Source organism: Choloepus didactylus, chromosome 2 (genome assembly GCF_015220235.1).
Source record: "Choloepus didactylus isolate mChoDid1 chromosome 2, mChoDid1.pri, whole genome shotgun sequence".
NCBI classification, from domain to species: Eukaryota; Metazoa; Chordata; class Mammalia; order Pilosa; family Megalonychidae; genus Choloepus; species Choloepus didactylus.
In genome coordinates this window covers 124,638,938-124,711,026 of record NC_051308.1, presented here as the reverse complement: position 1 = coordinate 124,711,026, position 72,089 = coordinate 124,638,938, and the positions used below count along the sequence as shown (strand labels likewise).

Sequence of the window (72,089 nt, the reverse complement as noted above, 5' to 3'; positions counted from 1 at the left end):
AACACAATAGAAGTATTAGTATCATTAGAAACAAGCACTTAATATTCCCATTACCATACATCTGTGTTAGCATCTCATCTGAAATCACATGAAACAGATACAATTTTGCACCCTCCCTTCCACTTTCCCTGATTTCAGAGCCCTTCTCTTACTACAAAGCAGCTCACATTCCCAAGATATCTGACAAGACAAGACATTGTGGTTTCCTTGTACCTGGAATGGCCCTTCCTGGTATATTCCCAGACTCTGCTGTTACCTCTTCATCCATCTTCCAGGGAGACTCACCTCTACCTGGCATCATTTTTTTTTTTATTAACTCCTAGGTAATAAAGACTAGGATGAATGACAAATTGTGGTGTCAGTAACCTATAATGATATGAACCATTTATTGAGCATCTACTGTGTTCTAGGTGTGCTATATATTTTCTCTAATTCTCTTATAACTACTAACCATAAGAGGGCCTTGGGGGTGGGGATCAGAGAAGGCTTTGTAGAAGGGATGCTTTCTAAATTAAGTCATGAAGGATGAGTAGGAGGTAATGAGATGAGGCATGGAGTGGGGCAAGGAGCAGATGTTCCAATAAGAAGGAAAGGCATGTGAAAAGCCTTGTAGGCAAGAGAGAATATTGCTTGTATGAGGAACTCAATTAGTTCAGTTTTGCTGAAGAACAGAAAAAGTGGGGAAAGAGTATGGGGAGGTAGGGGGGAGGAAGATGTTAAAAGATGAGAGGAGAGGTAAACAGATCCTGAAGGGTTTTGTGAATGATACTAAGGAGTTTTTTTTTTTTTTTCTTGAGGGCAGCAAGAAATTTCCTTTGCACTTTTTGGCATATTACTTTAGTTAGAGTGAGGAAAATTGATTGAAAGTAGCAAAACTGGGTTGTGCCTATGGAGGTAGAGAAAAGTGTAGGTTGACATCCTGTCAGATTTGGCCATGTTGCTTAAAGGACCAGTTGTTTTACACATGTAAATTTTATTTAATGTCTTTTAAAATTCAAAGAAAAAAACAATAAACTATTTTGACGTAATTAAAATTTTTGTTTTAATAAGCCTTTGCTTTGTAGATGAGGAAAAATTATATATATGTCTAAATAAACATTTAAGTAAAATTTGGGGCACTCAAACCCCAAATAAATTCTCATTCCCCAAACTTACTTAGATGATGTTAACTTTATTTTAAAAAATGTTTTTTTCCAATTCTGTGATCATATTAATAAAGGATCTATTTAAAAGGGTAATTTTGTTTTGAAATAGGAGAGAGGAAAATGCATTCTGCAATAATGTCAGAGTTTCCAGAGGAAGATATTGTGAACTTGTTTATCTAAACACATTTTATTTGGGGTTCAGTATGAATTTTCAATAGGTGTTTTCAGATAAGAGAGCAGTAGTTCAAATGCAATTATATAAACAAAAGGATCAGAGGGGAATTATCCCGAAGGGTATAAAATGAACCAGGAGCTTTTAGTATGGGCCATTACAGCTTCAGCTCACCAATGCAAAGTCAGGTAAGTGTCTATATAGAGAAGGCTTTGGGAAATGAAATGTTCTTGTTCTAATTTTCCTTCATTTTCACTGTTTTAGTATTTATTCAAAAGTGGCCAATGCTGAGTGATAATTTGCTTCAATATGCTTTAAAATTTTTTATTATTGCTCCAAATTATTCAGTGGTAGGTGAAAGTGAGTGAACTACATATGTAAGGATAAGAAAAAAATCCCATTGACTTTAAGGAAGAAGCCCAGACCGCCTCTTTATTTTAGTCAATTTCTCACAGATCCTCAGGGAGATCTTGAAATAGAATTCTGTTCCTTAAATCTTAGACCACCATTCTTCCTACTAGGTCAAAACGTATCTGTTTTACATAGAATCATAGAGATAGAAGTTAAAATTAACATATGTGAAATTAATTATTTCCAATCACAAAAACCCAGTTGCTGGGCGTTTAAACAGACAAGAACCCCATCATCATGGTGGGTGAGTATTCTACATAATTTACTCAGTGATATTTTTAAGATCCTGCAGAGGATCCTGTAGTTTTATGGCTCTAAAATAATGGAAACAGACACCACACCATAGAGGGAGCTCACAATTGTGAAGCATCTGAGAAAATAGGACTCCATAAGGAAAGAATTCTTGTGTTTGCTTCCACTAATTCAAATACCTGAAATCCTCCCAGGGATGCTTGAATATGCTGCCTTTTTTTTTTTTTTTTTTTTTTTTTTTTAAAGTGTTCACTAGAAAACCCTTAGTATTTAACTCTTACTATTGAAAAGTCTTCCTAAAATGGGTTAGTCCACTTCCTTTTTTTTACAGAAGTTAAGAGTAGTACATAAAAGGAAATCTTTAGTAATTGTGGATCTGGAAGACATAATTTGGACTCTTTCAGAATACTTAAAACAATCTATTTTCATTGCTTGTGTTAATATTTATCTCCTCCACTCAACTTAACATCCCTTAATATCCATTTATGTCTCTCAGTTCCTAGCTCAGATGTTCAGCATATGTTTATGTAGTTGAACCGCATTTCTCATTCTAGGAGTACAAGACTGGTCAGAATAACCACTTTTCCCTGAAAGTTGACATGTAAAATAAAACCCTGGAAACCTTTTAAAATGTGGTTTTCTTTTTTTCTTATGAGTTGATAGAAGACAAAATTTTGGTAAACTGATGCTTTATCTGGATAATTGAGGTTCCAGTCAGTGGAGGTTTTAATATATTTAGTTTAAAAAGGGCATTGGGATATGATTGACAAGTTTGAGAAAATCTTGATACTTTTTTGGTGATTGAATAAAAATGTTTGGTGGATTATAATTTATATAATAGAACTAGCAAAAATATATGTGTATTTTCTATTCTGGCAATGATACTTGAGAAGAAAAGAAGTCTAAATACACCTAGCTAGTTGTACAATATTTTTAAGACAAAGAAATCTTACTCTTTGAGGTGATCAGCTTACATCCAGAAGTCTGAAATTTGATAACCCTTTTTCAGTAGCAGAACTAAAATAATTATGTCATTAAAGTATCCAGCTCCTTCTGATGGCTAATGGATATTGAAAAGGCTCTCCATCAGACAGGCTGTATTGAAATGTGTATTCTGCTTCCACCTGAGGCATAGCGGACCCTCTATTTTCTTCCATGCAGCCAAAACTTACTTAACTTTCTCGGCTAACCCACAATGGATTTGTCATTCATGACTGGATTATTCTCATTGCATTTTTTGCCTCAGCAATATTTTTTGAAATAATAAGATCAATTTGTTTTCTGTTCCAGCCTTAAAGGAATATCCTATGGGTTGAGAAGAAGGGTTTCTAGATTTCTGGGATAGCCCTTTATTAACACTGTAATTTTTGTTCACATTTTCTGAACTTTCTCCAGCTTCACTGTGTCTCCTTTGAAAGACAATGAGTAGAACTATTTGCAAGATTCCTGGGAAATTGCATTTGAATGATAGTGAAGTTTGGTTATGTTTTTCTTGGTTTCTTTGCCCTTCCTGATTATGGCCAGTTTGTTGGCCTTTTAGGCTACTTAACCAAAGTTTTCTGGAAACTATGGCTCTGGGAAGGCCTTTCCTGAAATGTTGACTCATTTCTTTTAATAATAGATCAGGCATTTGATTATTTTTCCATTGAATGAGTTGTTTTACACTTGGTAGACATATCTCTGCTGCTTTTCTGCTGTGGTATTTCAGGCTTGCCATTTCACTGCCCAGGGGCAGCTTAGTGGCACTTGCAAACAGGACTTTCACTATGTGAGCCCTTACACTATGGGATATGTGGATCATAGCCACATCTAAATGTATAGTGAACGGTTATTGAGAGTATTAAATATGTAAAAGCCCCTAATATAGAGACTAGCATATAATAGGCATTCAATAAATGGTAGCTTTAATTAGTATTAATGGCTATGTATATATATCATAGCTCTTTTCAAGTGTCCCTTCTAAATGTCCTGAAAGGATATATATAATAGGTTGTTTAATTTTGTCTTTGATTTAGCATGACTGCTATCCTCCTGATCTCCATGGTTTTTGGCCTTGCATGTGGGCAAGCAATGTCTTTTTGTGTTCCAACTGAGTATATGATGCACGTCGAAAGGAGAGAGTGTGCTTACTGCCTAACCATCAACACCACCATCTGTGCTGGATATTGTATGACACGGGTAAATAGTTCATCTCACTTCTCTTAGTTATAAATTAGATAAACCTAAAGTCATCATATTCCTACCCAGAAAGAAAATGAAATAAACCACAACCTCCTTCCCCAAATCTAACAGTTAACTGTCTCCTTAGAAGTAGAGCACACAGGTTACAATATTTTGTGGATATACTAAACAGTGGGTACAGATATTAATGTTCTAACAGTTCCACTTACCTTAGATTTATTTAAACCTTGTCTTGTTCTCAGGATCAAGGATAAAACAGAGGGGAGTATCAATTTGGGACACTCTGTGGGATTCTGTGTGGATGTGTTAAGTTGGTATTAGGGCACGGGGCTAAGGAATCCTCCCCTTATTCCTATTTGTGACAGAGGACATTCTAACAGCAAATATAAGAAAACTGACTTTTATCTGTTTCTGTTATCTGTATGTTTCCTAAAGTCCTATTACACTATACTCCTTTCTGTTTTTTTTCCTCCTCAGGATATAAATGGAAAGCTGTTTCTTCCCAAATATGCTCTATCCCAGGATATTTGTACATACAGAGACTTCATCTATAGGACTGTGGAAATACCAGGATGCCCCTACCATGTTGCTCCTTATTTCTCTTACCCTATTGCTATAAGCTGTAAGTGTGGCAAGTGTAATACTGACTATACTGACTGTATACATGAGACCATCAAGACAAACTACTGTTCCAAACCTCAGAAGTCCTATATGGGGGGATTTTCTGTCTAACATCAATGAGGTTGTAATTTGCAATTTGGTTAAATGTGTCTATCTGGACTAAAATGAATAAAATATCAATATATTTCACAACAGTTGTGTACATTTTGAGTGTTATGTCATTCATACACATATGTGCATTAGAGAGCTTAAGAGGCTGTAGAAAAAAGGTGAGTGAAAGAGCCTTTCAAGCTCATATGAAAGATGGTTTCCAATGAGAGGGCAGAGTGGAGTTAAAAGAGGGATATGAAATACTAATGAAAGCCAGCCTTCAGCAGGCTCTCTTAACAGCGGGCCAGGAGGTTTGTCTTGACATAGAGTAAGTTTGGGACCACTCCAGAGATGTGAGGAGATGGTACTGTAGTCAGAAACTGAAGGAACATACGGTACTAGGAAACTAGAGACAGCTGTTTCCAAAGGCTAGAAGCAGGGCTGGAATGGAGGGGAGGTGGGTGGTGGTGAGGAATATGTGAAATCTGCAATATAAATCTTTATCATAGTCATTCAGAGTCACTGGATAAAACTCCACCACAAGCCAGTAAACAATATATGAACTATTTTCTTTAATTTAATTACTCTGGTGGGCCAACTGAGCTATGAAATTATACCCTAAAAGGTCAATTTACAAAGCCTACAAAAGAGGCCACGATCATCTTACATGTGGAAGTCTAAATCCTTCAAAGTCCTTCAAGTATTAGAAGATACTTTCCAGCATTTATATCTAAAGCAACTTGTGCTGTTTGGTGTTTTATGTCATGAAAAACTAAGAGAGTTCTGAAAGGTTTTAGGGATATAGGGAGAGTGCTAAGGGGTTTAGTAGAGTTGATTCATCCTAAATTCTAATCTAAACCTCATAATATTGAAACACTATTTTTTCCAGTAAACAGACTAGGCAAGTGGCTGTTTATTTCTCTTTTCCTTCATTAGATACTCTTTCATGGGTTTGGTTTCAATAGATGTGTGAAGTGAGATAGACCTAATACTCTGCAAACTTGACCTCAAAAAAGACTATTTATCCTGTATTTGTCCATTTCTCTCCATCCACACTGCCACCATCAAGGTGAAAATCATTGTCAGCAGGGCCATTTAGCTTTGCTGTATCCCATAGCCACAGGTTGCCATCATCTGGACATACTATAAATGCCTACATGTTGAAAGTGCCCTGGAGGATGGTGAGGTAGTGTAGATAGATTAGTACCAAGCCCATCTCTACCAGTGGGGAGGGAATAATTGTACCTTTATATACAAGAGAGTCAGAAACACATTCTTTTTGCCTTAGTTTCTGAAGCTGATATTCGCATGGTCTCCAAATATCAGTCTGGGGCTTTGGGTGCTCAAATTACTTGATAGTATGGACACCTAAAACTGCAGGATTATAATATCCCCTCTGAAAACTGTCTATCAAATATAGGTTTTTGATTAATGAGTAAAAAGCCTAAGGTTTAAATTTTTAACTAGCACTGGTCACAACTGACCTTCATGGATTCTAAAAAGCATTTTCCTAGAACTTGAACTGTGGAAAGGTCAAGAAGCTTAGGAAGGCCCCTTATAAACTGTCCAACTCAGAAAACATTAGTTGAAAGGACTTCCTCAGCTTGCAGGGAGGTGGGTAGGAATGGGCATGGATATTGTGGGCTTGTACTATCATGGGCCACAGAGTTCCCTAGAGGGTGCATCAGAGACAACTCGTGTCCTCCTACTAAAGGCAATTCATTTGGAATAGATGCAAATATATATGATATTAAACTGTTTTTGTTCAGGACAGAGGATCTTTAAGACTAGATGTTGCTTGGCTGGGAAGAGAGTTTAGGGACTGGGAAGACCAATAATTACACGGATCTAGAAATCTGGAGAAATGGAAGTGCTGTTTTGGAAGGCCATAGTACTCTCCATAGTACTCTTTGGAGAATGAATAGAGAGCTTAGAAAGGGAAAGGTGAAGAATCATTGCTGTGTACCAGGAAGAACATCTTCTGAAGAGGTCTTTAAATTTAACCCAAAGTTTTAAAGGAGTCAATTCATGACAGAGGAAGTTTGGGACTCAGTACTTTTAAAAAGTCCCCCTTGTTTCTCATTTAATTTTGAAATACAGAATTCTTTCATAACTAAGTTAATTTGGGATCAATGCAGCTGCAATCTCTGCTTTTCTAAATGCCAAACTCTTTTAGGACTAAGTGAATGTACCAAGATGGGGATACTGGCAATAACAGCGCAACACTTCCTGGTAATAGGAACTTCAGGTAATAAGTGCTCTCCTTTATTTATAAAAGAAATTACTTCTTCTTCTTTTTTAGAGCAGCAAGTCTGAGTCTAAGTTCAATAAAAGTTATTTTATCAAGATAATTTCCACTCTAATCCTCCTGTTAAATTTTGGACACTTCCCTATCCTCTAATTTCTCCTGGATAATTCCTACTTATTCTTTAAGACAATTCTGTTCCATTTTCTATACTTCTATTACCCTCCCTCTTCCTGCTCTTTCTGCCTGGCTGGAATACTTCTTCCTTCTCCTAGTAGCTGCATATTGATTATTCTTTGAGGGTCCACCCAACTCCATATCTCAGCTCAAGAGATTTGGGTGGGACTACCAGGGTGGAAATGCAATTTAGACTCAGCCAAGCCTAATTGGCTAAGGGAAGGGCTTGTGACATAATCTCTTCCAGTGGCAATCAGTCCCAGGGCTCATGTAACTATTGGACAGAGTGTTTGCTCTGTTGGAATTTCAGAGCTGATAGAATGTGAGCCTGGAACAACTGCTGGCTATCTTTGGCATATCCTGGAAACAGTCTGCCTGAAAATAAACCAATCCAGAAAACAACAGGAGAGACTGAGAAAGGAGAGAGAGAGACCTATCGATATCATTTAAGCCTAATATAAAATTGGCTTCACCATTTAAAGAAGCCATTACTTTGCTTTTCTGCTTAAACTAATTAGAGTTGGGTTTCTGACACTTAGAACTGTAAAGTCCTAACTGATTTAGCATCTTTCCCAATAGGATCAGAAGACTCTCCTGACCACCTCCTATCTCCTACATGATCTCAATGTTCCCTCTTGTATCTTTTCTCACTTCCTCTTTGTCAACTCCTTCTCAGTAGGAAGCATCCTCCAATATACTTCCATTCTAAAAACAAAAACAAAAACAAAAACAAGCAATCCTCTCTTGATCCTGTGCAACCTTCTAGATATTTGCTCTTTCTCTCCTTGACTTCTTATTCCAGGTTCTTTTTGAAAGAGTCCTCTTTGTTTACCATCTACTTCTTCACTTCTCATTTTCTCCTTAACCGACTACCATTTGGTTTCCACTCCTATCCTCCCTAGAAACTGTTTTCACTAAGGTCAGTAATAATTTGCTAATGGTCCAATGGACAGGACGCTTTTTAGTCCTGATCTTCTCTGACCTCGCTGCTTCCTTAGAGGGCCCAGTGAAAGTCATATATCTGAATTCACAATGTAACACATCTAAAGCATTTATAATTTATAATCAGTCAACTTCCTGACATACCAATGAAGCTGAAATCAACATTTTCTTCTTTTCTCTTGCCTTTCTTTCTACTCTTCTTTTCCCAGATTAGGCCTGTACTGTACTCCCTTCTGACAGTGTAATTTTGCTTGGTATTGTAGGGGTGAAGATTCTAAGCATTGTGAAAGAAGGGTTACTGCTAATACGTCCTATTGACCTCTTGGACACTAAATGTGGAGCATATGAGAAACTCAGGGTTTGTATTAATTTGACTTTGAATGTCCTAAAGGAATTTACATCCATTTTAGTAAAAGAGTCTGGGTGGCAACCATTGAAAGAATGCAGGGAGTTAAGAGAGACCCTGCAGACTGAGGTTAAGAAATCTGTGGGCTATCTAATTTAACCTATCTCATCAGTTTATTTAAACAACATAATTACATGGAACCTAGAATAGGGAATGAGATTTTGTAAAACTGTACAGATTAATATAATACACAAATATATTCTAGAGTATTGGGGGTGGAATATAAAAATAAATAAATACACACACACACACACACACACACACACACACACACACACACAAACACAAAGTCCCTGTGCCGGTTTTAATGTATTATGTCCCCCAGAAAAAGCCATATTCTTTGAAGCAATCTTGTGGGGGCAGATGTATTAGTGTTGATTAGATTGTAATTCTTTGATTGAGTGTTTCCACAGAGATGCGACCCACCCAACTGTGGGTGATAACTCTGATTGGATAATTTCCATGGAGGTGTGGCCCTACCCATTCAGCATGGGCCTTGATGAGTTTACTAGGGCACTATATAAGCTGATACAGAAGGAGCAAGCTTGCTACAGCCAAGAGAGACACTTTGAAGAATGCACAGGAGCTGAGAGAGTAGCGGTAGCTGAGACAGACATTTTGAAGACGGCTGTTGGAAGCTGATGCAGACATTTTGGAGAATACCATTTTGAAACACAACCTGGGAGCAAGCAGAAGGCAGCCACATGCCTTCCCAGCTTAGAGAGGTTTTCCGGATGCCACTGGCCATCCTCCAGTGAAGGTACCCGATAGTCGATGCATTACCTTGGTCACTTTATGGCCTTCACGACTGTAACTGTGTAACCAAATAAACCCCCTTACATAAAAGCGAGTTCATTTCTGTTATTTTGCAAAAAGGCAGCATTAGAAAACCAGAACAGTCTCCCTGAAGGACTGGGGAAAAATGTGTAATTATTAAACTTCCCCACCTTGGAAATTCCTGATATTCTCACAAAGATTAGGGACTCACATTTTAATAAGTGAAGTCCTTGATCTTGGGCCTTGCCTTATGAAACTTATTCCTGCAAAGGAGAAGCTAAGCCTACTTATAATTATGCCTAAGGGTCACCCCCAGAGAAACAGATGGCCTCTCTCTCTCAGCCAACTCTGCAAATAAACTCACTGCCCTCCCCACTATGTGATACATGACTCCAAGGGGTATAAATTTCCCTGGCAACATAGGACATGACTCCCAGGGATAAGCCTGGCTCTGGCATTGTGGGATGGAGAAAGCCTTCTTGTACCAAAATGGAGAACAGAAATCAAACAAAATAAGGTTTCAGTGGCTAAGAGATTTCAAATGAGTCAAGAGATCATTCTGGAGGATATGCTAATGCATTATATAGGTATTCTTTTTTCATTTCTAGTGAGTTAGAATAGCTGGAAGAGGAAACACCTGTATCTGTTGAACTATAATCCAGTACACTTGATTCTTTATGATGATTGTATAACTATATAGCTTTTATCATGTGACTGTGTGATTGTGAAAACTTTGTGATTGACACTCCCTTTATCCAGAGTATCGCAGATGAGTAATAAAATAAAGACAAATATATATATATATATATATATATATATATGTTATTCTTTATTTTATTTTATTTTTTTCTTTATTTTGGAGAAATGCAAATGTTCTAAAATTGATTGTGGTGATGAATGCACAACTATATGATGATACTGTGAGCCACTGATTGTATACTTTGGATGGATTATATCATGTGTGACTATATCTCAATAAAATTGCATTTAAAAAATGTGTGGGAAGTAAAGAATTGTTTTGGACTTTTAATTTATTAGGATAGGAGATTCTCATTTTCTAAACTTCAATTTCTCACTGAAGATTTAATCATGAGAAGTGAATTATACTGTTCAAAGTTGGGCACTTTGAGTTTTATGTTCCTCTTGTTTTAGTCCAGATTTCTTTCTTGAGTTTCAGGCCCATGCATCCAAGTTCCTGTTTATATTTCCCCTTGCATGTTCTATAGACACCTCTAATTCACCTGATCACTAAAATCTGATTCTCCCCGTGTTTTCTTCTCTGTGTGTGTGGTGCCACTACTGCCCAGCTGCCGAGTCAGAATCCTCAGAATTATTCCAAGGCCATGAAAATGTCCTAATTAAGACATCAAGAGGTAGATACCTACTCTGAGGAAAGCCAATTGCATTTGGGTTCCTCTGTCACATGGGAAGGCACATGGCTGGAGTCTGCTGGGCCTCTCCTGAGTTCAGCTCTGGTTTCTGTTGCTTTCTCCAAAATGTCTCTGGGCTTCTGTCTTAGCTTCTCTTGCTCAGCTCCCACATGTCCTTGCTTGTTTCTCCCGGGGGTTTCTCTCTAAGAATCTGGAGGTCCTCTCTTATCTTCTCTGACTTTTCTAGGGTACATAATAGATTCAAGCCAGCACATACAGTTTCTAGTACATTAATTAGAAATCCTTATGACTCTGGCCTTTTCCCCTCTCATCATTCTTCATACTGAAATGTTCAAATTTAATATTGTAACTCACTGATTAAATTTTTTCCTTATACCTCAAAGCAAAGATAAATCTCCTTAGCACAGTATAACAGGGGACAGTTCACCTCCTCAGCTTTAGCTCTTGACATGCCATCCTGGGATGTTTCCATGCTTTTTCTATTTCAGGGTCTTCTTGCATGTTTTTTCCCAGCAATTCCATTTCCCTCCTCTACTCACATCACTTTTTATTTGGTTAATTTGTACTGGTTCTTCAGGAATCTGCTTTGAGACATCAAGCTTCAGGAAACTTCTCTCCCCTGATCATCCTCCCCAAGGCTGGGAAGGTCCACTCTGGATTAATGATTATTATCTCATGGTAATATACTTGCCAAGTGTTCTGGTTTGCTAGAGCTGCCATTATGCAAGAAGCCAGAAATGGATTGGCTTTTATAAGGGGACTTTATTAGGTCACAAATTTACAGTTCTAAGGCCATAAAAGTGTCCAAACTCAGGCATCAGCATGAGGATACCGTCACCGAAGAATGGCCAATGGCGTTGGGACACCTCTGTCAGCTGGGAAGGCACATGGCTGGCATCTGCTGGTCCTTTGCTCCCAGGTTGTGTTTCAGCTCCTCTCTCTCAGCTCCTGTGCATCATTGCTTCTCTCTCCCAGGGCATTTCTCTCTAAGATTCTGGGAGTCTTCTCCTAGATCCTCCAGGGCAAACTCTGGGCTTCATCTCTTAGCTTAATATCTCCAAGCATCCTTCTGTCCACATCTCCAAGCAACTCTAAGCAACCCTTTTGGATCCAGCAGTTTCTGTATGTCCTGGCTAAGCATATCACTTAATATAAGTGAAAACACCATAACTTATAAAGGGAAAAAACACCAATATCAAAACTTTAGAAGGGTTACTGGCACATTAGTAAAAAATTTCATGAAATCAGTAATAGATTACGCTTTGCAACATTCAAGACACATTACTTCTATACTTCATGCACTCCCTGCTCCTAAGACATGGCTTTATGAAGAGTATAATCCTGAAATGTATTTAGCCTTCATTGTAATAATGCAGATACAAAAAAAATTTAGAACAACATTTTGCATTGTGTAGTCATTCACTTTTAAGGACACCTCCATATAATACCTTAAGATATTTTATGGTAACAAATGAAAAGTCAGGTTACAAAAAAGGAGAAGCCATTTATTCCTCTTAAAATATATCATAATGGACACAGGAAGGATTGTGGGAATATGGCAGAGTAGGAAGCTCCAGGACTCAGTCCTTCCACCAAAACAATGATTAAACAGGTAGAAACTGTCTAAAACAACTATTTTGAAATTCTGGAGGCCAGAAGATCACTGTATAGCAAACAGGGAAGAATGGGGAGAAGAGACTGATAAGTTATGGTAAAGAATAGTAAATTGCTTTCTCTGTGTGGCAGCTACCATTGCCATTCCCCACTCTTGCAGCAAGCTGCCATGGCATCCATCCCCAAGCTAGCTCTCTGGTGATAGAAAGGGACATAAAAATCCTCTGCCACAAGACAGAGGTGGGCACAGCTGACCATTGACCATGGTTTTTGATTAAAACTTCAGATTGCTGGGGTTCTGGCTCAGAGACCAGAGGAGAGTTACAACAGGCCCTGGACAAAGGCAGTGGCAGCCATTGTTTCCATCCACCCCAGGAAAAGTCCATGGCAGAAGACATTTAAAGACTTGAGCCTTCCTCAGAGCTGTGGGGGACAGTTAATTGAAGGGCTGCAATGCAGGGCAGGGCAGGAAAGCTTAGCTGTGGGGAGCTGTGAAGAAGCCCTTGACACCCTTCCCAATCTGTTCCCCAGGGCTCTTTGGAGCCAGTCTGCATCTCCTTCCTCAGTCCCTGGCCCTGTTTTGGCAGGGAACCTCTAACTTGGGAGAGGCCCCTCCAGCGTGCCCCTTCTCCCAGAATTGTTCTCCAGGCAAAAGCAGCTTGATACAATGAAGAGTGTTAAGAAACTATAGAGACAGACAATCTGGGGTAAAAACTGCTGGCTTCAAACACCTGGGAGAGGGAGGTCTGTCCCCTGGGAAAAAAAGGGGAGATCAAATTCCTGTAAATAGAAGAACTACAAAACAACTAACAAGCAAAAGACCAGGATAAGATCTAAGATGGCAGCATAGAGAGGAGTAGAAACTAGTTAGTTCCCAAAGAACAACTAATAAACAATCAGGAACAACTAGTAAATAATCTGGAATAACTGTGGGGGGACAAACGTGACTGTCCACTCTTCATACCCCAACCTGAATTGGGAGGAATGCCTGAAATCACAGCATAAAATCTGTAAATAAAAACTGTGGATCCAAGTCAGGATTCCCCTCCCCCCATGGCCGGAGCTGCAAAGCCTCGTGGTGCCAGAGAGAAGCTCTCTCCCAGCAAGTGAACATAGCTGAGCTGAGCTCCAACTGGGGTTTTGATTAGTGAGTGTGAACTGCTCACTATGAGGTACGAATCCCCAACAAGCAGACAGAGGCTTTGGGTGAAGACTGACCTTGGAGAGCTGGAGGGTGGCCATAGACTGGCCCTGAAGGGGACTTTCTGTCCCTGTTTTGGCTCAGTGGAGATAGCCTCACCCATTTTCAGTTCCCAGCACTCTCAGACAAGAGTGGAGATAGCACAGGCAGAGAGAGAGAAAGTATTCAAATGCTAATGACCTCTCCCTAGGGGGTCTATCTTCCCTAAGAGGAAAGATGTGGGGCCCAGCTCTATTACCCACCTCCCATTCATAACAAGACCCTAGAGCCTGGGGGAAAACAGCCACAGGCCACACTTCCTTACACCAGTCTGAAGTTACAGGCTAACAGGTGCCACCTGCTGGGCAGAAAAGCACAGTGATCTGAGGCCTCACAGGCTGTATCAATTTTCTAAGACACACCCTCAGGGAAACCAGATACTGAATATTCTTCCTTCTGGGACCAGAGCCCATTTTGGTCTGGGAAAACCTGATTGGGATAACCAAGGAAACCATGCCTAGACAACAGAACACTACAAACTATGCTAAGAAAAACAAAGTTATGGCCCAGTCAAGTAAACAAACTTACACTTCAACTGAGATACAGGAATTGAAACAACCAATACTAAGTCAATTCAAAAAGTTTAGGGAAGATATGGCAAAAGCGATGAACCATACAATGAAAACACTGGGCGTACATAAGGTAGAAATTGAAAGTTTGAAAAACCAACTGGCAGAATCTATGGAAATGAAAAGCACAACACAAGAGATGAAAGACACAATGGAAACGTAAAATAACATAAGAGGCAGAAGAAAACAGGAACTGGAGAACAGGGCACTGAAAGCCTACACACAAAAGAACAAATAGAGAAAAGAATGGAAAAATATGAGCAATGTCTCTGGGAACTTAAGGACAAAATGAAATGCAGCAATGTAGGTGTCATTGGTGTCCCAGAAGGAGAAGAGAAGGAGAAAGAGGCAGAAGCAATAATAGAGGAAATAATCAATGAAAATTTCCCATCTCTTATGAAAGACATAAAATTATAGATCTAAGAAGCACAGCATATCCCAAACAGAATAGATCCAAATACACTTACGCCAAGACACATAATAGCAGATTATCAAATTTCAAAGATAAAAAGAGAATCCTGAAAGCAGCAAGAGAAAAGCGATTCATCACATACAAAAGAAGCTTGATAAGACTATGTGTGGATTTCTCAACAGAAATCATGGAGGCAAGAAGGAAGTGGTGTGATGTATTTAAGATACTGAAGGAGAAAAACCACCAACCAAGAATCTTATATCCAGCAAAACTCTATTCAACTATAAGGGAGAGCTTAAAATCTCAAACAGACAATGACAGAGTTTGTGAACAAGATACCTGCTCTACAGGAAACACTAAAGGAAGCACTGCAGCCAGAAAGGAAAAGACAGGAGTGAGAGGCTTGGAACACAACTTTGGGAGATAGTAGCACAGCAATGTAAGTACACTGAACAAAGATGACTGTGAGTATGGTTGGAAGAGGAAAGTTGGGACCATGTGGGACACCAGAATGAAAGATGAAGGATAAAGACTGGGACTTTGTGACTCAGGGAAACCTAGGGTGCTCAACAATTGTAATAAAAGGTTCAAATATGTTTTTACATGAGGCAGAACAAAGGAATGTCAACATTGCAAGGTGTTAAAAATAGGGTGGGATTAGGGGGAAAATGCAAACTAGAGACTATAATTAACAGAAACATTGTATTATGCTTCCTTTAATATAACAAAGGCAATATACCAAAGCTAAATGCATATGGGGGAGGGGCGATAGGGGAAGGGTATGGGACTCCTGGCATTGGTGATGTTGTCTGACTCTTTATTCTACTTTACATTAATGCTATCTTTCCTTTGTTTGCTTTCTAGCTGTCATGCTTTTTATCTCTTCTTTCTCTTTTCTTTTTCTTTTGTCTTTCTGCCTTCTTTGACTCTTCCTCCTTCTTTGTGGAAGAAGTGGAGATGTCCTTATATAGATAGTGGTGATGGTGCTGAATACATAAACATGTGACTATACAGGGAACCAACCATTGTTTACTTAGAACAGAATATATGGTGTGTGAACAAAACCGTCTTAAAAGAAATAGGTTGATGAAGAAAACTTGAGGGCACTATATTGAGTGAAATAAGACAGACACATAAAGGCAAATATTGTAGGGTCTCTCTTTGATATGAACTAATTATAATATGTAAACTCAGACATGAAATGTAAGTTACCAAGATATAGAATGAGGCTAAAGAATGGGCAGCAGTTGCTTATTATGAGCAGAATTTTCAACTAGGGTGAACTTAAATGTTTGGAAATGGACAGGGGTGATGGTAGCACATTGTGAGAATAACTAACAAGTGCTGAATGGTGTGTGAAGGTGGTGGAAAGGTCAAGCTTAGAGTCACGTATGTCACCAGAAGGAAAGTTGAAGGTTAAAAGATGGGAATGTATAAAACAGTGAATCTTGTAGTGAGCAATGTCTGTGATTAATTTTACAAATATTGGAAACCTCTCTCATGAACTAGAAAAATGTATGACATCATAACTAGAAGTTAATAATAGAGAGGCATATAGGAAAAAAATATACCTCTTGCAAACTATATACTACAGTTAGTAGTATTTTGACATTCTTTCGTCAACAATAACAGATGTACTATACCAAAACTATGAATTAATAATGGTGGGGAGGGGTGTTAGGGGTATGGGAGGATTTGAGTTTCCTTTTTCTGTCTTCATTTCTTTTCTGGAGTAATGAAAATATTCTAAAAGTTGAAAAAATATTAATTATGTTGATGGATGCACAGCTGTATGATGGTACCATGGGCAATTAATTGTACCCTTTGGATCTTTGGATAGTTGTATGGCATGTGAACAATCTCAATAAAATATATATATATATATATATATATATATATATATATATATATATATATATATATATTATATATATTTTATATATATTTTATATTTATATATATAAAAGACCAGGATAAGACAGAGGCCCAGGAAGACAGGGAAAACCCTGTACACTGCATTCACCTTGGGCAGACCATCCTGATAGGAGAGCTGAAGCTTAAGAAAATCTCTAACTTATCACCAGCTGGTTACAAAACCAAGAAACAGACATACCAGGGAATAAATCTCAGAGTTAACATTTTAAATATTAAAATGTACAGTGTGCAAGAAAAGAGTACAAGACAAACAAAGAAACAGGAAATGATGGCCCATCCAAACGAAGAGGATAAAAATCCAGAAAACACCAATGAAGAAGACCAGAATGTGGACATACCAAACAAAGCCTAAAAAAATACCATCTTTAAAATGCTCAAGGAAATGAAGGAAAATATAGAGAAAGAATGAAATGATATCAGAAAAAAAAAGAATGAGCAATATGGAGTCTTAGCAAAGAGACTGAAATTTTAAAAAGGGACCAAACAGAACTACTGGAGTTGAAGGCCGCAATAACTGAAATGAAAAATTACCTGGAGAGTTTTAAGAGCACATTGGGGCTAGTGGAAGAAAACATCAGTGAACTCAAAGACAAGATACTTGAAATGGTGCACTCAGGAGCAGAAAGAAAAAAGAATTATAAAAAGCAAAAACAGCCGAAGACAGCTATGGGACACCATCAAGTGCACCAATATATGCATTATGGGAGTTCCAGAAGGAAAAGAAAAAGAGAAAGGGACAGAAGAAATAGTCAAAGAAATAATGACAGAGAATTCCCTAAACTTAATGGAAGATATGTATATGAACATCTAGGAAGCCCAAAGAACACAAAACAGGATAAATATGATGAAAAATACACCCCATCATACATTGATCACCCTCTTGAATGCAAAGGACGAGGAGACAGTTCTGAAAGCCGCGCGAGAAAAGCAAAATATCGCATTCAGGAGAGTCTCAATTAGATCGAGTGCCAAATTCTCATCAGAAACCATGGAGGCAAGAAGTCAGTGGGTTGAAATACTTAAAGTGCTGAAAGAAAACAACTGCCAACCAGGAATTTTATATCCAGTGAGACTTTCATTCAAAAATGAGGGAAAGAATAAGACATCCCTAGGTAAACAAAAGCTGAGGGAGATCATCAGTACTAGATCTCCTGTACAAGCAATGCTAAAGGGAGTTCTTCAGAATAAAAGGAAAAGACACTAGACAGTCGTTCAAAGCAGCATAAAAAAATAAAGACCCACGGTAAAGGTAACCATTTAGGTAACAATAAATGCCAGTATTATTGTAGTGTGTTGTTTGGAATATAACTCCATTTATTACTTCCTACAATTGCTAAAATGGAAATGCATAAAAAGTAATGATAAACTTATGGTTTTGGACATAAAATTTACAAAGTTATAAGTGGTAACAAGAACAAAGAAAAGGTGGGGGGACAGATGGGTATAGGAAAAGTTTATGTGTATCCTATTGAAGTTAAGTTGGCATCAAAACAAATATGAATGTTATGTATTTACTATGTTCAATTTTAACCCCAAGGTAACCACAGGAAAATAGATGAAAAATATATCCAGATAGATATGAGAAGCCACTTAATATGGTGAAACACAAAAGTCAAATAAATATAAAAGTAGTATAGGACAAAAAAGGCATAAAATCTACAAAGACTAAATAGCAAAAAGTCAGAATAAATTCCTGCATTATCAGTAGTGACTTTAAACATAAAAAGAGTAAGCTCTCCAGTCAAAAGACAGAGATTGGCAGAATGGATAAAAAGCATAACCCAACTATATGCTGTCTGCAAGAGAATCACCTTAAATTCAAAGATATAAGCGGTTGAAAGAGAAAGGATGGAAAAATATATACCATGCAAGTAGTAACACAAAGAGAGCTGGGATTACTGTACTAATATCAGATAAAATAGACTTTAAGGCAAAAACAGTTACAAGGGACAAAGATTGTCATTATATACTGATAAAGGGGACAATTCAACAGGAAGAGGTAACAATAATATATATATACCTAATGGCAGAACCTTAAAATATATGAAGCAAAAATTGACAGATTTGAAGGAAGCAACTGATGGTTCTAAATTAATAGTAGGAGACTTTAATACACCACTTTCAATAATGAATAGAACATTTAGAACATTCCATCAGAAGATCAATAAGGAAATACAAGACTTGAACATATTCTAAACCAGCTAGACCTAACTTACATATATGGAACACTTCACCCTGCAACAGAATACACATCTTCTCAAGTGCATATGGATCATTCTCCAGGATAGACCATATGTTAGGTTACAAAACAAGTACCAATAAATTCAAAAGTATTGAAATCAAACAATGTATGTTCTCTGCCTACAATGGAATAAAGCTAGAAATCAATAGCAGATGAAGAAATGGAAAATACACAAATAAGTGGAAATTAAACAACATACTCTTAAACAAACTATGGGTTAAATTACAAGTGAAATTAGGAAATACCTTGAGGTGAATGAAAATGAAAATACAATATACCATAACTCATGGGATGCAATGAAGGCAGTCCTGAGAGGCAAATTTATAGTTCTAAACGCTCACTTGGAAAAGAAGAAAGACTTCAAATCAGAGACTTAACGTCAAAAGTGGAAGACTAGAAAAAGAAGAGCAAACTAAATCCACAGGGAGCAGAGGGAAGGAAATAATAAAGATTAGAGTGGAGATAAATGAATTAGAGAGCAAAAATACAATACAGGGAATCACAAAACCAAAAATTGGTTCTTTGAAAAACTGAGAAACCTGTAGCTATAGTGACAAAGAAAAAAAGAGAGAGGATACAAATAGTAAAAATTGGAAATGAAAACGGGGGTATTACTACTGACCCTGTTGAAAGTTAAATGACCATAAGGCAATACTATGAACAACTGTATGCCAATAAATTAGACAACCTAGATGACATGGAAAATTCTTAGAAACACACAAACTACCTACATTGACTCAAGAAGAAATAGATGGTCTCAGCAAACCAATTATTAGTAAAGAGATTGACTCAAAAGAAAGGAGGAGCCTTACCTATATCTTATACAAAAATCAGTTCAATGGATCAAAGACCCAAACATAAGAGGCAGAATGATCAAAGTCCTAGAAGGAAATGTAGGGAAGCAATGTCAGGACCTTGTATTATGCAGTGGTTTCTTAGACTTTATACCCAAAGCACAAGCAACAAAAGAAAAAAATAGATAAATGAGAACTCATCCAAAATTAAAAACTTTTTTGCCTCAAAGGACTTTATCATGAAAGTAAAATGACAACTTCCACAATGGGGGAAACTATTTGAGAACCACATATCCAATAAAGGTTTAATATCCAAAATATGTAAAGAAACCCTTCAACCTAACAACAAAAAGAGAAACAACCCAATTTAAAAACAAGCAAAAGACTTGAGTTGATATTTCTTCAGAGAAGATATACAACAGTCAGGAAACACAGGAAAAGATGCTGAACATTATTAGCCAACAGGGAAATGCAAATCAAGACCACAATGAGATGCCATTTCACATCCATCAGGATGGCTGCTATTAAAAAAATGGGAAATAATGTGTTGGAGAGGGTGTGGAAAAATAAGAACACCCATTCATTGCTGGTGACCATGTAAAGTGGTGCAGCTGCTGTGGAAGACAGTGTGGTGGTTTCTCAGAAAGGTAAGTATAGAACTTCCACATGACCTGGCAATCCTGCATCTACGTATATACCAGAAGGAAGGAAAGCAGTGACTCGAACAGATATTTGCACACCAGTGTTCATAGTGACATTATTCAAAATTGCCAAAAGATAGAAGCAACCCAAGTGTCCAACAATTGGTGAATGGATAAATAAAATATGACACGCGCGCATGCACACACACACACACACACACACACTGGAATATTATTCAGGCATAAAGGGAACGAAATCCTGATAAATATGACAACATGGATGAACCTTGAAGTCATCATGTTAAATGAAATAAGCCAGACACAAAAGGGCAATTATTGTATGATCTCACTGATTTGAAATAATTAGAATAAGCAAACTCATAGAATCAGAATCTAGAATATAGGTTACCAGGGGATGGAGTGGGGATAGGGAATGGATAGTTAAGGCTTAAAATGTACAGGCTCCCTATTTGGAATTCTGGAAATGTTTTGGTAACGGACGGTGGTGATAGCAGAACAACATTGTGAATGTAATTAACAGAACTGAACTATATATCTGAATGTGATTAAAAGGAGGAAATGTTGGATTATATATATGTTAAAAGATAAAAACACTTTTTTAAAATCCATGGAACTATGTTACACAAACAATGAACCCAAAGTTAAACCATGGACTATAGCTCATAGCACAATTATAAAAATGTGCTTTCTTCAATTGAAACAAATGTGCCACACCAATGCAAGATGTTAATAATAGGGTGGTTAATAATAGGTATATGGGAATTCAGTATTTTAGGCATGATAGTTCTGTAAATCCACAACTTCTCTAGAAATAGAAAATAATGTATACCTTAACACAAATTTTATTTTGACGAATCAAAACTAAAATAATGCATTTAATCTACAAGTTTCAAGGGCACATGGCTGCTCCCTTCCAGGGATGGGAAATTGGGATTGCTAAAATTGAGGGGCTGGCACCCAAAGAGGATATCAAGATCATGGTGATCCAGGAAAGTCCGTGTGTCCACAGAAGCCCCAATGGGAACCATGAGAACCATGTTTTACCCATGGCGTGGAGGGTTTCTCTTCCTTTTAACCTTTAGCAAACTCACTTCAGAAGTGAAAACATGCTACCTCACTCACTGACATCTTCCAACGAGCCTCAGGCTCATAGAGCCAAACCCATTATGGCAGCTCACAGAAGACAGGAGAGCAACTATTGAAGCCGACTGCATGAGGCTAATTGGACCCTGCATCAGTGTGCATCTTTACAGATCGAACCGTGGATAACTAAGGAGCTATTCTGGGGAAGAGTGATCTACTTTGGATGAAACAATATTATTTGAAATACAACCATATGCAATGGAAGTCCTTAGGACAGACGCTGCTTTCAAGTCCAATTCCTAATAACAACATTATAAAGGGGTTTACACTCTGTTTATTTTCACCATATTGTGTGGGTTGATTGGTAGTTAGACATTAAGATAAGTTATATGAAGGTGTGTAGAAAGATATAATAGGATTTTATTATAAATCAAACAAGCAATTGCAGTTCATAGAAAATTTAATTTGAAATAACTTAAAATATTATTTCAAATATCTGGGCCTTGGCACCAGAGTCTTAAGAAAATGTTGGGTCTGATCTCAAATTTGCTCAGGTGACCAGAAATAATTCAAAATTTATATATCCATGTATGTATGTGTGTGTATAAATACGTATATATATCCAACATATATATGTATGTATGTATCTCAAGGTATATATATTCAAGATTATACATACATGCCCTCATTCAATGGTGGAATCTACCCTCATTCAGTGGTAGAATTCTCTAATTTTACTCATGGCACGTATTTTGGAGTTTTACCCCCCAAAGTGGTGCATTTATCATATATGTATCACTTCTTATTGTAACTTTTTTTCAAGGCTGTGAATTCAGATATGGAATGAAACTCACTTTTGTTGAATCAGAGATGATTCTGAGCTGGAAGGAGCCTGGGTGCACACTTGGGCCTGACTCCTCTCCTATGAACTAAAAAGCCTCCACGAGAGATGGACTGCCTTCTTTGCTTAAAAAGTTTCATTCCACAGCTACCAGGGTACAAACATCTATTTCATGAAGTGATTTTCTTAAAATAATTTTTTCTTGAGGTATAGACACAACAAAATAGCAATGCATGTTTTTCAGCTTTCTTCCAATCTGATGGTTTTTTCTAGAAACGCTTCCTCCAAAGTTAGTAGCAGTAGTAAACGTGCAGAAAGCAAAATTTGGCTCTCGGTGGGAGTGGGACTATTTCAAGCACTTATGTCTTTTCAGTTAAGTACGTTAAAAGCTTCTTGGTAGCACAGCACTTTTCTTTACTGCATACCCAATATTTTGTGTTCTCACACATATTCAGGCTCACTTAGGGGTCCCCGAAGTCTACCATACTTTCTAGTTTGTGTGGCATTTGAACGATGCATTTAAAAAATAACCTCCATGATTTATTAAATGTACCACGTTGTTAAAAATCACTGATAAATATGCCAATTTGATCCTAAATTTCGATTTATGTACCTAAAATCAAGCACTAAAACCAAGAACGAACCTGAAATTTTTATTTTCATAGGAAACTTGCGCAGAGAGGAAATATTTGTGGGTGTGTATTATTTTTGTCTCCCTTAGCTTGTCCCTTTTTTGGGCACACAACTAGGAGAAGATGCTTTTCTCTTTAAAAAAAACTTTTTTTCTGGTTTTGCCAAAGATGCTCATGAGATAATATTTGAATCATGTAGGATTTTCTTTTATTTATTTTATGTAGGGAAAACTGCAGTTATTAGTCTATGAAGAAGAATTCTCCAAATGAATAAATAAGAAAATACAAAAAATTAGGAAAATATGTAAACTCAAGCTATGAGGTATTTCAAAGACACGGTGCCAGTCAAAATTCTCTTTCCCACAACTGCCAGACCTCTTGCTTTAATTTTTCTGTACTTACATTTGGAGGAACACAGAGGAATTTGAGATAAAAGCCCTTTTGTGGATGTAAGTGTTCCAGTAGTTCAGAGCAGAGTCATAAAAAGAAAGTAACAAAGCAATATTTACATGTCTCTGTATAAGAACAAAAATACTTCCTTAAAAAGTTGTAAAAAGGTTTCTTTTTTAAGTCCTAAAAACACTCACTTTTATAGGGTACATGATTGTCCTTGTGACTACTCTTTCCAGAGGGAGGCTTTTGTTTTTAAACTAGGAAACATGACTTATTCAAGTTAAATTTTCCATGCTATATTTAGTTTTACAGATGTGATTAGTTCTAAAACTGTGGTTTACTATATTCTGGGAATAGTACGTATATTTTTTAAAAAAAGCCCAGGAAACCCTTACACCAAACTCAGACAGGCAATTTTAAAATTTCACCACGAGCTCTCAATTCCTATTAACTAGAAATTCCATAATTCTCTGTATCTAGATTTCTGTAGTTAGCATTTGAGAAACTGATCCTCTTTCATTCTCTCTAAACATCCAAGTTTTGAAAGTTTAGCAAAGATTTTTGAACTTTTTCTGGGTGTTAAATAGTTGATCTTCTTATATAACAAGAATCAGGAATTTCCAGGAAACAGATTTCATTATATGTAATGCATATACCAGAAACACACAAATCACACATGAATATACTTTCTGTCATATACACAGGCACTCACTCAAGGGCAAACCATACATAAGCCATACATACACACATACATGTGCAAAAGTACAATTGACACCAAATTACTTTTATATCTTAATGTCCTTTGAATATTAAAAATGAGCCAGCAGATAGCTCCCATGACATTTAGTAAGAAAGCTGTAGATGGCAATTTTCATGTAGAAATAGCTTCATATCATATCTCGTGAGTTTCGTATTGCACAGCAAAGGACCATGCTGAATATCATGCCAAAGATCTGAAACAGAAGGAGCCTCATGTTACAACTTTTAAATGTGTATTAACTGATGAATGGGTCAGAGAACTGCCAGGATGTCTAGCTCAGGTAGCAAATAGTTATAACCCATAATTACTGGTTATAAGTGGCATTTCTATATATACTACTTAATGATGGCTACTGGCTAAAGACTTCCATATTAACTCTGCTTAAAATGTATCACTATATTATTACTATTAACAAATAAACAGGATGCTGCTTTAAGGAAGGGATACTGTTTCTGCCTTATAGAAGAGCACGTAATAATTGTAAACAGACTGACATGCTACTTCTGGTTTGGGGAATTTTATATTTCAGGTTAATCCCAGATCTCATATCTCTTTCATATATTTATTTTGAAAATTTATGTCCATAACCATTTATTGTTTAAATATTCTTGTGGTCTAACTAGCTTTCTATTGCTGAAAAAGCTTTGAATTTCTGCAATGGTGACAAATATTAGAAAGTGGAACAGCTCTTCGTGTCTGGTCCACTTCTTGATGCAAATACTGTTTCACTGTTAAACTCAATTGTTTTACCAAAGCATAAACTGAGGTATCTGAACTGTGGTATAACTGGCTTTTTTTTTTTTTCCCAACCTCTTCTTTGAGAAGCCAATTAGTTGAGCAAAATCAATAGCTTTTTTAAATAGCTTACGATTCAAGTAGAAGGATGCCAAAGGCCCTTCTTGCCCTCAATCTACAATTTTGCAGAGCCTGCGAGACTCTATCTGTAGGTTAAGCATTTATAAACTACAGTCAATGTTTGTCAAAAAAACAAACAAACAAACCATGCAAGAAATGGCACAATAACTTTCTGGTGCTCTCTGGTTCTCTCCTCAATACCATCCTAAACCATACAAGGTTCTGTAAATGCTAAATTATAAAAAGCATGAATTACCAGTGTTTTTTGGAGGGAAGGGGGTAGACAGTAAGGGAATAGCGAGGAGCAGGATTTCAAGCCTTCAAAAGCAGGACCAACTCAGATAGAACTCAGAACCAGCCTGTGGCAGGAGAGGCACCTAATGGACGTTTGGTTAACTGATTATACTGGGACACTCCTACCTTATAAAGAAGAGAATTAAAAGGTGCTGACCACAGTCGGCCAACAGAGGGCACTTCCCCTTTACTTTGCTTCTTTGGATGCAACCCCTGGCTCATCCTGCTGTGTGATCCTTGAGGGAATCCCTTCAGAAAGCAACTTCTTCAGCCTCAGTCTGATCCTGTCCTGAGTCAGGAGTGACCACATCTAGGCTGCTCATTCGTAGAGACTGCAGAATTGTTTAGGAGGGTCTATTTGACACCTCCATGATGCAGAGCATTTTCAAACCTTATGCCCAGGATAGCCACTGAATGGTGTCCAGGTCAGCCCCAAGCGCAGGCAGGGGACTTGAGAGACATCTCTGGATTTGGAAGTCTTCAGCACTGTATTTCCAGCCACTGCTCCACCCCTTTCTACTCTAAATACAGAAAAGGGGGAGGGTGCTTGTGTGTCCCCTGAGAACTGCCAATTCATTGACCTCCTTTAATTCCCACTGCCTCTGCCTTAGTTTAGGCCATGACTTAATATATGCAGAGAGCTACAGATGATGTGCTGTATTAGCATATGCAATTATCACCCACCCCTGGACAAAGCAAATTTTACTGGCCTCCCTGGCACCAATCTCGCCTCCTTCAACCTGTCCTCTACACGGCTGTCACCTTCTAACCCTCAGTGGTTCCCCCTGCCTGGGATAAAGCCCATACTCTCTAAAAGGACACACAAAGACCTCAATCATTTGGACTGTCACCATCTCCCCAGTATCATCTCTTGCTACTCTTCCCATATCCTTTTACCCCTATCAATTCTTCCTGCACACTTTTCTTTTGCACTTTGGAAATACTGAACCACCTGTAGGTGCCTGGGCACACTATGCTTCACACCTTTGCAAAGGGAATAGGCTATTACCTTTGCCTGGATTGGTTTTGGGAACACTTAGATTCTACAAAGAGCTAGCATTTATGGAGTGCTATGTGCTAGACACTTTACATGAGTTAATTCCTTTAACATGTCACTAGCCCTTTATATGTGTTATCTATTTAATTTCATGAAGATCCTGTGAGGTTGACATATTAAAATTCCTCTTTTACAGATCAGGGAATTGCGCCATGGGGAAATTAAGAAACTTTCCCAGTGTCCCAGGGCTTCTGAGTAATGGAGCCAGGAGTTGAATCCAGATAGTGTGATGTCAGTGCTGGCAATATTAATCACTGCTTTACTGCCTCTTCAAATCATGGATGAGAGAGATTAACATTATTTTGAATTTTTTAACAGTAAGAAGAAACCCAAAACTGAAAATCACTTATTTAGTTTAAGCTTGATGGCCTTACAATGGGAAGCTATTACAATGATCAGCTCAAGGTCATAATCAGGTTAAAGTTGAAAGTTGTAACATATATTAGAGGACCAATTATTGATGTATCTAATTGTCTTTGATTGTAGAAGATGTCCTTTGGACAAATGCCTTGGCCGTCTTTATGAAAACTCTTCTAGGATACTGCCATATCATACTTGAATACTTGAAGAGAAATAAGACATAAAGGCTCAAATCTTCTTAGAAAGAAGACTTTCTCACCGTGAGACCTGCAACTCCGATACCAACAATTCCGATGAGCTGGAGCTTAATACTGATTGCGGTCTCAATCTCATTAATGCAGTTCTGTTTTGGAAAAAAAAAAGTTAGGAATAACATCTGATTGCATATGTGAATCACAACCTGATCCATGAGTGTTAATTAAGATATATATCCATTTCAGCTTCTGCTCATATTTAAATCACTCCTCGCAGACAACATCATCCTGAGGACCTTAAAACAAAAATGTAGTTTTGGGGGGATAAAAAAATCTTTCCTTTTGGTGGGATTTTCCTGTTTAGACCAGTGGCTGCCTCAGAGCTGCAAAACCTGGCTGGAGGTGCTATTCTGGTATCTGGGGCTTTAAAAAAAATTGGGGGCCTCTTCTTATTTTTAGCAAAGAACAGTAAGTCAAATCCCTAAAATAATAGCTCCTTGCTATCATATTGTCATTTCCAGTTTAAAGGCCTTTCTACATACTTGATCTATATTAGTATGTAAGGTTGGCATTGTCTGATTAAGAAACTAAAAGATTTATATAGATTCAAATCACACAAAGGACTTAGGAAAGTCAAGTTTTAGGAGCTAGAGGATCCCTCTCTTCAGTGGTGGCTGGATGGGCTTCACAAGTCTCTGTCCTTTCTGGGGGGCCCTATAGGAGACCTCTGAGGGATGGGTTCAAAGAACCTTCCTGGATGGAGGGAAAATTGGACAGGGAGAAAATAGAAAATCACCTGTAATTTTAGTTTCCCCAGCTTCAAAAGCTTCTATTTGGAGTCCTCTTAAGTGTAGAGGTATGCTCTCAACCCAACTGTGTACTTAGGTAGCCCAGATCCTTTTATTTGTTCCTGGTCAGCTCCCTCTGAGCCCCATATAAACTACACCAAACCCTCTCCACTCTCCTCATGTCTCCTCATTCATTCATTCATTCATTTATAAAACATTTCTTGAGTACCTTGTGTCAATCACTAGAATAGGGGTTGGGGATGTGGAGATAAATGACAGTTTCTTCCAATATGGAACTCGCTTTAGAGAAGCACAAAGACCCACAACAAATCATTAAAATACATTACGGTAAAAGTTTGAGAATGGCTGCTCTAGATGGTGGCTCCCTTATTTCCTGGAAAATGGGAGTCAACCTGTAGAAATCCTTCCAACTTTTCTCTCCCTCACTTGTAAACTCAGACGCTCCATTCATTCAGTGCCAAGCACCGGTGTGGGCACTAAGCACATGAAGTGAACAAAGCAGTCCCACTCTTTAATTCTTTCCCTCCCATCAAAGTCAAAGAGGTGTCCCTTCTCTGTTAACTTCTTTGTGGGCTCTGGATCTCATCCCCCTCATCTCCTCAGGGAGCCTGTCCTGTCATTTACCCTCTTTCCTTCCTATACTTTCCACCTCTCCTCTATTGACATCTCCATTCATCATCTAACACCACACTCAAGTCCTTCAATCTAAAACAAAAACAAAACTCATCTTATAGTACTCTCCCCCTCTAGTTCTGCCCAAATTCCCTCCTTTCTTTCATAGGTTACTCATATCAGCTTTACTTAATTAGAAAATTTTATTTGGAAAACAGATAAAGTAAAAAGAAGAAAATAAAAATTAGCTGTACTCTTACCACTAAAGATCATAACTAACATTTTTGGTGTTTTTTCTTTCACATACAAACACACCTACACATGTAGTTCATTCCTCATATACAACTGTGTACTTTTTAAGATTTAACATTACATCTTCAAAAATGTCTTATTTGATTAAACAGTCTTTGAAATCTTTATCCTTAGCTATAAAGCATTTCATCATATGAATGTGCCATAATTTATTTAGATAATCTCCCATTGTTACATATTTAGGGTCTTTGCAAAATTTTGTTCTTATGAATAACACTGCAATGAACACTGTTACACAAAGATTTCTGTCCACGTCTCTGATTTTTATGTAGAATAACTCTAAGAAGTGGAATTGCTGGATCAAAGAGCAAGAACGTACTTAACCCTCTTCTGTAGGCATACTAACCTGTAAACTATGGTGCCAATTTCTCTGACAATGCTCATTTCACATCATTTTTGCCTCCACTGACTATAATTATTAAAGAAAAAAAAATACTTGACCAATATCATAGGTTAAATGGCATCTCTTCATTTAAATTTGCTGTTATTTTTAAAGATTACTACTAATTGCCTGAATTTTTATGTGTTTAATGGTCATTGTATTTCGTCTTTCATGAACTCTCTATTCACATCCTTTGCCCAAAACTAAACTACTTGAAAAGGTGCCCTTACTCCCCACATCTCATTTTCGGCAGCCTGGGTTTTGTTCTCATTCCTTCCCTGAAACTGCTCCCACCAAGGCCACCAGTTACTTCCTTAAATGCTAAATCCTGTCAGCTTTTCAGTAGTTATCTTATTGGGCCTCCTTGGATTTTTAGTTCTTCACATACACCATCATGTTTTCTGTTTTTGTGCCATTTGCTTATGCTCCCTCTGCAGACAGCTCTTCCTGACCCCCTTCTGCCCAGTGCTTGCATAATCACTTTTCATACTTTAAGATTTATCTTGTGTGCTATAGCCTCCAGGGGACATCAGCCTTCCCCAGTTTGCTGGTTTGAATCTATGTACACCATAAAAGACTATGTTCTTTTAACTCTATCTTGTGGAGGAAGACCTATTTTGGGTAGGACATTTTGATTACATTATTTCCATGGATATGTGACCCCACCCATTTAAGGTGGGTCTTAATTAGTTTACTGGAGTACTTAAGAGAGCTCAGGGAGAGAGAGAGAGCTCAGAGCCAACACACACCCAGACACTTGGAGATGCTAAGCTAAGAGACAAAGCCCAGAGTTTTCCCTGGAGAAGCTAAGTGAGAACCCACAGACACTTAAAGAGAAAGCCACTGGAATCAGAAGCCGAAAACATCGCAACCCAGGAGCAAAGGACCAGCAGACACCAGTCACGTGCCTTCCTGGCTGACAGAGGTGTTCCAGTGAAGGTATCCTCTTGTTGATGCCTTAGTTTGGACACTTTTATAGCCTTAGAACTGTAAATTTGTGACCTAATAAATCCCCATTTCTGGTATTTTGCATTCTGGCAGCTTTAGCAAACCGGAACATTCAGTGACCCCCAACTTCTGGCCTCTCCAAAGCACCGCTCTCTGCTTTCATCATACCATGGACACTCAGTGCATACCTCTATTACTACACTTTCTATTTCTGTGTTCATCTCTCCAATTAGATTTCAAGTTCTTTGAGAGTAGGGGCTTCATTCTTGGACCCACAGTGCCTGACATAAGATAGGTGGCCAATAAACAAACTGACCTCAACAGCAGCACCTGACTCTGGTGGCCATTCCTTCCTCCTCCTCCCTGCTGTCTCCTGACATGTGTGTGGCTCTCATCCCCAGTTTCCTTATTTGGCAAATCTTCCTTTTTTCACCCCAAATATTGTCGCTCCCCAGGGTACTATCTTTGTCCTTCTTTTCTTCAAAACCTAATGGATAAAAGTCATACCCACCACACCAAGATTCCCAAGAAGTAGGATGCCCAAACCTCCCTCCTGAGCCACATACAGGATTTTGCAAGTGCCTATTGGACATTTCCATTTGGAAGTTCTACTTGCTCCTCAAAATCAGCATGTTTAACACTAAATTCATTTTCTTTCCTCCAAAATTTGCTTCTTCTCCTCTACTTCTCAACTCAATAAATCTATACAGGTGGTGAAGCCAGAGACTCAGCAGTGGATTCTTACCTCTTCTCTCATATCTAACTAGTCATTGGGTCCTACAGATTTTACTTTCTAAATGGCTTTCTCCTCTCCATTCCTGCCACTTGAGCCAGTGGGTTATCAGTTGATGTCTCTTGACTGATGACCATAGCCATCTTCCCAACTGTTCTCATCTCCAGGTTATTCATTTCCCATCGATCCTCTACACTACCACTAGAATTACCTCACTAAAATGCAAACCCCACCACACTCTTCCTTCAATGGTTTCCCAGGCTTGCAGTGTGAAGTCTAAAACCTCAGCTTCACAAGAGTATTAATGGCTCTTCAAGAACTCTTCTCTTCAAAGGACTCATCTCCTACAGGCATCCTGGGCTTTCAGCCACTCCCTGCTGCTTACACTAACTGATTATACCAGCTTTCTTTTCTCTCTGTGTTTCTCCCCTGTCCCCACTGCAAATTTCATTTGCTTACTGAACTTCTATTCATCCTTCAGAATTCATCCCAACAATCACATCCAGGAAGGCTCCAAGAACCCTGGCTCCCACGACCCCGGCTGAGTCTGAAGTGCTCCTGCTGGTGGAGCCTCTACTCTCCTGTAGGGTGTTAATGGCTGGCTTGTCTGTCTCCCCAGCCAGAAGGCGAGCACCTGGAGGGCAGAGGCTGGGTCCTCGTCACTTCATCCAGTCTCAGAAGGACCCAGTAAATGTTCAATGGGTGATTCACACCACCAGCTAAAACTAAAATCCTGCCCGTCCTTCATAGCCTAACGCCTAAAAGCATCTATATCACAGTCTCCACATTCTCATGCCTCCCTCCTTTCCCCTTCATACCTGTGCTTTCCCCCAAGCTCTTCACTTAAACTGCCTGGCAAATCTCACTAATGATCTTCCAAGCACCAAATCCAACTGTTTTCACATCTCATTTACTTGTCCTCTTTCCAGTGTTTGACTTTATGGATAAATCATCTCCTCCCTTAGTTCCCTGGATGCCACTGTCTTTGGACTCTCTCCTGACCCGCTGACTCTTTCTTCATAGTCTCATTCTGGCTTCCTATCTTCAGTTTACCATTTAAATGGCAGTGTCCTCAGCCCATCTCTTTCCTTATTCTAGACTTCTCTACATACTCCTCTGCCTTTGACTGCCACCAACATCCTGGGATTCTTATCCCTATGTCTTCAGCTCAGATTGCCTGTAAGTTGCACAGGCACCTAAACTGCAACCTTGACCAAAATGGAAATGGTCATCTGCCCCCAGCATCTGCTCCTTTTCCTATTTTGCTTCTCGGCGAGTAGACCCAAGCAGAAATCTGGAAATCTTAGCCTTCACTATTTCATTTCCCCCTTTACACCCAAAACATCACCCAGTTCTGTTGATTCTACCTCCTGAATATCTCTGGAATCTATTGCTTCCTCTTTATCCCCACTGTTTGTGACTTGCTGTAGCCCCTCATCTTCTCCTGCCAGGGTGTTCACAGTGTCACCTAAGAGGTATTCCTCTATTAGTTTCCAACCTTTTATTCTACCCTTTACACCCAGCAGCCTGAGTACTCTTTCTAAAATGCAACACTGGTTATGTTAATCCTCTGCGAAAAGCAATGGCTCCCCCAAACCTGCAGATGTAAAATCATGCCTTTGCCTGCCTCTTCAAAAATGTCACTCAACCATTCCCTTTGGACTCCTGCCATCCTGATGTTTCATACATCTAAGCCTCTGTTCTTGGTGCTTCTGGGCCTGGAATAACCTTTCCCTATCAAAACTCGTCTCAAGGACAGCTCCTCGAAGAAGACTTTCCTAACTCCATTGCTTCTCCATTGTACCCATTACAGATCTCTGTCAGAGCACACCTCCCCTGGCTAGTCCCTGAGGCTGCTGAGGGCAGGGACCATGTCTTTTTCCATTTTTGAGTCCCCAAAAGGTACATAGTGCCTGACGCACAGCACCTCATACAAGAAGCATTCGTCAGTGTTGTGACTCCTGCAGAGAGACACGGGGCAAACATTGTGGGGCCCAGGCCTCCAGCCCGGGTGACTTTAATTAAAGCTTTAAACACTCAGCCTCGTTACTGGCACATCAGCATACCACCATTCCCCAGGGTAGCGGGAGAACAGGACTCAGCATTACTAGGCTTGTGTTACACAGAAGGAAGCTGAGGCCCGAAAGCTGCTGGAGAGGGGCCACAGAGGTAGGACCTGAGCCTCCCTCTCCCCACCCTGAGGGAAAGAACCATTTTGCAGTGCAGGAAGGACAGGGACCTGGTAGAGGAGCCTACCTTGTGTCCTAGGAGCTCCTTTGGACACGTGGGTTGGACTTGTTCGGAGCTTTCTTTTCCACAGCACTGAAACTAGAGAATCAGAAAGGAGAGTTTAGGACAGGGGAGGGAGAAGTAGCAGCTACAAGTCTGGGCATCACTGCGAATGAGCGGTGTGGCCGAAGCTGCAAAATGGTTAGGAGGCCCGCATGGCAATGCAAACTGTCATTTCTGGAAAGTGAGAGAAGAATAACATAATTATGCTAGCAAAACAAACAAACAAATATATAAAAAAAAGACTTCTCGAAAGCTGTCTGAATTTTTTGATAGGAAGTGACTCAACCCAAACACAACAGGAAGCTAATTGACAGGGTCTGTATAAATTGCTGCTTTTTAGAGAGGAGTTGGGGCCTTTGAATCTTTTCTTTCAGACTGGGAATAATTTAACCTGCTGGGTAGCTCAAATTTTATGAGCTTCAGGAAGGGCTCATTAACTAGGAAGGAGAAGTGACCACAGTGAACCCCAAGGGCCAGAAGACCAGGGCTTAGAGACTGGTTCCTCTAGAGACAAAGGAACATGTACACTGCTTGATGTCCTTGGGGCAGCTGAGGCTAAGCAGTGTACACGGTTGACAGCTAATCTGGGCGGCCCTTCCAAGGCATACCTGCCGTGAGAAAAACTGGGCCACCTGAAAACGCTTGGCCTGGGAATTCATAACTACTTCTCCATATCACAGGGTCTAAGAAATCAGCCTGACTCTGGACTGGCTGTCTCCTCTGTAAAGCCTTCCTTGACTAACTGATTGCACCTCTGCGCTCTCCACAGACAGTACATTCCCACAGAACCTTGGACGAGAAAGGGAGCTTGGCTGGCTCACGGAACCCCTCCTTTACAAATGAGGGAAGTAAAGTAACTTGCTCAAGGTCACAAAGCTGGAAATGAGCTTTTCTGACTTGAAAGTCAGGGTTATTTCTGTGACACCACAATGTTACCCCCTGAGAGAATGTGATATTTTTGGAGGGCTGCTTTCTCTATGTTCTTGTTTGTACTCTTTTATCTGTTTTGGGCACGTATCCTGATTTCTTGTGAATGCTGTGTTGGACTTCTTCACATAATACAAGCTATGGCACTCATAAGGGCTAGAATATGATGCTGTTGCTTGGCTTTACTGAATTTATTGTTATTTCTAATCAAGGTGATTAGAGAGAAACTGGCTTTGGCATGATCTTTAGAAGAAGATGTAGTTTTCAGAAAGAAGTAAATTTACTTACTGTTGAGTGGAAGGTAATGAGAGTTCCATTTCCCTTTCCCCTGTCTTTCAGGTAATCATTATAAGCCTCTTCGTATATGGTCTGAACATGCCGTATAGCCTGGAATGTCATAGAAAGCTTACTAAATGCTTTTCTGGTGTAAAGGCCTGCGACCCCAAATCCACCGAGATCTCAAAGAAGTCACAAGATCCAATTCTACTTCTATATGGAGCTGAATTTAAACTAACCTACAAATGTAACTAGCTACTTTAGAATTACTCCGTAGGAGGTGATGCTAACTTATTCTATGTTCACTTTCTTTTCTAGTCTAAAATAAGTTCATAAGCACAACATCAAATTTATTCAAAATATAGGAAATGTCAAATTCCTTTCTTCCTCCTTTTCCTTTTCATTTCTTGTCTTTCACACAGTGTGTTTTACCCATCCAGTAAGGCCACTTGCTTTGTGGGTTCTCCTGATAGCCTATTCTGTTCAGGCAGCTAATCCAAAACTAGCTTCACTAGCACACAGCAGGTCAAGTTTTATTCTTTGCCTATGACATGGTCTCTGTCCAGGCCAAGCCTGAAGGACAAATGAGTCTTAACACAGGATGAGAATACACGTTCTTCCCACATCCTTCTTCCCCATGTCTGTACTCTAACCTTTACCTCTATTTCAAACTGGGGATAATCTTAAACCAGAAAGCCTTATTATTTTTGCACCATACATCCCTTTATAAATCTACTGAATGCTACAGACTATCTCACTAAAAAAATGTGCACATGTATGTCCATCAGGCTCATACACTCAGTTCCCTACATGGTTTCTAGGTTAGGAAGTTCTGCTAAACTATAATTGTGGTGGTTATTTGGTTTTTTAATATCATTATTGGTATTAATATTCTCATATCCTTTGCTATAAAGAGGATACTTTAACTATCATAGAGAAAACATTGTAAGTCATTGTTACTTACTATACCCTTGCCTATAAAAGCAAATACTCCAGTGGTTACTTCAGCAGCAAATATCACCAGCAGGCATGTGAAAAACTGTAGAGGAGGGAAAATATTAACTTCATTAATTCAATGTCTTTTCAATTTAATTAGCCTCTTTGATTCTAGTTCCATTTAAAAAGTGTTAGGCAAAGTTGTTAGTTTCAATTGACCTGGCAGGAAGCATTTGCTTCCTGAGTCCCTTTATATAATAGTTGAGTGACTTTCTTGTAGTTTGTTAATTCATTCACTAATTCATTCAGCAATTGTTTATTGAACATCTACTCTGTGTCCTGTACTGCCCTTGGTGTTGGCTGTACAGTGGTGAACAAGATAAGATCCCAATGTGTCTGAATCATGGACCTTATATTAGAGCAGGGAAGATGTGATGAATAAGTAAACCAATAAAAAGTGAATAAGATAATTTAAGAGAGTGACATAGAAATCTCAGCACTGAGCACAATGCCTGGCAGCTATGTGCCCAGTCAATGTTTGATGAACAAAAGGTTCTATAATAAATGGAGTGGCTGGTAGGTTCAGGGCTTGGGGAGGGGTGTGACTTGAGGTTTTGTGGTCCAGAAAGAAGACCTCTCTAAGGAGGTGGTCCTTTAGGAACAGAAGTTGGAGTGGAAGTAAGGGGGGGTGTCCTTACTGTTCAGGTCTCTTGGGTTTGCTCTGGTCAAACTAAGTTCAGTGATAAATAAGACAGGGAAGGTGAGAGAAAATGCGGGGCTGAGGAAATTAGTTAGAAATCTTATCTAGCAAGAGATCAGAAGAAGCCATAGTTGAAAAAAAATCCAAAGATCACAATGAGTAATGAGGTTGCCTAATAAAATTGCTGCTTCTGACTCCCCATGGAGAAATACCCAAAACAAAACAAAACAAAACAAAATAACACAACCAAAAAAACCCCAAACCCCTTCCTTTCTGCCTGTCTTCTTCCTTCTCCTTGTTTCTCCTTAGGCCACGTTGGATTGTGGCGCAGACAACTGAAATGATTTGATTTTTTTTTTTTTTTTTAAAAAGAGGTTGCTCATTAAAATAAACCACAAGAAGGATATTTGGTTAAGTTATTGATCTCAAACTGAACTGTTCGTCTTGTGGATAACAGCACTTCCCTGGCTACAGGCATCTTTTAGCCATCTCGCCCACTGTGAAATGTTTTCTTAAAGAACAATCATAACAACCCCTTACAATTCTCAGGCACTTTTCCTCCCCAAACATCTTCGCACTGATGACTTCATTTATTTTCACACTTTCCATATGAGGTGGGGACAAGGATAATATTATTCTTATGTAAGAGACGGAGAAACTGAGACCGGGGGAAAGGGAGTGAGTTGCCAAGGTCTCAGGGAGTCCGTGGAGCAGTTGGCACTAGTGGCCAGACAGCCCGGCTCCCTTCAGACCAGCCCCCTCCACCCCTGCTCCACTCACCGATCCGAGGATGCACTGTGACTCCCGCATGGCTCCGCAGCAACCGCAGAACCCCACGGCCATCATCAGGGCCCCAGCTCCAACCAGCACATAGAGCCCTGTGGGGAAGAGGTCGGAAGAGCCAGGCTGGTCTCTGCCCCCAAGGACCAGGGCTTGCAGCACAGCCTTCAGCACGACCCAGCTCAAGAATTCACGCACAGTGTTGCAAAAATTCACGCACAGCATTGCACTGAATTGTTAATAATATAGTGGGTGACACTTATGGAACGTTTGCTCAGCACTTCACATACGTTAGGATGACAACCCTGGGGGGCAGGGGTTACTATTATCCCCACTGAACAAAGAAAACCAAAGTTCACAGAGGTGAAGTGAACTGCTGAAGGTCACACAACCAGCAAGTGATGGGGCCAGGCCTGGAAACCACGTCTGTCTGTCCAACTCCCAAACCTGATGCTCTTTATCCCCACATTATGCCGCCTGCATGCCAGGCACTTTCTGCTTAAGATTCCAACCACCCCTGTAAAGTGGGTGTCACTATCAGTTGCATGAACTGATGAAATGGAGTTCAGGGCGGTCAAGAGATAGTGCTGGAGCTGGGATAGCCAAAACCCGTGCCTTTCTGCTGATGCCCTGGAATCGTGGCTGTCTGTCTCCATCTTGGGAGAGGCCATGAGGGCAACGAGTCAGGGAGGGAAAAGCGCCAAGGATCTGCCTAGACACAGATCCTGCTACAGAGTGGGCTACAGAGAGCAGGGCTTATAGTTGAAAGGAGCCGAGAGCACAGCAATGAGGCATCAGTTTTGGGTGAATCATGAACTTTCAAGGGCAACACCATATTATACACAGGCTACAACAGGAGACTGTGAGTTTGTGTGATGAAAAAGGCATTAACTAGGGTAGCAGATAAAGTAAGAGACATCAAAATAATATTATTATTATTATTATTATTATGTCGGCTACCTTTATTGTGGGCTTCTTTTTGTTTCCAGGTGCTGTTCTAAGCACCTAGCATATATTTATTAATTTCATCTTCATGACAACCCTATGAATTAGATGCTATTATTATCTCCACTTTTATAGACAGAGGAACTAGGCACAAAAGTTAACTCATAACCACTACTCTCTCCTGCCTCTCTAGCAATATTAGCAGCCTTAATTTGGGTGGAGATTTTACTTCTTACAAAGTCAAGCCACATGGTACTGTTGTTCTCACTGAGAAAGAAAAGGGCTAACATTCTCTTGTTCTGAGCAAGAAAGTCAAGTTTTTCCTTACTTCCTTTTCTGATCCTGAGATAAGCTAGAACACAATAAGACCTGGCACTTGACTTGCTTTGAATAATACTCATGGCTTCTTGTGCCCATTTTGCATTCTGTTCACGTGAGTCACCTGGAACCCACTCACGTTCGCCCAAGAGGGTGGGGAGCTGGGGTTCCACCTCTGTGGGGAAACCCTGAAGTCTTGCATTCAGGTGGCTTCCCAGGGCCCCTCTGGGTCACAGAATGTGGTTTGTGGGCAGAGGTATCTGTTCACTGATGGGCGAAGCCGGCAGGAGAGGCTGCTGTGCTTCCTGCACCACCCAGGCCTGCTCTCCCAGGAGTCCTTCTCAGGGACAAAGAGGCCCGGATGTCTGGGCTCTGCTACTTCCTCCCTTTTCCTTTTCTATAAAAGAGTAATTGCATGGGGAATGGATGTGGTAATGAGAGAAGCAATACCATAAAATAATACTATTGTTGGTACACAGTCTGAACATCTTTCTTTTTTTTTTTTCTCTTAAATTTGGAGAAGTTGTGGGTTTACAGAAAAACTATGCAGAAGGTACAGAGTACACATATAACTCTCCTTCCACCACATACAGTTTTCCCTATTATTAACACTTTGTATTAGTGAGGTATCTTTGCTGCAATTGATGAAACAATATAGTTATATTCATATTATTTATAGTCCATAGTTCCATAGTTTACATCAGGATTCACACTTTCTGTTGTACAATTCTAAGGTTTTCAAAAATTTTTATTCTAGTAACATATATGCAACCTAAAATTTTCCACTTTTACTCTTTAGTGTTTTTTATAATTTTTTTTTAAACTTTTCAAAGTTCTTTTACTTCCATCGTTTTATTGGTTCCTCAAAACAAACCCATTAGGAAGGTAAGGCAAGTGTTATTATTTCTGTGTCACAAATGGGGCTCAGAGAGGCAAGATGGCTCCAGGCAAGACACACAGACTTGAAGCCCTGATTCCCATCGCACACTTCATCTGCTTGACCACCCACCAAAAAGGCTGAGAAGCAGCAGCAATGGCACAGTGATCAGTTTCCTCACAGTGTCTGATGTGTGAGCCACCCTACTAACTGTATCGATTTCCTCCCACTGCTTCCTGACACAGTCTTCACCCCCTGCATGGAGCCCCAAACCTGTGTTACTCTAAGGGTCATCCCACCTAGATCATATCTCCCCTAACCTTCAGCTGCATGGGAATGCACCGTGATCTAACCATGCCCTGCTCTCTTCCATTGTGTGCCTATCCAAGTTCTCGTATTTGTTCTCTGTGTAGATGTTAGATCTGTAAGCAAACCTTATTCAGCCTACCTGGAGTATGTCCAGTACAAGACAGAATCCTCAGTAAGTGTTTGCCGGATGAATGGACAAGGAGAGAGTGAATCAAATCTGAAGATCAGGATTGGCTGGCTGGCATTGCCCATCTTTGCTTAGAGATATATGCTGGGAATACATGTCCATGAATGTCCATGAAGCTGCCACATGGCTGGCCCCAAGAGAATTCTAGGGCTGGGGAGATGAGGATGGTGGCTTTCTACCCTGAGTAAAGGCTCCTGAGGAGAGTCTAGAATATAAGGCAGAGTGGTGCTTCTGGGGAAGCTGGAGGCTCAGCTCCCCCTGAGAACAAGATTGCTCAGCCCCTTAGGCAGCAATCCCAGCCAACAGCCCAAACACCTGTTAACTGACCCAGCAGCTTCGACTCTACAGGCCTCTTCTCAGGAAACCTCTGTCCCTACACTGGGCATGTGTGGGCCGTGTGGCTCGGCTCCATGCCAAATGAATACCACGTGCTGGAGCCAAAGAGAAAACCAAAAGAAATTCTGCAAGTGGGCTTGCTGTGTCCAGCTCCAAATCTCATTGTGACACTGCATACCTTTCTAAGGCCATCTAAGGGTGCTTGTCCTTTTTAGGGTCTGAACCTCAAAAATTAGCTTTTGAATGAACAAGTTAGTCATATTTAAATTCCAAGGTTGTTTCCTCTTCCTTCCACAGTAGCAAATGAATGGTCTATTTCCCAAATCCCTCATGCTTTCTATTTCCCTTGGTTTGAAAAGGAGCAAATATTTTAAATTTCATTTTTATCATTAATAGCTTGACCTTGTGATACCAATGATCTCCAGGTGACAGGCTACCAACAAGAGCTTTCCCTGGAACAAGAGTTTCTTCCCTGACAATTCCTTCACTTTTTCCCTAGGTTTCAAATATTTATTTTTAAGCTAGAAGCATTGAGTTAACACAGAAAAGGAGCGTGACCTCATAAAAGTCTGGGTTATATAAACTCATTTTGAAATGGCTCTAAGAATTAGTAATGCTATTAAATATTCTCTCATTCTGACTAAATAGCATTCAAACCACTCCTATACCTTTTCTTCCTGTCTTCTTATCTCCTATGGGCTGACTCCTTCCTCAGCATGCTCTCAATTACAGTGATAATAATAGCTAATATTTATTGAGTACTTACTAGACTACAGGTATGTGCTGAAGCACATTCATATATTAAATCATCTACTTTTCTCATTTACCCTGTGAGATGGGTAATATTAGTATTCATATTTCACAGCTGAGGAATCTGAGACATAGAGAGATTAAGCAATTTACCTAAAATTGCACAGCTAGCAAGTGGCAAAAGTGGAACTGAACCCAGAGGGTCTACTCCAAAGTGCCAACTCTTAATCTCTCGGCTGCACTTTCAGTAGGACCTCAGAAAGGTGAATCTCTTAGCTAGAAATCGGTTATGTTTTTCAATTTTATATGGCCAGAGAATCTTTTGCTTCTTCCTTGAGAAAAGTTGTTGTGAGGTCTAGAACTGGACCCTGGGTTTTCCCCAAAAGCACAGGTCTGGGAGTCAGAAATCCAGATCTGCCAACCATGGCTTTAGGCACCTCTTGTTATTCTTCAGTTTGGTTATCTGCAATATAGAAATAAGGACCTCTTCCAGCCTCCTGTAAAAAATGCTTTGGAGAGATTGTCTCAACTGTGTAAGCTACAGTACATCTCTGTTATCCAGCTACCATGGCTTGCAGGTACAATGGAAAACCAAGAAGTAAAAATAATATTACCAGGGTGAGTCAGAGTTTTCAAAAAGCAAGCCAGCACCCTAATGCTAAGCACTGGAATGCTTTCCTTACACATAACAACCAGCCACAATCAAAGCCAGGGTCCGGGACTCCGAGTCCAGTAGGGAGACAGAGGCAGTTGCAGTCAGGCTGGGATCCTGCAGAGCCAAGTGCTCCTGTTTGTGTGGGCAACCCCTGCATGGAAAACCTGCTAATATCCTCTGCTCATAGACATGACTTCACGCTGTCTCTACAGCTTGCCGAGGGCCAAGGGGATCTCTGCTCAGCGCTCCTAGAAAGTCGACCCCTGGGGGCATCTCTCAGGTACAAGAGGCAGCCATGGAGACTGACTGTAACAGGCAGAGGAGTTTGGAAGACTTCAGGGGCTTTTTATAAGAGTTCACCAAAAGAGACTAAGAAGCAGAGAGTCTGGGAAACACGGGGTAACCCAAAGCTTTCTTGCTGCCAACTCCGTTCTTTGCAGGTTCTCCCTTCTTCACATGAGCAACCAGTGGACACAGACTCTAGATCGGCCTCAGAAGTCCTTTGAGAAGAGGATGCAGGTGTCAGCCAGTCTGCCCGCTGCCCCCACCCCTCCTGTCCTCATTTCTCATGACTCCCTCTTGACTGGGTCCTCCTGGCCCCGTCCTAGCATACACACCACCACTACCCCAACCCCCAGCTTTGAGATCGAGTCTGGATCTTTATCCCAGGAATGGCACATCACAAGGAGGAAGAAACAAGGATCCTGGATGGAAAAGCATTCTCCCCACCCCCCAATGATGGCTCAATTTTCTCTTAGAAAGAGTTAAAAATAGAGTGGCATATGGGGTAAAATTACCCAGTCCTCTGCCCAGAAGCAGGGAGCTAGACAACAAGGCTTCCTGAGGTGTCTCTCAGAGAGGCAGGACTCTGGGCGGCAAGGCCTACTCTCCAGAGAGGCAGCTCCAGGAAACAGAACAACACAGGCCTGGGTTCCGGACTAGGTCCCGCCACTGAAGAGCCGGGAAGCCTTGGCTGACTGCCAGCTTCTGCTGCTTCTCCTCTGGTCCTTACTTTTCTTATTCTGCCCCGTGCTCAGATTCTATGAAAATCCCCTGGCCCAAACTATGAGCACTGACCATGTGCACCTTTTCTTCCAGCTACTCTAGGCTGACTTAGAGGGGAGACATGGCTGAGGAAGAAGAACTACGGGTGTGTAAACCCATGTCTATGGCCCAGGTCACCAAGAACAACCAGGAAGGATTCAGGCCCTGCTCTGTGGACCGTTGTATTTCCCTACCCGGAATTCACTTCCTCTTTTTCTCTACTGGAGAAGCTAACCTCCTCCACTCTCGGTCCAGAGGCTCAAGTGGGGCTCATTCACCTCCAGCTCCAAGGTAGGCACGTAGCCGAGGTTTAAGCCCACAAGCCAAGCCCAAGCAGCTGGACACCCTGTCTGGTTCAGGGATGAGCACTGGACTCGATATTGCCAGTGAGAGTTAGGTTCGGAACTTTCATTGGGTCTGCTGGAATGAAAGAAGCATGCTCTTCTCTGGGGGTTACTGTGGGGAAGATGTAGCCTGAAGCCGCTGGCAGCCATTTTGTCATGTGGAGAGGAAATGTCTCACAGATGGAGCCAAAGGAAAGCAGAGCCAAGAGATGGCTCCAAACTGGACTCATATCATCGTATTTGAGTCTTTTCAGTTAGATAAGTCAATAAATTTCCTTTTTTAAGTCAGTTTGTTAGGCTTCTGTGATTTGCAACTAAGAATCCTGACAGGTACGTCCATAAAAATACGACATGATAACTTATTCCTCACAGCTTAGACAGTGTGCATATGGCTTTGGTTTACATGAGAAAACAGAATCAGGTATTTATTTAGAGCTAGTTCACCCTCCCACTAAACATAGGAATCTCCTGAATTGATAAATGCCCGATTCTGATTTTTGCCATATTAATGGTTAAATACAAACAAAAAGGAGAGTTTACTACATCTGTGGAAGTCTGTTCCACTTTTTAAATGTATCCAATCATAAAAAATGTTTCTTATATTGACCCAAATTTACAACCATGAAATCATTGTCCACTAACATCATGCCCCTCTTTGTTTCTGGAGCAACACAGAAACAGAAGCCCTGGGTCTGGCTTACCTCCTCAGTTCCACATACTGTCCTCTCTCTGACTGAGCCAGGGTCCCCTTACTTTGGTAACTCAAGTCTCCATCTGAAAATCATGAATTACTGTTTCTAGGTTTGACTATGTCTATCGCTGATATCTTTTTTGTCATTTCGATTCCTTCTGTCCCTGAATTTAATTAGTCTGGCTTAATAATACTTAATAATATTTCTTGTCTTTCTGTCCCCGGCACAATTCTTACTGCAGCTGCCCTGGGTTATGCACTTACTTCTTCAGGCCTGGCGATGTCAATAATGTGGTTTGTTCTTTTCTGTCCTGTGACTCCCCTCTCATTCCACTGCTACCAGAATAATCTCTTTAAAAGGCAGTGCAGATCATACTCTCCCCCAACCCTAAATTATTCTTCTACTGCTCACCAAAGTAACTAACCCTGACATTCAAGACCCTCTAAACTTGTTTCTGACATTTCTAATCTCACATCCCACCATGTCCCAATCCTCTACACTCCAGTAGAAATAAGAGCCTTCTGCCCAGCCTGCGCTTGCTAATCACTGTCCTATAAACATGACTTGTGCATTCTTGCCCCGGGTTCTTCCTCCTCTCCAGTGATTACAGTCTGGTCTTTACAACCTAATTTACCTCTTGCCTCAGCAGCTTTGAATGACTCCCAATGCATTTATCATCAATACCAAGTTTTTAGTTATAATTTAAATCGTCCAAGACAATGCACCTTTTCAAATACAGTGTGAGTTATCTGGGGGCAGCTGCTGTACTTTTTTGCCTGATCTAAGGTCCCAGGACTAAAAATGCTGGCGATGTAGCCATGGACAGGCTCTATTTTTTACTAAATAGGGGAACCTATCAAGAACGGAAAGAATAGAGGCCTTTCTGCTTAATACACAGACTGTAGATACGTTCACCTAAAACAAAATATCTGGTGAAATCCAAAATAACTATGGAGAGATTTTCAGAAGCCAAATGTTTGTCATTAAAGGGAGGCAGCTCCTCTTATATGCGTTTTGCAACTTGAAGAAGAATTTCTGATTGTAACTGGGCAGCTTGGTGTTTTCCTGTGTTTTAGGTTCTAAGGGTGGACTCTTCCCCATTCTCCTGAAGGCACAAATGCATTTTTCGTTGGAAAGTGCTGAGTGTCACATCACAGGAAGCAAAATATGTGAGTTTCAGGGAAAACCCAATAGCAAGGAAGGAGTAGATGCAACATGTCTGATTTTCAGGAGCAAAAGACTTCCACTGTTTTATTGGGACTGATCTCATGTTAGGACATCAAGTAACTACTGACTTCAGAGTAGGGGGAGCAAATAGTGTTCATTCTGAGAATTAGCTGGTTAGTGATTGGAAGAGCTGGGTTAAGAAGACTCCTCTAAACAAGTGTCCTGAACAATCATTCACATTTGCCAGGGGCAAGGGAAAGGTGGTAGATGGCTGCCATATATTTGCCAACCCTAATTCAGTCATGAATAAGGCCCTCTCCATCTCAGTCTATCCAAAACCTACCCATCCTCCAAGGCCCCATTCAATACTCCACCTTGAGCCCTTCTCACCAGCCTCCAGGGCTCTCTCTCACTAATTAAATCAGTGTTTGTATCTGTAGCACTCATGTAGCACTTTCCATATGCTTGTGATTGTTGTCTGTTATTTATAATTGAACATTTTTTCCGTAGATGTCTGGAGCGGCAAGAATCTCCCCAAAATGGGACTAAACCTTTGCTGTGGTTAATCTAGAGGGAACTGAGCTGTGATTATGCTAAAACTGAATCACAAATCATGGGGAATAGCTAGGAAACGAGCTCCTGGAATATCAGCAAAATAAAGGAAGATGCATTCCCCCTTCCATCCTCCTGCCTGCCTGTTCCTGTGCGTCCCCTGGACCAGGGAATGTAAGTAAAGGGTGGGGCCACTGACTCCTGGACTCAGTGTAAGACAAAGACAAGGCTGAGCTTTGTCCTCAGAGCACTCAGGGCTTGCTCTGGGAAGGAAGAATGCTTCTGTGAAGGTTTGCAGAGCCTGCCAGTTCAGGAATTCCTCAAGGAAGAATATGCCAAATCTGAGTGTTAGCTTTTGGAAAGAAGGCTGTGCACCACCTGGAAACTGCACGGGTGGAAAAGAGCACATCACTGTTAAGTACTATGGCAGACTCTTCTGTTTCTTCCTTGTAACAAAACACCAATTTTATTCAAGTGTCAGAGGCCCTCTGGAAAGCCTGAATCCCTTCCCAGACTCAGGGGTGACTCTTGATTAGTCACAGTGATTCTCTTCTTGGTCCTGATTGCTGTAGGATGAACACACAGTGCAATTCTGACCAATAAGCTGCAAGAAAAGTTGTTGGGAGAACTTCCAACAAGGTTTTATTCATTACTAAAAAGGGTCATATAAGGTGAAACTTCCTTTTTTCTCCTTTGGATGTTGCTGTATGAGGATATGATGGTTGGACCCACTGCAACTATCTTGTGATCATGAGGGGACACATGTGAGGACATACTGAGGGTGACAGAGTAGAAAGATGGGAGAACCTGGATTCTGATGACTTCGCTGGGTCCTGAGCTAATCCTGGAAATTCCCCATCCCAGAATTTTACTGTATTTCATCAATTTTGAGATGCATATATTTTAACAGCTTAAGATTTCAGAAATCAGGATGCATCTTCTATGGTATGTCAGTTAAATTGGCAGCATTTCTTCTTTTCTTAGTGTAATTAAAATTATTGAGTGTTTTATAAAAGACTGTATTTAAGATTTGATGAAATGTGGAATCTATTGTCATGTACCCTTTAGTGTGCCCCCCCCCACACACACACATACTAACTGATATGGATGCTCTCCTCATAGGAGGGAGGTCTGCAAGGAGAATGTTTGGAGGTCGAGGTAACACTGAGCCACCCCTTCATGAGGACGACTGCAGGGTCTGGACCTCTGCATCTCTCTAGGAAAGCAGATGCTACTCTTCCTGGGATTGGAGTAAATCGCCTGTGCAAGACTCTCCTTCTACCAAAGCACAAAAGCTTGCCACAAGCAACTAGTTTTCTCCATGTCTTATAATGATCTTAAAACGGCCAGTCAGATAGGGGTGTCATGGATAAAAATCAACTAGCAGTAGATCTGATGGAACTAAACCCAGGAAGCAGCACTCAGTCACCACTTACAAGACTGCCTCAGAATTGGAGGCTACCATCGTATCCCAAGCTGAGGCAGAGCTATACTTCCTCCCCTTCCATAGTGGCAGCTTTCCCCTCTCCTGCCCAGCCCTCCCCCTCTTCCCCTCTGCTCCCTTTCCCCAGCTTCCTCTCCCCCTCTGTTATCCCTAGTGATGGAGAGACTGAGATTAGCACCTCCAAATCTTGAACTGTCTCTTCATTTTCAGTTATGTTGCTCTTCGAGACAACTTAAAATTAAGACCACAAGGTAAAAAAAAAATCTTGACTCAGCAGGGGGCCCTTGCCCCCCCCCCCCCATGGACAAGTGAATGACTGACACTGTACCCACTTCACTCAGGGGACAAAAAGGAGTTTTCTAATTCTTTGGAAAAGAATTTTAGTTATGTTTACTCTAGACTTTTCTTGAAGAGGTTGAATGAAATACAAAAGGTCCAATCTTAACTCCAAGGTCTTCCTTGATTTTGGAGCACAGAAGGGATGATCCTTGCAAGGGGCGAGGTAGGGGTAGGGGTGGCAGGGTCCTCTCCCATCCGCGGAGCATATGCCCAACGGCTGAATGGAGTGACCCCGGACTCAGATTTCTGCTTCTTTCCACCTTTTCCCCGCCCCTCCTTCCCTTCCCGTCCCACAAAAGTCCAAGGGCAGTTATACTCTGAGCCTGACTTCCCTCTGGGGCAGCTCTTCCCTGAGCTAAAGTTTAGGGAAGCTGAAGTCACTCACCCACATAGAAATACTCTGGGGACTTGTCCTCTGATGATAAATCCTTTATGGTGCCTCCAAACCGAAACCATAGTCCAAAGGCAATGACGGCCGACCCTGCCAGCTGAAAGGTAAACAACACTGTGTTTACAACTGAAGGGGAACGTGTGTGCACAAACCCAAGGGGAGTAGGCTGGAGTCACAGGACCGAGCCATCCCTTTAGAAGTCTAGTCCACCCTTCACAATTCATGGGCGGGGGGCGGCGGGAACTGAGGCCCACAGAGGCGGAATGAACAGCTCAAAGCCTCTGAGGTTCCCGCTGTGATATTAGAACTGGGGTTTCCTGACTCCAAGCCCAAGGATTTCCCCCATTCTTCCAGGCTGCCCTGTGGTTATGGGCAAACACAGCACAGCCGGGGGAAGGCTTCTCGAAAAGAAAATTCTAATGATGTTCCTGTCCTTGTGTTAAGGTCCCTTGCTGGGCACTTTGGACCTCCTCACCTACGCCACAGTGAGAGCTGACTGTGGGTCAGCCACTGGGTCACCAGGAGTAAGATGAACCCTAAAACCTGGTGGAAACTCACTTTTCTAAATGGAAAGAAAACTCAGCAACCTCAGAGCCCGCCCACGCCTCCTGGGCCAGTAGGTCCTGCTAATTTCTATAACTTTCTCCCCGCACTCAACTGGTTAGGGCCCTGCCTGGGGATGATGGTTTCACACGCAGGGAGGGAGGAAGCCCGGATGGTTTTTTTTTTTTTTTTTTTTTTTGGTTGCTATTTTGAGTTTCCATGGAAAGTGAGAAAGGAAAAAATAATTTTCTGAAAAAGCGTGGTCTGTGTGCCCGCGGCTCCACGGAGAGACTGAGTGGCCGCGCGCGGGCGGGCGGCGGGCAGAGCGATCGCTCGGCGTCCTCTTCACGCTGGGGGCTTAGGGGAGGCTCGAGAACTTTTCTGTCACCGCAGGACCCTCAACTGGCCGCCAGCAGGCTCTGGCCCCGGGTCCTTTCTCCACGAACACCCCTCTCAAATTTCACCATCAATCTATCAATAGCACCTTCTGTGCTTGAGGCACTCTGAGGAAGTAAGCTGGGCCATAAAAATAGCCTCCGGATTCTGCAAACCCAGCCAGTTACAGACCCGGCTGCCCTCACCTATCGCGAGGCTGCCCCTACCCAAAAGGAAGAGCACGGACAGGTGCTGGCAATAAGAAGATATAAGGGCAAAAGTCATTCTATAAGGTTTAGTAAGGAAAAATGGTATCAAACTCCGGGTTAGACTAGTGTCCTTTTTATACAGGAAACCTCTATCTTGTGGGACTATTTGTAAAGGACCCAGTGCTACCTTTGGGGCCACTTGGCTGGATTTACATGAGGGCTTTATCCCTTGTCAGCATCCCCACTTTGCCTTCCCAGCCCGGCAAGGCCAATTCTTTGTGGTGGGGCTGCTTCTGTGAGCAGCCAGAGGGCAGAGTTCTACCAGCTGGACTCTCTAATACGGACCAACTAAAATTTTCCAGTACTTAGAGGAAAGCACTAATTGGATAATGTGAGGGACAGCTAAAGGAACTGGGCTAGACCAGTTTTTAAAAGATACTTGCATTTTTAAAAAGGGCAGCATGGCATGGAAAAATATTGGAAGGAGTCATGCTAAATCGTTAACAATATTTATCCTTGAATGGTGAGATTATGGGTGATTTTCTTTTCTTTGCACTATATTTTCTAAGTTTTCTGCATGAAGCATGTATTACTCTTGTGACTTTAAAAACATTTAGAAACATTATTTTAAAAGATGTTACATGGTAGCTTATAAATTCAATCCGGAAAAAGTGGGGAGACTCTTCTTGGGCATTGCTTCAGTTTGGGAGGGAACCAGCTCTGAGGTCATCACTGTTCCTAGTGCAGGAGAGAGAGGGATGCCCTTGGGGAAGCACTATATTGGGAGCACCTGAAGATGAAGATGGCCTGGGCCAGCAGTGCCTGGCAAAGCTTCACCGCCAGCCTTGCACATCCTCCTCTCTGCAGCAACCTGATGGAAAGACAAAGTTTCCAAATACAAAGCAAAATCTGTTGACAGAGGCATCAGGCCCAAGCCTGCAGCCACTAAGCAGACTGTGGAGGAGGTGACTGGTTCCAGGGACACCCTACCACGAGGCCACATTTTTGGAATCTCTGTACACAAACTCTAATTTATAGCTGTCTGGGGTCATCCTCCCAGATGGAATACATTTGTCCGGTTCTGGCACAGATGTGTTTGATGCATAATGGAAAATTAAAAGAGAGGTTGCAATTTAAAGCCACCAGGCAAAGAGAAAAAATCTGCACTTGCTCGTCCACGCCCTCCCAACCCCAAACCACACGGGTTTCCTCCTGGGTCAAGGAAACTGTGGCTTAGCTGAATGTCATCATTGTGTGGAAGGGAATCCTCCCAGCACGCTGCTGCTCACTGTGTCAGGGACACAGTGGGTAAAACCTGGCCAGGGCTGGGGTTGCTTGTGACAAGAGGCAGAGTAATTGCCGCTTTGGAAAGTGCCATCAGCAGAGAGAACGTAGGTCCTTTTTAAATGTACCCTTCCTGTAAGGCTCATGAAATACGGTGTGTTCACTGGACTTTAGTTGATCTACCACAGACTAGAAATGGCTTGAAAAAAATTTACATGGGCTCCAGTCTAGTCAGGAACAAAGCGAGTAAGTCTAGGTCATTTAGCTCTTATCGCCCCCTGCATTTTCCACCAGGAAGAGACGGTGGTCTCAGGGCATGACCTGAGAGAAGGCTTCAAGTACCTTTAAACCCAAATGTTCACCCTACTAGACCAAAACTCCCCTCTGCCTCTATTCTCTCTTCTTTTAATCTCAGCCCCTCCTTTGCATTCAGCCAATGTTGAAACAAATAAGGAATGAGAGAGCCTAGCCCTTTTTCTTCTTTTCCTTCTCTTGTCTCCACTTGCATCCCCTTTCCCTTCTTCTCTTTCTTTCATGTTTATTAGGATCTATGGTCCAGTCAAAGTACAGTGCTAGGCGTTAGGGAAAACAATGATGAAAAGAACATGGCTTCCAGTCTCTCATGGAAGATAATCATGTAAATTAATAAATGCCATCTAACATAGGAAGTGTGCTAAGGAGGAAGAGCCGGCACACTGCTAAGGGACCAGAGTGAAGTGCAATACATGGCATTCAGCAGTAGACATTAAATTTTGATTTAAATCTTGAAGAATGATTGGAAGTCACTGAGCAGGGAAGGACAGGAGGGAAGAAAGAATTCCATGCAGAGGAAACAGCACTGGTAAAGGCTTCCTTTCCTTACCTCGAATGCTGTGTTGGAGACAGGCAGGAGTTGGGAGAGGTCAGAGTCTGGGGCTTGGGAGGCGATTGGGGGAGATTATGCTCATAGCTTCTATTGTACTTGCTACCATCTTGGAAAACCCATAGCAGGGCCTTGAGGGGCAGGGGAGATGGGGCCACACATTCTGATAGGAACAGTCCGGGGCATGAATGTCACCTGGATGCCACACACAGATGAGGAGGTAAAGACCTTGTGTGGCTGAGGACCGAGAGAGGACACTAGGGTGGGGATGTGGCAAGCACTGAAACCCACGAAGGATTCATTCAACCAACCAGAGAATTCTGCTGAGGGCTGGCCCTGCTTCCAGGACTAGCACCAATCCCCATGCCTTTGGGACAATTATCACCAGAAATGCTGTTTTTCCAGGAATGGACTTTTTCATACAGCAGCATGAGTTGGGCCTTAGTGTTCATCATTTCATAAACATTTATTAAGCCTCTCCTGTGGACCAGGCACCAAGGACTCAGAGATGAGGAAGATCCAGTGCCTTCTTCAGAGGGCCTTAGGGGCTAGTGGAGAAGCTAATCCTCACTGGGTTCTGCAGGAAGCATCTAATTCTGCAGGCAAGAATCCAATCACAGAACTAGTCGCTAGAATACACATGAGAAAATGCCACATTTGCTATGTCACTATTCATTTTTCGAGTGCCAACTGTGTGCTAAGCACTGGAAGAATGTGATGAAACTGGGTTTTGAGGGCAAAAGTATACCCATTATTTAAAAAGAAAAGAGAAGTAAAATAGAAAATAAAGAAGAAAAGATAGCAGTGAAAGGACAGTGACATGTAAATTCATGCCATTAAAATAGTAGATCACCAGATATAATTACATTACGTATTTTCATGAGAAGTCATTTCAGTAGCTAACCATATTCCAGATAGTTTGCAGAACATGAAATCATGAATTGTAAGCATATTTTAGTTCTACAGCTAAATAACACAAGGGGACTGACTAAAAACCTGATTAGAAAGCACTTAAAGCAAAGTGAATAAACAAGAAGTTTCCTTTGAGTCATGGCTATTCTGCCCCAAACAGATCATTTAGCCTGAAGCAGAACTCATTAATGGGTTACAATTTTATTTTACTAAATTTATCCCCACTTTCTTGGGGTTGTTGATGAAATGTCCCATCTTGAGGTCATATTTTTTCACTCAAAAAAAAAAAAACAAAACAAAAGATTTAATGAATTAGGAATTACAAACATGGTCTCCAGGGAGGCACTGGTCCGAGTGCTCAGCAGGTAACTTGTACTTTACCCATGTAAAGGAAGGGTGTGGGGCTAACCCCCAGAGGACGCGAACCAGCCTTGGTCACAAGGAGGACGTAAATGCTACGCTGCTATCTGGGGACAAGACCCAGCAGAAAGTCCCCTTTTTGGGGTAAAAAAGCATTACTTAAGGAAGTTCTCAGATAGCATGTGTGCTTTTGCCTAGATGGGAGACACGACTGTCATCAGCTGCTCCAGCCACGCAGGTTCTTCCTGTTTGGAGGCCTCTGCTCATGCTGTCTCCTTGAATTAGTATGGGCACCCCCTCCCCTGCCTCCAATTAACACCCACTCCCCGACAGCTCTCAGTTCTGATGTTACTTCCTCTGGGAAGCTTACCCTGGCCTATGTGTGTACTTTCCTTCCTATCTTGCATAACCACTTCTATTTGAATATTTCTGTAATTTTTAAATTTTAATTTAATTTAATTTAATTTAATTTTAATTTAATTTGATTTTATTTTTGGGGGATTTTTATTAAGACCCAAGCTCTGTGAAGGCAGAAACCAGGTCTGTGTTTCTGTATCCCAAGCACCTGCCTCTCTGTCTTGCAAAGTGGGCTCCTGACAATCATTTTTAAATGAATGAATGAAGAACTTTCAGGAAGGCACAGTTTAGGCTGACAGTACTGATTGCAAACAGCTTTCCACACTGCTCTCCAGGGAATACTTCACCAAATACTATTTTCAAATTCATCTGCATCTGGGAAACGCTGTGCAGACACCTCAGAAGTACTGTGTGAACAAACTGTTGAACAAATGCAGCAAAACACTCGCCCACAGGAAAACAAAACCAAACCAGAGCATGTAATATCAGCTCTGTGCTTTCCTAAGCCTGCTGGGATATGTGCCATGTACAATGCAAGGCCACAAAGAATAAATCTATACATGCCTTTTACTGGCAGGGCTGTATTAATTCAATTATGGTGCATGCTTGCTCTCACTCCTTTATTTTTCTTCTGTATCTGTCTATCTTTTGTGCACTTGACTGGAAGAATGAACAAAATAAATTCTCTATCTTTGCTTCTTTAGGGTGACAACTCATATGAACACAGTACCCAACTCATTTACAACTCTCTTCTTTAGGATGAATTCACCCAAAATTGAAAATGACACTTCAACCCGAGAGTTTTTATTAAAAGCTTTTAAGCTAATACTTGCTCTCGGTGCCAGTTCTCAATGCAGACAGAATCACGTAATGGAGTACTCACTATTCTTAATCTGATTGCAAACCCCATTAGGATACCACAAGGGTAATGGAGTCTCATTATTTTAGCAGGCAAAAGTCAAGAACATATTTGCTCTGGAAAAAGATACTAATTTTCTCAAAGAGGAGAACTGGCTCCCAAGATTTTATTCCTATTATGCAGTGAAAGCAAGGTAAGGATTCAGATGGAACTTTCTCAAAATGAAGGATTTTATCAGAAGAAATACAAGGGCCACCTGCCATGTGACATCCATGTGAAACCACCTTGTTGTCCTTGCCTTTGACATCAGGCCTGGCTGAGGCAGAGGCAGAATGATAGCAGTGTGAGATGAGATGTTTGTGTCAATTTAGGGATGCTCGGCAACTTCTTAATATACTTGTTTTTCTGATCTCCCTTATTATTTTATTCATAAGATTTCATAAGAACAAACTCATTCTAAGAAATTCCTGAAAGACTTCCTTCAGATATGGGTATATTTTAAAATCAATCAGTGTTTAGTTCTCTGATTGTCTGGTGGAAGGACGCTGCAATCGGTACAATCAGAAGTATTCTATCCATCTTCGGAGGCAGCTTGAAATGCTGGGTGAATACTCAGCTTAGGGGAAGGAAACTAAATGGGGATGAAAAGTTTGCAGATAATTTACATATAGATAGTGGGGAGTTTGTTGTATTTAATTGGTGGTTATACATTACATCTTTTCTCTAAAAAATATCAGGGAAAGAAGGAGAGTAAGAATTAGGAGAAAGAGATGATGGCTGTATAGTTTTCTTTAAACTGCAAAACAAAGTCACAAATTATTGGCTAATGATTCTGGTGAGCCGTTGGCTTTATCAAGTGAAGATCATATATAGTAAGAGCTACAATCCAGTCCAACAGGTCACAGAAGTGACTTAAACTCACTGTTTGCTTTACCTCACCTAAGGGATATAAGCTCTTGGAAAACTAAAATGGCATTTTCTAAGATCTCTAGACTTCCTCTTTGTAGCATCCAGCTGGCCCTCATCCTGGGCTTGCCACAGGACCGAGGAAGAAATACACACTTATCCTCAGGACTACCCAAGAGCTTTGGTAAGTAAAGACAGGGCATTAAACAATATTTATTTTCCAGCCTAATATTTTCCAAGATGGCTGACAGAACTGCTGTTGAGCAGATAAACAGGATTCTTAAATGTCAATCAATACTTATCTTCATCCAGTTTTAGTTGTTACAAAGAGAACAATGGAAGAAAAAATATTTCAACTAGAATTCAGCTTAGATTGGAATAAGCCCAAAACACCTCATTTATTAAAAAGTTAGCTTGGATGGAATCCAGTAGAAATCATCAAGTTCTAGCTTGGTTTCCATAGAGATTTTTCTGGAGAGCAATCTGACCAGAACCCATTTGTGGGCAGGAAAGGTAGGCAGCATTGGCACATTTACAGGAGACTAGAGAGATCTGAGCTTGCACAGGAAGACCACATGGGGTTCCACATCCCGCATTCTGTCCTGTGTGTGTATGTGGGTAGGGGTGCTCTGCTGTCTCTGTCCAATTCCCTGGCCCACTGTTTATGAGCTGATTCATCCTCAAACACCACCACCATGAGGAAAGAATGGGGCCTGGCACAATCTTTGGAACATTTGCCAACTGCTCTCCTAGAAAACTCACCTCTTCTGAGCATTCAGAGTGAATAATGATGCTCTTACAAGAACATCCCTGTGTATAGCATGTGATGTAGAGTGAGGAGGATGAAAACAGGATTCTAAGCAGCCAGAGTTTGAATCAGGCTCTGCCACTTACTAGTCCTATGATCTTCGGTAATTCACTTAACCTGTCTAACCTCATCAGCAAAATGGAGGTAATAGTAGTGTTTCCTTAAGGGATTAAATGAATTCATGTTACACACTTAGAACAGTGAGTGCCTGGCACTTAGTGTTATTATTGTATTTGTAGAACTGCTAATGTTACATTCATCCTGAAAGCTTAATCTTACTCAAGATAGGAAACACCACTCCCGTGGCACCAGTAACTTGGTCCTCTGCTGCCTTCCTCCACTAACTTTTGCTTTAGCTCTATGCACTCTCTTTCCATGACAGCTGGAATTCCCTTGAGTTTCCTAAACTGTCTATACTAGAAATGTCAGTGCCCTTTTACAGAAACTACATTCCCCCTCTCTTTAATTTTATTTTTTGTAAGACCCAGTAAGAGAAAAACAGAAAAGGACGTATTTATGAGAGAAAGAATACATATATTTAGGCTAGAGCTGTCCAATAGAACTTTTCCCCAAAATGTAAATGTTTTCTATCTGTGTTGTCCACTACTGTAGCCACCAGCCATGTATGGCTATTGAAGTGTGGCTAGTGGAACTTAGGAATGGAATACTTAATTTCACTTAATTTGAATTAATTTGAATTTAAATAACCTCATGTGACTAGTAGCCACTGCATTGGACAGCTCAGGTGTAGAATTTGCATGCTCATTATAGCTCACCCTTCTCTCCTCGTTTGTCTGTAGACTTGGAGTGGTAAAATCACAGGTGCTGGAGTCCTACCTGGCCATCAGTGGCCAGCCCTAAGAACCTGGGCATGTCTCTTACATCCTCTGAACCTCTGTTTCCTCATGTGTAAAATGGGGATGATAATACCTATGACTTCATAGGTCTGTTGTGAGGATTAAAGGAGTTAATATAAACAATGTTCTTAGGAAAGCAGCTGGCACCCAGCTAACATTTATGTAATGCTTATCATAGTTTAAGTTTTTGTTACTGAAATTATGTTTCTAAACTGTGGCTTGATACAAACCTTTTGAAAACTCCCAACTTACTTTTCCTCTGCCTTAAAATGACTGGTAGTTATATGATGATACTGTGAGCCACTGATAGTACACTTTAGATGGAGTATATGGTGTGTGAGTATATCTCAATAAAATTGCATTTAAAAAAACTAAATAAAAATGACTGGTAGTATTGTCAGCCTCCTCCTACTTCTCCCACAGGCTGGGCTCTTCTATGCATCTCTCTGCATTTCTGGAATGCATCCAGACTAAATCTGACACTGGACATAGTCTCCCTGGTCTCTTTACATTTCCCAAGCCAGTAGCATCTCTCTTACTTTATATTGCACATGTTCTAATAGGTTAATTCAGTGAAAAGAACATTGAGTTTCAAATGAGAAGACTTGGGTATGAATCCGGGCTTTGCTGCTCCCCAACTCTTTGATCTTTTGTCTACCACCACAGTGCCTGACTTTAGCTGCCATGTCTGTAAAACAGGGATAATTACATCTATTTCATGGGATTGATCTGACACATTATCAAATGGGATAGTGCATGTGAAAGCCTTTTGTAAAATAAAACATCATACAAACATTATCATTTTTGTTGTTTTTGTTCCCATTCAAACCCAAAGAGGATGGAAAAAGCAGGTGAAGGTAACCCCTATTCATCTGTAAGATGTGCTTCCAGGCTCTTTGGGATTCCCATCTTACCTGTCTCTTTCTCTATTCAGTTCCTTAGTGACCCCGGCATGATTTGTCTCAGTGGTTGGTAAAGCATCGCTTATTTTAGGAGAATAGTCCTGTTGTGACATTAACTGTCCATATTAAGGTGGGGGGTGGAGGTTATGTTCTCCTTTATCATGCTGCATGGGTGATCTTCTAGAATAACACAGTGAAATGAAACAGACAATGGACATGTACGCACCTGGTAATTCTGGAAACCATCAGGTCAGTGTAAAAAAACATGTCATAAAGCAATAAGGATAAAGTGGCAGCTGGAATTAAGAGCACTGCCACAAGTGAGCCAGGTGAGCAAGACAAAGGAGAGGCTCTCCCTGCCCCTGCTTCTGCCCCATCCAGAGACAAGAGCCCCCTGTGGGTCTCAGATCTCCTTGGGTCACAATCTAAACCAGCGTTTCTCAAAGCGTGTTCCCCAGATCAGCCACAAAACAGCATCAGCACCACCCGGGGGCTTGTCAGAAATGCAGACCTTCTGAATCAGAATGTACATTTGAACAAGATCTCCAGGTGATTTGTGTGCACATGGAAGTTTGAGAGGCACTCATCTCCAAAGGTTTTCCCTCACCACCCCTTGCCCTCCACTTGGTAGTACAAAGGCAGGGCAGGGGGCAAACAGCTCCTGCTTTATGTCAATACATGCAACCCTGTTAGCTGGAGCCAAGCTAACTGCCTGTCAAACCTCTACCAGGTGCTGAATTGGAAGATGGGAGATACCAGTGCCACACAGTCCCTGTCCTCAAGGAGCATAAACACTAGAGAGGAAATAAACCATAATAAAAGGCAATATGGGGTGCTAAATAATGGTAAGAGTGCCTCAAAATCAAGGACTGTGTCTTCATTGTCTTTGAATCCCCAGCACTTAGCAGGTGCCAGATATAGCGTTGGTGTCAGCACATGTTTGTTGAATGATTGATTTGCAGGGGAAAGAATCACTTTTTATTCCTCCATGCCCTAGCTAAGCTACAAGACTCTTGCTGCTTTGCTTGGTTGGTTGGACCTAGGACAATTGCTTGCTTCTCCTTATCTTTACAGACCTCTTGGTTTCTGAATTCTACCTTCCCACTTGTACCTCTGGTATATAAATACTACTACTATAATATCTTACAAATTAAGTATTTACTATGTGCACACACCATGCTCAGTACTTTACACATATTAATTCATCTGCACAAAGATCATAACATTGATGCTGGTACTTTATTATGCCCATTTTACAGATGAAAAAACTGAGGCTCAAACAAGTTAAATGACTTCCCCAAAGTCCCCTAGGTAGTACATAGTAGAACCAGGAATAAACCCAGCAGTGTGATGCCAGTATCCACCTTCCAGGCTTTTAATTCCTTGCCACAATGCCTAGACCTGTCTGAGGTTGAGTAGACTACTGGAACTAGAGCTCTGGCCCTCCAGACAGTCCCTATTGTAGACTCCTTGGCCCTCCTGGCAACGCTAGGCCCTCTTGTCCACACTAGGGGAGGCTGGCCACTGCTGCTGTCTTCCTATCTTGAGAGAAATCAGAAATGAAGGCAAGGCTCTCCTACAATGAGGCTGAGGAAATTCCTATCTGCTTTCTGGGGTGGTGTAGCTTTTGGGGTGAACACCAAAGAATATTTTCTTTAGGGATTTTTTTCTCTTATCAGTCTTTCCACTAGGTGGTAGCTCTGAAGTTATGTTTGAGATAAATTTGGGGGGTAAGAAGGGGAGGCAAACTCCATTTGCTTCAATTGAGTCAGATGTCTCTGAAGCCAAAAAAAGACTAAAAGCACCTGCTGGACATCACCAAGTGAAAACCCAAAGCCTCATTGTTAAGGGTGAGAAGGAAAAGAAAGCAACTTCAAACTTGCCATATATGGCATGTGACTTTCAACAGCGAGCGGTCCTGCTTCCTGTCCGTCAGTAACACTGAGCAGCGCGGCGCAGCACAGCACAATGATAGGAAAATGCTGAGCATACAACAATAAACCAAGGAATAAACAGTGCCCAGGTTTTTCTTTAAGCCAACATATGTGGCTTGGTGGGTTGTGGTGTTTTATTTATATTGCTATGCAACGGGGAAAAAGTAACGGCAATTTCAATAAAAGGCACAGAATAAGCCCTGCTATCTGATTACAGTGACCGAATATAGACAAGACAGATGTTGGGAGAGGTTTCATGTTAGACACCAACAGGGATAACAGAAATTAATCTAGTGAGCTTAATGGCCAGGCCCTACTTTTGTCTTTTAAAACTAATTGGTGAATACAGTCAACGGTCCTGGGCAAGGGAGTGCTGGGTTGTCTCTGCCTGGATGGATCTAGTTGAATGTTTAGAAAACCAGGAGTGCAGCCACGGGAAACTGCCAGAAGAAGGTTGCAAACCGATTTGTCAAATTGTGGATCACAAAACATGCCCCGCCCTGCCTCTGAGCCTGCTTTCTGGTGAGTTCCTGACAGGAAAGGAAGTGGGTCACCGAGCAGGACCCTATACCTTAGAAGGGCAGGCACACAAGCATCTAAGAGTGTGTGTAAATGTTACATGTTAACTTTCTGCTAAAGCCTATCCTTTCCAGGAAAATCGCCCTTGCCCTTTCCCCAACCTCCCCACCAACCCTTTGAACCAGGAAAAAATAACTTCAGAAACCAGCAAGGAGCTTTTCCAGAATCAAGATTCCTCAGTTACAGTGAAGTAATTATCTAAATAATTTATCCCAAACAATCACTTCCCATCAAATCATTGGGTACCTGTTTATTTTTGCCCCTTTCCCTTTGCTTGTGCAACTACAGACACGGTTTAGTGGCTCTGGCTCCTCTACCTACAGGTAACATTCAGTATCTTACTGTGACATAAAAGGACGTTCATGGACTGCCCCTGCCTAATTTTTAGAATTTTACTTCTTGCCTATTTCCAACATGATCTTTATAATTTGCACATACTGGATCACGTATAATTTTCTGCATACCATGTTCTTTCATGCCACTGTGACATGGAACTCGCTGTTCCCTTTGCCTCATGATTTCCACCTGACTTATCACCAGGGACCTTTTTCAAGCACTATTGCTATTCCTATTCTATATCTAAATCTAAATATTCAAGTAGGTTTGTAAAACAAAACAAGCATCTATTGCTTGGACTACTGTCTCCAAGTGGATGTCCCTGAATCCACTTTTGCCCACTTCTAATTCATGGACCAAGTTGTAGCTAATATTTTTTTTAATTTATTTAAAATGTATTTATTGTCTCCAAGTTAAAAGATAATTTAATTTAGATAATGGTAAGATAAGATTTCATTTAAAGAGATTCAAATTTAGATATGCCTTCATAGAACTTTTTTTTTATACTAAAGGTATTTTTTTTTACTATAAAAGTAATGTTGACTTGCTGTAGAGCATTTGGAAAATATGATGATGTATAAAGAATAGAAACGCCACTTAAAAAAAAACTAGGCAAAGAAAGGCTGCCTGTAACTACAGCTGTTCTGCAACCCCAGCTCCACACCTCCAAGGAACTAGAGGAGAGGAAGGCCCCCATATTTCCTTTCTGGTCCCAGTCTGTGCAAACAAAAAAAACAAAGTTTAAGGTAATAAGCAGGCATAAGTAGGACCAGAGATCAGATCCTTGTTCAAGCCTCCAGCTAACGTTAACAATTGATTATCTGTTCCAACTGGGAAGCTCATAGGTAGCAAGTTCCTTAACCTGCAGATTCATTAATTCATTCCACAAATATTTATTGACTACCTTCTTCCTATGTGTTGGGCACTATGCTAGGCCCTGGGAGCAGCAGTGAGCAAAACAGAAAAAAATTCCTATTTCTCAGAGCATTTAAGTTTTAGTGGGGAAAATTCATAAGTAGATGTGCAGTTATCCTAAATGAAGACAAACTACAAGTAACATGGAACAAATTTACGCTATTCCCCGACATTAAGGGAACCAGTGGAAAGAGAGCTAACATTTATTTAATGTTTCCTAAGCACTTGTGAGCACTTAATAATAAAAATAACACCTATTGACCACTTACTATGTATACCAGGCTTATAGTAAAGGAAGGTCAGATGCTGTACATATTTCTTTTTAACCCTCTCAATGATTATTACTCCAATTACAGATGAGAAAACAGAGGCCTACAAATGAGAATAACTTGCTGAGCTCACCCTGCTTGTCAGTGGTAGAGCTGGGATCTCTACACTTAAGTCTTCCCAATTCCTTCTTCAGATGGTGGCTCACACTCACCCATGCTCTGTTTCTCTGCTTATGGATGGTGTTTCACCCTCAATTTTGTCTACCTCCATTCAACACATCCTTCAAGGTTTAGCTTAAGTATCCCCATCTTCAGAACTTTCCTGACTCCTCAGTATTACTGTGATCCTTTCTCTAAACTCCTTAATTAGAGTGCACATATATAAAGGTCATATTTAACCCCAGTGGCTAACACATGCTGGGCATTCAAATATTGTTTTGTACTTACTTCCCTTCCTTACTGTCCTTATGATCAGCAGTGCATAATCTGTCACTCGATTATACACTGTCTCATTTTGTTGTTGTTGTTCTATGTGTGATGGTCTTGTTTCCTCAACCACAGTCCTAGCTCTTAGGGAAGAGGATCACTGCTTTATATTTACATACAATATTTGTTGAATAGAGTGGATCTCAAATTTGAGCATGTGTTAGAATTACCTGGAGGGTTTGTTAAAAGAGGTTGCAAGGCCCCTCTCCCAGAGTTTCTGTTTCAGCAGCTCTGGGGTGAGGCTGAGAATTTGCATTTTTTTGACAAGTTCCTATGTTGATGCTGTAGGTCCAGCAACCACACTGGGAAAACCACACTGCTTCAGGGCCCAGAGGCTGAGTTTGAGTCCCCTCTCTGCCACTCACTAGCTTGGGAGTTAATTAGCATCTTTGAGCCTGTTTCCTCATCTGTAAAAATGAGGATAATAAGAGTATGCACCTTAGGATTGTGTGAAGATTAAATGTAATAATGAATGTAACATGTTTAGCACTGTTCCTAAACCCTACCTATTATCTCTGGACAGACTGGCACAACATCAGGCACCAAATAAGCACTGAATCCAGCCTTAGAATTCCTTCTTGGGCAGATGGAAAACTTCTTTTGAATTTGTAAGCAGTGAGAGTGAAGTGTGTGGCTGAAGCACGACATCTGCAATTAACAGCTTTTGAAATTAAGCCTGACTATTAAAAAGCACAACATAAAGGGTCTTCAGAAATACCCATACGTATACTATACTGGCTACAAATGCCTAGGTGTACCAAAGCCATGTGTATTTTTAAAATTCAGGGGCTGTCCTTGGGTTACCTCCTTCACAGCTTCTACTGTGGAAGGATGGTGAAGATGGCAACTTGGCTTCTGAAGAGCTTGGAGTTGCTGGAGTCACCCAGGCATCTGGTAATGGGCTTGGCAGACACAAGCAGAGCCCATCACTAATAATTAATTAGTTGCAGTCATGGGAAGATAACGTCCCCAGAGCAGATAGGACAACCACCCTCCTCCATCCTCCACCCAGGTCCCTGCTTTGCCCTCTCCTCTATAACCCCTGCCCCCACAAAGCAAGATGTATTTTTTCCCCTCAGGGCCCATCTGAGCAATTACACTGGTTGATATTCTCTTAAGAAAGCCCCAGGGTCAAGGTGCAGACAAGACAATTTTCAGACCTCCAGGGCCCGGAACAGGGTATCCAGGGATCTGGGAATTGTCTAGCTCTAATCTTGGCCCCAGTAATACAGGACACTAGGGTCATGGACCTATCTCTCTGTGAAACACTGATCCAGGGAATGCTGTCAGTTCAATAAAACCCCGCAAAGTAGAATGAGATCATCTCTGGGAACACGAGAACTTAACAGAGGCTGTGGGCTGTGGGTGGTGGGGAGATGCTGCCTGTCCTTTGAAGCCCTTCCCTTCATCACCCTCTTCACACACGAGCACCCACCCCCTCCTCTCATCCAACTTACCCTCCCCTAATGCCCAGCAATAGGACGAGTGCCCCCAATTTTCACGCCTATTTTCAATTTCCTAAACAAAACCAACCAGGTGGTGTCTCCACCCATTCTAATGGAGCACCACCCCTGCCAGCCCCACACCAAGGGTTTCCTCTCCCAACTCCGTGGCCAGGCCTTGGCTCCAGCAGGAGGTAGAATAAGAAGGGGGTGTGTGTGCACTACAAGCTGGAGGGAAGCGGGGTGTGTGTGTGTGGGGGGGGGGGGCTGCCAGAGACCCAACCTCTACCGAGGTGAGGAGAGGCTGGGGTACCCGCACCGGGAGTCACCAGCTGGGAGATCAAAACCAGTGCAGGGGGATCATCACAGAGAAGAGCCGCACGTTGCCTCTCCCCTCTCACCATTTCTCGTTGCTCAATCTCTCTCTTTCCGTTCTCTCCCCTTTCATTCCTCCTCTCCCTCTTTGTCTGCCTTTTTCTAGCCTCCGCCTTTTTGAACTCCCCTGCCTCCTCCCCGGAGACCCGCTCGGACGCCACAGCTGTCAGCTCCCCGGGTCCCCGGCCCCGCGCACCCAGCGCCGGGCCCCCTCCCCTCCTCTCCTGACTCCCGATCTCACCCAGAAGAGCAGGTTGAAGCCGAGCAGCAGGTACTTGATGCACCGGAGGCCCCCGCGGAACCGCCCCATGCCGCTGCCCCGGCGGCGGGATCCCAAGTCCCCAGGCCCGCGCTTCGGGCGCTGGGAGCTGCTGGTGCCGGCGGGGAGGGGGCGGGAGCGGGGAGGACCGCGGGCGGGGCCTGCGGGGGGGCGGGGCGCGGTCGGCGCGGGCCCCGAGCCAGGGAAGGGGCGACCCGGCTAGGCTGGCGATGCGGCGGCCCCGGCTCTCTCCGCCAAACGCAGGACCACCTCCTTCCCTCCAGATGCTGGCCGACCCGCCCCGCAGGCGCACCGTCCGCGGTGGTTATTGCCGCATCTGCGAGGAGCCAGAGTAGACTGGGAACCCCGGACCCGTTTAATCAGCGCCCAGTACCGAGAGTCCTTTGAGGCTCTCGGTGAAAGCTGAGGAAGAAGGACGTGGCCTCGGTGGCTATGGAACTCGAGGAAGGTGGCCTCGGGTAGAAGAGATAAGTGGGACCCGAGGCCACCCTAAAGCTGGCAGGAACCGTCACGGGGCACCTGGCCGAGTGTCCGGGACTGCGGCCCGGCGCGCCTCTGCAGCGCGACGTGTGCGCCCAGGCGGCGGAGGCCGCTGCTAGGGACCCTCCCTCTGACGCCTCCCGCGCTCTGCAGGGGACTCTTACCTTAATAGGCAAGAACTGGGAGAAGGCGCGGGATGGGACTGCCCGGTGACCTGACAGCTGCTTACCACCCTGCTGGGCCAGTCTAGTGGATGGGGAGTTGGATTCCCTGAGTCCTGTTGGACTCCGCTGATGGGAAGGCTTTAAAAGGAATCCAAATCTTTGGGAGCTTAATTGTGTTGTGGAAATGGGAGAAGAGGGAGGGGGGAGAGTTTTTGATCTGCTTTATTAAGTTAGGCTGCTAGTGGGGAAAATCAGGCTCCCACTCTGTTTGACTAAGTATCTACCATATGCCAGACCATATGGGGGAGACAAGAAAATGCAAAATTCAGGAGTCTTGAGCATGAATTCAGTAAAACCTTAAGTATCTGTTATAGGCCAGGCATAGTAGCAGGCCCTCAGGATTCAACAGTGAGGTGTTAGCCAGGCCTGTCTCTGGTGGTGGAGGCAGACATGCAAGCAAATAATTATAGTTTGGTGAGGAGGTTGGGCAAGGGGCTGGGAAGGGAGTATAGGATAACTCTATTTTGTGCATTGAATGAGTGTATAAAGTGCTTAACATGCTGGGTAAATAGTAATAACAGTAGTGACAGTACTTTGTTGTTATTAAGGCTGACCCATATCCCCCAGAAGTCTCCTCAAAGCAGGCAGCACTCACTGCCACTTTCAGCAGTGGTGAAAGCTGGCTCTGACTTTGATGTTCTGTGATGATCAGGTGGTGTCAGCCTTCCTCATAGTAGGACGCCAAGGACCAGGAGCCCTGATGCCCAAAGTTCAGGAAGAGAGGAGGCAGAGGAAGACTGAGCTGGGGAAGAGGCCAGGGCCAGGCCTTTTCCTTGGCTTCAGCCTCCTGTCTGTAGTTTGGTTAGTGCTGGCAATCCTCAAACCTCAGGCCAGTGGAGCTGAGTTGTCTTCCCACTTACATTGTTACAACTGTCTCTGAAAAGCAGCATTTCCAAAGACTTTGTCTTGATCTTCTCTTAGAAGGTGAAATCTCTGACCTCCTTTGGATGAGGTGATCTGAATTAACCAGTTTGTTAGAGAACAGTGGCTAGGTGAAGCAAAATAATTCTTGGCCTGGAAAAGTCTCTCCTGCTTTGCTGCCTGTCTGTGGGCATCATAGGCCTGACAGAGGCTTGAGACTATTCCCAGAGGTATAGTGAGGGTTGGGATAACCATGGGGTGGGTGGGGGGGCCAGAAACTCTGCCTGGGGGCTTCCTGGTACAGGCTCCTAGGAAGAGGTGGCCTCACTCCAGCCTCAGTGGCCCAGCTTTGTGGGAAGTTCAGATCTTTGGAGTCGGCTTCAGCAAAGGATTGCACCCATTTCCTGTTTTTCTGCTTCCCTAGTTCTCAAGTTCCCTCGTTACACACACTCCTGGTCGCGGTGTTCTCACTGAAGTTTCTTTTCTGGCAACATAGAAGAATACCCATCACTTTTCATTTTGAAAGCAATGTTCCTTGGACACCCATCTGCATTCCCCTGGATCTTGGTGCTCACTTCCCCCATGGGCCCTAACTGTGATCCACCTCTCCCCAGACTGTTTTTACCCCAGCTCTGGGTTCCTTTGGAGGCAGCTGGCTGTCAAGCCCCTGGATCTTCTTCTTACCCAAGCTCCCAAACTCTGCTTTCCCCATGGGGATGCACCAGCAGCAGCCTGATGAGGATAGGTCAGAGTCTCAGGCATTTCAGATGACCTTTAATTTCCTGGACCTCTTGCCAGACCCTGTGAAACCCAGCTGACCCGTTTTTTTTTTTTTTTTAAGAAAAGTTGTGGGTTTATAGAACAATCATGCATAAAATAGAGGATTCCTATATACCACCCTATTATTAACACCCTGCATTGGTGTGATACATTTTTTACAATTGATGAAAACATAATTTTATAATTTTACTATTAACCATAGCCCATGGTTTAACTTAGGGTTAACTGTGTTATGCAGTTCAGTGAATTTTAAAAATTTTTCTTATTCTAGTACCACATATACAACCTAATATTTCCCATTTTAACTGCATTCAGATATATACTTCAGTGCTGTTTATTATGTTCACAGTATTGTCCTACTATTACCACCATCCATTACCAAAACATTTCCTTCATTCCAGATAGGAACTCTGTACATTTAAAGCCTTAACTTCCCATTCCCTATCACCTCCCTGTCCCCTGGTAATCTGTATCCTAGATTCTGACTCTTTGAGTTTGCTTATTCTAATTATTTCATATCAGTGAGATCATACAATATTTGTCCTTTTGTGTCTGGCTTACTTCATTCAAAATGATGTCTTCAAGGTACATCCATGTTGTCGCATGTATCATAACTTCATACCTTTTTAATGCTGAATAATGTTCCATTGTGTGTACATTCCACATTTTATTTATGCATTCATCATTGATGGACACTTGGGTTGCTCCCATCTTTTGGAAATTGTGAATAATGCTACTCTGAACATCAGTGTGAAATTATCTGTTCGAGTCTCTGTGTTCTAGTTTGCTAATGCTGCGGAATGCAAAACATCAGAGATGGATTGGCTTTTATAAAAAGAGGGTTTATTTGGCTACACAGTTAGTCTTAAGGCCATAAAGTGTCCAAGGTAACACATCAGTAATTGGGTACCTTCACTGGAGGATGGCCAATGGCGTCCGGAAAACCTCTGTTAGCTGGGAAGGCATGTGGCTGGCATCTGCTCCAAAGTTCTGGTTTCAAAATGGCTTTCTCCCAGGACGTTCCTCTCTAGCAAGCTTGCTTCTCTTCAAAACGTCACTCACAGCTGTACTCTGTGTTACTTCTCTTTGAGTCAGCTCATTTATATGGCTGCACTGATCAAGGCCCACCCTGAATGCGTGGGGCCATGCCTCCATGGAAATATCCCATCAGTTATCATCTACAGTTGGGTGGGGCGCATCTCCATGCAAACAACCTAACCCAAACGTTCCAACTTAATCCCCACAAGATTGCATCAAAGGATATGGCTTTTTCTGGGGGACATAATACATTCAGACTGGCACACCCTGCTTTCAATTCCTCTGGGTGTATATCTAGAAGTAGGAGTGGGATTGCCAGGTCATATGATAATTCTATACTTATCTTTCTAGGAACTGCCAAACTGTCTTTCACAGTGGCTGCACAATTTTACATTCCTACCAATAAGGAATAAGTGTTCCTATTTCTCCACATCCTCTCCAACATCGCAATTTTCCATTTTTCAATAGTAGCCATTCTAGTGGGTGTGAAGTGATACGCATTGTGGTTTGATTTGCAATTCCTTAATGGTTAATGATATTTAGCATTTTTTTCATGTGCTTATTGGTCATTTGTATATCTTTCTTTGGAGAAATGTCTATGCAAGTCTTCTGCCCATTTTTCAATTGGGTTCTTTGTCTTTCTGTTGTTGAGTTGAAGAGTTCCATTACTTATTTTGGATATTTAACCCTTATTGGATATGTGGTTTCAAAATATTTTCTCCCATTGTGTAGGTTGTCATTTTACTTTCTTGATAAGGTCCTATGAAGCACAAAAGTTCTTAATTTTGATGAGGTCCCATCAAAATTATATATTTTTTTCTTTTGTTGCTTGTATCAAGTTTGAGAACTGAATGTCTAACATAAGGTCCTAAAGATAGTTCCTTATGTTTTCTTCTAGGAGTTTGCTAGTTCTGCCTCTATGTTTAAGTCTTTGATACATTTTGAGTTGATTTTTGTGTATGGTGTGAGGTTGGGATCCACCTTCATTCTTTTGCAAATGGAGATCCAGTTTTCCCAGCACCATTTGTTGAAGAGACTATTCTTTCCCAATCGAGTGATTATTGCCCCCTTGTCAAAAATCAGATAGCCATAAATATAAAAGTTGATTCTGAGCTCTCAATTAAATTCTGTTTCCCTATGTGTCTGTCCTTGTGCCAGTACCCTTTTGTTTTGATTACTGTGGCTTTGTAATAATTTTTAAGATTGGGAAGTGTGAGTCTTCCAACTTTGTTCTTTTTCAAGATGGCTCTGGCTGTATGGGGCCCCTTACACTTCCATATAAATTTGATGATTGGTTTTTCCATCTCAGCAAAGTTTGTTGGAATTTTGATTGGGATTGTATTGAATCTGTAAATTGCTTTGGGTAGAATTGATATCTTAACAATATTTAGTATTTCAATTCATGAACATGGAATTCCTTCCTTTGATTTAGGTCTTTTTTTATTTCATTTAGCAATGTTCTGTAGTTTTCTGTGTACATGTCCTTTAAAGCCTTTGTTAGATTTATTCCTGTATATTTGATTCTTTTTATTTGCTATTGTAAAGGGAATTTTTTTTTCTTGACTTCTTTCTCACATTGCTCATGCTAGTGTATAGAAATGCTACCAGTTTTGGGGTGTTGATTTTGTACCCTGCCACTTTTCTGAGTTCATTTATTAGCCTAGAAACTTTGTTGGATTTTTTTAGGTTGTCTGTATGTAGGATCTTGTCATCTGCAATAGGGACAATCTTTCCAGTTTTGGTGCCTTTTGTTTCTTTTTCTTGCCTAATTGGTCTGGCTAGAACTTCCAGTACAAGGTTGAATAACAGTGGTGAGGGTGTGCATTCTTTTGTTGTTCCTGATTTTAGAGGGAAAACTTTCAGTCTTTCACCATTAAGGATGATGGTAGCTGTGGGTTTTTCATATATGCCCTTTGTCATGTTGAGGAAGTTTCCTTCTACTCCTTGTTTTAAAGTGTTTTTATCAGGGAGCAGTACTGGATTTTGTCAGATGCTTTTTCTGCATCAATTAAAGTGATCGTGTGATTTTTTTTCCTTCATTGTGCTAATCTGGTGTATTATCTTAATTCTTTTTGCTTATGTTGAACCACCCTTGCATATATTGGATAAATCCCACTTTATCATGGTATATAATTCTTTTGATGTGCTGTTGGATTCAGTTTGCTAGTGTTTGTTGAAGATTTTTGCATTCTTATTCATAAGAGATGAATAAAATCTTGTATCTTTATCTGGCTTTGGTATAAAGGTGCTGTTGACTTCATAGAATAAGTTAGGTAGTATTACCTCCTCTTCAATTTTTTGGAAGAGTTTGAGCAGGATTGGTGTTCGTTCTTCTTGGAATGTTTCATAAAATTCCCCTGTGAAGCGATCTGGTCCTGGGCTTTCCTTTGATAAGAGGTTTTTGATTACCTATTCAATCTCTTTACTAGTTGCTGCTTTGGTGAAGTCTTCTATTTCTTCTTGATTCAATATAGTTGTTTGTGTGTTTCTAGGAATTTTCCCATATCATCTAGGTTATCTAATTTTTTTGGCATATAGTTGTTCAAAGTATCCTCTTCTAGTCCTTTTTTTTTTTATTTCTGTGGGATCAGTAGTGATGTTCCCCTTTTCATTTCTTACTTTAGTCATTTGTGTCCTCTTTTTTTTCTTTGTCAGTCTAGCTAAAAGTTTGTCAATTTTATTGATTTTTTCAAATAACCAACTTTTGGTTTTGTTGATTCTTTCTCTTTTTTTTAATTCTCTGTTTCATTTATCTACCAACTATTCTTTGTTATTTTCTTCCTTCTGCTCACTTTGGATATTGTTTGCTCTTCTGGTTTTGAGTTTAGGTCTCTGATTTGAAATATTTTTTCTTCTTTTTTTTAACCAGTATTGTTGTAAATGGTTAATTATCATAAGATAATTAAAGAGACTAAAATGACAAGAGACTTGACAAAAAAGACTGACTGGGGCAAATAGATTGTTGCCTGCTATGGCAGCATTGTGAAACAGAAGGTAACAGGTAAGGGAGAGGAAGTAAACTAAAATTACATTTACAATTAAAATCTTGCAAAGGGAAATGGGCTAATGGGTGACAACAGTAGGTACAGAGTTACAATCCCCCATTTTTTTTGTTTATTACTCAATCTTGAGGGATTCAGGAGATGACTGTTCTGACTGCTTCATGCCGAAAAGGGGCATAGACATTATAGGGTAGAGGAATGGAATTGTTTTGCTTGAAGATGTTCACAAGTTCCTGGCTGTTCTTGGAGAGACTGGTACCCTTGGGCTTCAGGGTTTAACTGGCATAGGAACAATTTCGAGGTTTTAAGTCTCTTAGTTCTAACCAAATTAGTCCTGTTTGTATCTTTAATTGTAAAGTCTGATCCCTTTTTCATCTTCTTCACCAGTTGCTGTATGGAGCTGTCTTCTTAGAATTAATGCTACTTCTTTAGGACCTTCAGAGCTGGAGAATTCTGACTATGAGTTTTAGGTGTCATATAGACACTTAAAGTTCCAGGGAGCTTGCCTCTCTTTAAAAGTCTGTTTTTGTTGAAGATGAAGCTCTTACCTGTAGCTGACTATAGGCATTACTTGATTTATTGCCTATGTCTCCCCCATTCCCATTACAATAGAATGTGAGTTCCATGAGGTCAGAGATTTTGTTCTGTTTTGTTCACTGCTGTATTTCCAATGCCCATATTTCAAGTCTGTTATCCTCAAACAGTTTGTAGTATCCAGTCCCACTTTTCCATTCTGGGCCATGCTAGATATGGGGAGAGCACTGGAGAAATTCAATTCAAGGCCACTTCTGGGGACATTTCAGCTTCACTTGCAAATCACCACTGGAACTTAGTCTGATAGGTAACTGGCAACTATGTGGGGTTACCCAAACATGCCCCACCCCATCACACTGACCTGCACATGCACTGCCCTGCCCCACCACCTTGGTAGCCCAGGAGTCAGTTCTATTTCTTCTTTTTTAATGTAATCATTTAGAGCTATACATTTCCTTATCAGTGCTGCCTCTGCTTTATCCCATAAATTTTGATATATTGTATTTTCATTTTCATATGCCTCAAGATATTTCCTAATTTCCCTTGTGATATCCTTTGTAACCCAATTGTTGTTTAAGAGTAGGTTGTCTAATTTCCACATATTTCTGAATTTTCCATTTCTCCTTCTGTTATTGATTTCTAGCTTCATTCCATTGTGGTTGGGAAAGATACTTTGTATGATTTCCATATTTTTTTAATTTATTGAGACTTGTTTTGTAACCTAACATATGGTCTATCCTGGAGAATGATGACTGTTCACTTGAGATGACTGTGTATTCTATTGTTATTGGATGAAGTGTTCTATACGTCTGTTAGGTCTAGTTGGTTTAGAGTATTGTGCCAGTTTGAATGTATTATGTCCCCCAAAACACCATTATCTTTGATGCAATCTTGTAGGGAAGATTGATTAATCTTTTTTATTAGGGTGTGAACTTTTGATTGGATGTTTCCATGGAGACATAACCCACCCAACTGTAGGTGATAACTCTGATTAGATAATTTCCATGGAAATGTGTCCCTGCCCATTCAGCATATGGGCCTTGATTAGTTACTGGAGCACTGTATAAGCTCAGACAGAAGGAGCTAGCTTGCTACAGCCAAGAGGGACACTTTGAAGAGTGCATAGGAGCTGAGAGAGGAGCTGCAGATGAGAGACAGTTTGAAAACAGCCATTGAAAACAGACTTTTGCTCCAGAGAAGCTAAGAGAGGAAAATGCCCCAAGAGCAACTAAGAGGGACATTTTTGAGGAACTTCAGCCTAGAGAGGAACATCCTAGGAGAAAGCCATTTTGAAACCAGAACTTGGAACAGATGCCAGCCACGTGCATTCCCAGGTAACAGAGGTTTTCCGGACGCCTTTGGCCATCCTCCAGTGAAGGTACCCGATTGTTGATGTGTTACCTTGGATGCTTTGTGGCCTTGAGACTGTAACTGTGTAACCAAATAAACCCCCTTTTATAAAAGCCAATCCATCTCTGGTGTTTTGTATTCTGGCAGCATTAGCAAACTAAAACAAATATCATTCAAGTTTCGTATTTCCTTATTGATCTTCTGTCTGGATGTTCTATCCATTATTGAAAGTGGTGTAATAAATTTTCCTACTATCAATGTAGAAGCATCTATTTCTTCCTTTAAATCTGTCAGTATTAGTTTCATATATTTTGGTGCTCTGCTGTTACGTATTTATGTATTTATAATTATTATGTCTTCTTGTTGAACTGACCCCTTTATCAGTAAATAATGCCCATTTTTGTCCCTCATAACTGTTTTTGACTTGAAGTCTGTTTTATCTGATATTAGTTCAGCAACTCCAGCTCTCTTTGTTTTACTAATTGCATGGTATATTTTTTTTCCATCCTTTCATTTTCATCCTACTTATGTCTTTGAATTTAAGGTTAGTCTCTTGCAGACAGCATATAGTTGTGTCATGCTTTTTGTATCTATTCTATCAATCTGCCTTTTGACTGCAGAGTTTAATCTATTTACATTTATTTTTTTATTTTTTTAAATTTTATTTACACATATTCCTTAGCCACCAAACATACACTCCTGTTTCTCCTCCTCCACCCCTGGTAACTTCTAATTTACTTTCTGTCTCTGCAGTGTTGCTATTTCTAGACATCTCTTTTTTTGTTTTGTTTTGTTTTTTGTTTTTTTAATAATTCAATTTTATTAAGATATATTCACATACCATGCAGCCATACAAAGCATACAATCAGTTGTTCACAGTACTACCATGTAGTTGTGCATCCATCACCAAAATTAATTTTTGAACATTTTCATTACCACATACACAAAAGTAATAAGAATAAAAATTAAAGTGAAAAAGAACAATTAAAGTAGAAAAGAACACTGGGTGCTTTTTTTTTTTTTTTTTGCTCCTGTTTTTCTACTCATCCATCTATACATTGGACAAAGGGGAGTGTGATCCACATGGCTTTCCCAGTCACATTGTCACCCCTCATAAGCTACATTTTTATACAATCATCTTCAAGATTCAGGGGTTCTGGGTTGTA

At 41.1% G+C, this 72,089-nt stretch overlaps 2 protein-coding genes across 4 annotated transcripts; one reads left to right on the top strand and one right to left on the bottom strand.

Moving 5' to 3' along the window:
* Positions 1–3,996: 3,996 nt before the first annotated feature.
* TSHB (thyroid stimulating hormone subunit beta) lies at positions 3,997–4,893 on the top strand. The gene is made up of 2 exons (XM_037815142.1): positions 3,997–4,158; positions 4,639–4,893. The coding sequence occupies exons 1-2, from the start codon at positions 3,997–3,999 to the stop codon at positions 4,891–4,893; spliced, it is 417 nt and encodes a 138-aa protein (XP_037671070.1).
* A 16,817-nt stretch (positions 4,894–21,710) lies between these two features.
* TSPAN2 (tetraspanin 2) lies at positions 21,711–63,165 on the bottom strand. Of its 3 annotated transcripts, none has more exons than XM_037826291.1 (8): positions 48,722–49,100; positions 46,799–46,901; positions 36,455–36,552; positions 35,003–35,077; positions 34,051–34,149; positions 32,800–32,871; positions 26,813–26,896; positions 21,713–24,180 (listed from the first exon to the last, which is right to left on the bottom strand). In XM_037826291.1, exons 1-8 carry the CDS (start codon positions 48,932–48,934, stop codon positions 24,115–24,117), a joined length of 810 nt encoding a protein of 269 aa, XP_037682219.1. In that variant the 5' UTR covers positions 48,935–49,100; the 3' UTR covers positions 21,713–24,114. The 3 variants fall into 3 exon arrangements, with proteins under 3 accessions (XP_037682221.1, XP_037682219.1, XP_037682220.1); XM_037826292.1 differs by lacking the exon at positions 48,722–49,100 and adding an exon at positions 62,616–63,165 and having other exon boundaries at positions 21,715–24,180; XM_037826293.1 differs by lacking the exons at positions 34,051–34,149; positions 35,003–35,077 and having other exon boundaries at positions 21,711–24,180.
* Between the last annotated feature and the right edge of the window lie 8,924 nt (positions 63,166–72,089).

Coding starts and splice junctions, on each gene's coding strand:
- TSPAN2 (XM_037826291.1), bottom strand. CDS start 48,934: ATGTGGCCTCGTGGTAGGGTGTCCCTGGAACCAGTCACCTCCTCCACA. Junction 34,150..35,002: donor CTTTTATAGGCAAGGGTATA/GTAAGTAACAAT, acceptor ATGACATTCCAG/GCTATACGGCATGTTCAGAC. Junction 32,872..34,050: donor TCATTACCTTCCACTCAACA/GTAAGTAAATTT, acceptor CTGATTCTCTAG/TTTCAGTGCTGTGGAAAAGA.
- TSHB (XM_037815142.1), top strand. CDS start 3,997: ATGACTGCTATCCTCCTGATCTCCATGGTTTTTGGCCTTGCATGTGGG. Junction 4,159..4,638: donor CTGGATATTGTATGACACGG/GTAAATAGTTCA, acceptor TTTCCTCCTCAG/GATATAAATGGAAAGCTGTT.